The sequence below is a fragment of the Corvus cornix genome, chromosome 5, assembly GCF_000738735.6.
Source record: "Corvus cornix cornix isolate S_Up_H32 chromosome 5, ASM73873v5, whole genome shotgun sequence".
NCBI lineage: Eukaryota > Metazoa > Chordata > Aves > Passeriformes > Corvidae > Corvus > Corvus cornix.
In genome coordinates, this window is record NC_046335.1 from 14,048,104 (window position 1) to 14,103,701 (window position 55,598).

The 55,598-nt window shown below is 41.5% G+C and overlaps 1 protein-coding gene across 2 annotated transcripts; it reads right to left on the reverse strand.

Annotated features, from left to right (window-relative positions):
• Window positions 1–385: 385 nt before the first annotated feature.
• C5H14orf132 (chromosome 5 C14orf132 homolog) lies at window positions 386–41,548 on the reverse strand. 2 transcript variants are annotated; one of them, XM_039552544.1, is made up of 2 exons: window positions 41,446–41,548; window positions 386–8,384 (listed from the first exon to the last, which is right to left on the reverse strand). In XM_039552544.1, exons 1-2 carry the CDS (start codon window positions 41,470–41,472, stop codon window positions 8,160–8,162), a joined length of 252 nt encoding a protein of 83 aa, XP_039408478.1. In that variant the 5' UTR covers window positions 41,473–41,548; the 3' UTR covers window positions 386–8,159. The 2 variants fall into 2 exon arrangements, with proteins under 2 accessions (XP_039408478.1, XP_039408477.1); XM_039552543.1 differs by having other exon boundaries at window positions 41,443–41,548.
• Between the last annotated feature and the right edge of the window lie 14,050 nt (window positions 41,549–55,598).

Consider the following 55,598-nt stretch of genomic DNA (forward strand, 5'->3'; position numbering starts at 1 on the left):
CCACACAGCTCTGTGAGACAGGATGGCCAAGCTCAGCTGAGGAGAGAACTGGCAGAGAGCAGTGACACAAGGGCTTGTGGTACAAGGGCTTCTGAGCTCATGTTTGAAGAAAATGAGACATTTTATTTGGCTCCCAGGTGTGTTGAGGCACTTCTTGGACTTTGAGAGCTGGTAAATGCATTTCTGCAGAAATAGCCACAGTGTTCTTTCCATGCCATATATTCAATAGAGACGGTTTCCCAAGGCTACCAATCCAAGCAGATTTGTAAATTGCAAGAAATTACTCGTGTCAGAGTATCACTGGAGGTAATAATTAAATAACTGCAATTCCAGACTTCTAACTACTCTCAAGTAAACTGAGAACAAAATGAAAAATCACACACCATTATCAATTTGAAGAACTTTATCCAAAACCACAATTTCCATCTGATATTAACAAAACTTGTCATTTTTACCATAGTAAAGGAATGAACCAGTACTAAGTACACACACAGTGAAAGCAGTCAATAACTGGAAAAGAACATAACAGGAGCTTAAAAGAAGCCATATCTCTTAACAAAACTTACTAATTACAGTAAAATTGGAGAAAGCAGAGGGCATTTCAAAGTTGTCTTCCTCTTTACAGATAGAACTCCACAATTCAAGAACAATTACAACAGTAAAGGTTTTTCTAGAAACCAACCCATGTATTACAAAAACAATACACAGAATCCCTGCCAACCTGATAGTGTACAAAACAGGGTAGCAGAGAGAAAGCACAAGAGAATTAAATTGCCCAGGATTATTAAGAAAAAGTAACAGTGCATACTAAAGGGCTCCTGTAAAGCTGCTTTACATGAACTGAAGATGTAATTTCCATATGACTGTGACTTTGTGTGAAGCACAGATGCTTTCAGAAGAGTCATTATTTAGCTTATCTTTGGGAAAAAACTCCCAAATAATTAGGCAGTATTTGAGATAACTGAAAAACAAATGTAACAGACTACCTCACAAAGCCAACTACCAGATTTATTTACATAGGCTTCACATTTCACTGAGACTTTGTACTCCACTCCTTCTAAACTTCTCAACTTCAGAACTGGAAGAAGACTTAGAGAAAAAACAAATATTTCTCAGGTTAGGTACTCATACTAGGAAAAAATAGTGCAACTATTTGCTATATTATATATCCTTCCAACATATCTATCAAAATATTTTGACTTGGTTTTATTACCTTCTCATTTAAAAAAATACAGCATTCTGCTTTCTTTCTTGCTTTTGTTTACGAAATTACAGACATCTTTACATTTAAAATAAAGCCCCAGCAACCCACAGCTAGTCCTGCAAACTGATCCAGTGAAGCAGATGTCAGAAGTATAGAAGTGTTATTAATGCAGTTGACTCCAGGTGGAGGCAAAGGTCCCTCTGGATAGAGCAGCGTGCAGGCTCAGGAACTTTGATCATCCTTATGAAGGCAGCAACTGAGAGTAGTTTTAGGCCTAGACCTGAAACAGTTCAATCTTATTTGTTCATTAGTGGGAGTGAACTCCTCAGGAAATGCGGTATCACCGTAATGGCTGCAGTTCAGGAAGCTCCCAGAACACAAGGCTGCATAGCTCCCTCAGTTCTGGCAAAAGAATGCACTTTCTTCTGGTCACAATGAGATTTCTAAATGCTCAATCTGGCTATTGCAGCTTGGCTGTGCATCCGAGAACTGCAGGTGTGCCTAGATTTGAAATGGCTTAGCACATTGTGGCTGTTTTCTTTATTGAATAGGCTGCTCTTTAATGGCCCTGACCTCACAGTAAATCACATGGAGCTTTTCTATTCTCCTTAGGGCCCACTCCCACTGCCCTCACTTACCCCAAGAGCATTACCACTGACTGCTAAAAAAAAAAAGGACTTTGGGTTGGGAAAAGCTCAGTAAATGCTGGCTGCAGAACAGTGCAGTGTATTTATAAAACCCGAATTTTTGAAAGGTAACTTCACATTGTATGGATACTGACAACACAGTTATCAAGCTTCATGGCCAAGTCTTGCTCTTCAACTTAGGGGAAACACTTTGTGGTTTGCTAAGGCAGATAATGATTAAGATTTTCACCCAAGAAGAGATCTTGTGTCACTGTTTTTTGCCCTCACTGTGCAATGTCCTTACTGATCACTAACCTTACCCTCAGAGGTCAATCAAGGAGCTGGCTAACAAGGCCTGAAGAACACTGCTGGCTTCCAAATGCTCATATGCTCTGATACCAGGGAATGAAAAGAATACAGACAAGACAAGGGGAGGAATAAAATGAAAGTATAGAGACAATGTGATGGTAACAGTGAGTTTAAAGAGATGGATGTGAGTTCGTATCAGGGTAATATGGGGGGGAATGAGGAATGATACAACATAAAGGATTGGGCAGTGGCTTTGGAGACATTCTGTGATTCTCTAGCTTGTTTCTGTTCTCAGCATCTTTAAAGTCTGGATAACAGTAAGATCTCCTTTGAGACCTACTGGCAAAAAACCTGAAGATTAAAATGAGACAATGCTACTGTACAGATGATACTTGACTCATTAGCATTCCATGCTTAAGAAAATAGGGAGGTTTTTGCTTTTGCAGGAAGACTAAGCAGAGCTTTGAGAGGTAAATCTTACATGCATTCTACCAACACAGGAAGCTTTTTGAGTATTTTCCGTAACCAAAAATAGTAGCCTGGGAAAGACAGAATGGGTGGCACAATGGTCCCAAGACTTCCCAAAGAGGAGACTATTTGTGCTCACACAAAAGGGCACTTGCCTTGCTACCAACAGCTCAAGTCTGCCTATGTCACTCAGGAAAACCTGCCTTCAGAGACACATCCTTGTGATGATTGTGACACGTTTGTGTTATCAGGGGTTTCGTTTCCAGTTCCTGGCTGTGTTGGTGTAATTTCCAAACCAGCAAAAGTAGATCTGGTCATGTTGTTTCAGTGTAAATGCTCTGGGAAGGGTCACAATGAGATAAAATTGTCATGCATTTTGTTCTGCAAAGGCAAATATTCCCCTGGAATCGCTTAAGTAGGTAATTGGACAATTTCCTCCTTCTTTGTGCCTGAAGGACCCCAAACTAAAATGGGACATGGCTGGTCCATAGCTATTAGGAGCTCCCTACGTTTCCAGAGAATAGTGGCAACTTCATTTTCCTTGTCTTGAGCTGGAAAGACAAGGTAAAAGGTGAAGATGGGCTGTATGAGAAAACACAAAAAGTTAGTGTCAGATTAAGGGCAGTAGGAGCCTTCAAGGCTCAGGATGCCTTGACTGCTTTAGGATGTTCTCAGATGAGGGGTAAAGGGCTAAATACACATTAAGTCACCCCTATTTTGACCTTATGGTGACTGAACAATGTACCAGTAACAATATAGCTAACAGAATATTGATCTCTGCCCCTTCTGTGAATGGAACAAATGTGCTTGTTTCCCTGAGGTGAGGAGGGACGTGCTGTACCTGGTGGTTTAGGTCACTTACACCCAGCTCTGGCTGTGTGTCCAGGAAGCCAGCAGGGCTCAGAGGGACACAGTAGCAATTAATGAACTGCTCAGCTCTGCCTGTCAGAACCCTCATGTCTGACATTATCACCAGGGACCTCACTGCCCTTTCCTTCCTGCGCATTAACCACATGAAATCCAATTCTCCAGAGCTCTGAATGTTCCAACAGCACAGACACATTTTGATCTGGGATTCTGATCTTTAGTCTGTTTATCTCAAATGGAAATCACCCTTAAAAAGAGCAATTTTCCAGATTCTACTCTGTGATTAGCCACAGGAAACTCAGTCAAATTACACTGGATAAATGGACAGTGCTACATGAAATTAATAACTCTCAGCAGCCTGCAGAGAAATGTGAAGAGGATATTAACAACTGGAATTGCTTGGGAATAGCAAAACGAAAGCTTTTAATAATAGACAAAATACATAACAACCCATAGACTACAGACTCCTGTTTTCATTTGGTCCCAGACACAAAGGTGTATTTTTTCCTTTATTTTCAAATGGGTTTGCAGGGTAAGACTATAATGGCTGGCTGCTTCAATCCACTCTTGATTTGGGGTTGGTTATTACAGGCTGCTCAGCAACTGGGTGGGATGCTGACTGCCCTCAGCATTGGAAGTGAGGATTTTGGAGCGGGGATCTCATTACTTCTGAGATATATATGATCTCCTTTGCCCACTGAAAAGACTAAATACATTGTTTGTAGCAGATGAGTCTCTCTGCTACTATTGCATCAGTTTCAAAATTAGTTTTTCAGTTTTGCAAGTGTGTTGACACAGAAATGCACGGTATTAATGCTGCGGGCAAGCCCAGACTCCTACTTGCAGATAAAAATACAACAGGAATAGCTGTGTGGGCTTGCCCATTCAGTTCTCCTTTCTAATGTGCCGTTGCACCCACCTGAATAATTGTTCAGCCTTTAGTCTCTCTGCTGTAGTGGCTGCACAGCTGCTGTGTTGAGCTGCTGGCTGCTTTGAGAAAAAAAGAATTCTTTAGAGGGAGTTTGATTATTTGGTATGTTGCCATAGATCCCTAGAGGCCTTGGCTAAAAGAGAATCATTAGGGCACCTGAGTTTGTCTTCCTGCTTCCCATGGCTCATTGATAACTTTGCAGGGCAAAGTTGCTTCTTGTGTTTGTATGATGATGTTGCACAACAGAGCTGAAGGTTAAACACCTCTAGAGGCAGAGCATGTATAAAATGGTTTGCTTTGCCTACCACAGAATGAATTCCAATCAGGATTTTCTAACTGCTGTCTGTGCTAGACATTTTTAATTGAAGCACTGATGTTCTACAAGAGGAATCCTTTCTCAGGCTGATACACAAAGTGCTCAGCAAAGCACAGAACCCTCTTCTTTTACAGAAAGGCTTCAGAAAACAGCTCTGGGGAATGTGTTTGGGCTTCCTCATCACTCCTCAGTGAGTGACAGCAATTATCCAGCTGCCTGGCTCCAAAGAAAGGAGAAGCTACAGTGCTCCAAGCCAAGCTGTGTTGACAGTTCAAGAGGCAACATATTTCACAGGACCATACCTGTGAAACATCAGCCACTTCTCCATTCCCCTCTGTGGCTTCTCTGAGCTTAATGATGGATTAGTCCCCTTTTTCAATGGTTTAATTTAAACTTTCCCTAACCTCCCAGAAGAGAAACGTGGTTGTAGTGGACGAAGCCAGAACACAACATCCAGAAACATAGCGTGCATATTGTCACTATCAAAGTAGATCAGAACTTGAACCAGCTCTGGCCACTGCAATTTAGGGATCTTCAATACACGTGACAATATTCCACACAGACCCTCACAAGCAGTATCCTTGTACCTGCATCCTAAAACTAACTTTTTCTCCTGACAGAGAAGCTGTACAGTTAGTGGGCAATTTAACTGTGAGGCAGGAAATGCCTGCACTTGCTGCTTGCAGACAGCTGGCCATGTCACCCTGTCAAGCCAATTACTTAAATTAAAGTTTTGTCCAGCCCCTCTTGACAACACAGCCTCTAACGATGAAAATATGTATGATGATGATCTGGAGGCAGGAGGTAGAACTCATTGTTTTCCAACACTCCTGCTACTACTATCAATTCCACATGAAAGTAGGGCATTTTCTTTAGGAAAAGCAACACAAAAAGTGTCACTTGGTTTCATTAGTAGAATAGTGGTTCTTTGCTGCTCCCACTCTGATGCTTTTCTTCAAGGTTAATGAGTTTAGTCCAATGCTCTGGGAGAGAGATGCAAACATTGCTAATTGCACTAAGATTAATATTCTAGGCAATACAAGCAAAGAACTCCACTGGCAAATACATTAGGCAGCAGAATAATCCCACTGGGCAAGTACCATTGTGTCAAACTGGTTTTAGTCATGGTGGAAATGTTTTGCTCTTTATGCAAAAACGCTTGCAGGATCTGGCCTAACTAGACAGCCTGCAGGAACAATGAAGAGAAGCCCACGAGCAACTGATACAATTACAAAGGCAACAGAATATCAGAAAATGGTTGGAGACAGTACATTACATTAAACAATATTTTCATGCTCCTGCATGTTCACAACTTCTCCTGCTCAAATCTGCTTTGGAAACTTCTCTGCAGCTTTCCAACAGCTTCCTTTCTGCTTAGCAAGAATAAGCAAAAACAGACAGGGTACACCATTCAAGCTCCCCTGCTTTTCATTGTCCTCTGGCTATGAAGGAATTAATAACTATTTTAGGAAATGAAAATCATAATTTTTCTATCATTCTTAAGACTACAGCTATTTTATTAGACAGAATTACCTTTCTTTCCCTCTGATCTTCCAGAACTGGGTTTCTCAAACTTTTTTCCCAGTACAGGTCTTGTCTGTCCTCAACCATCTTCACAAAATCCTTCCTCCAGAAGGGGAAATAACAACAAACACAGAAGCTCATAATTGTTTTTCTCAGTCTCAAAATAACCGAATTTCTTTTCTCTCCACTGCTAGCTCTGTTTGCATCTTTCCTAGCTTTAAAGGACAGTTCATAGAGAGGGAAAAAGTACAGAGAGTGACTGCTGAGTGGTTATAAATACTCATTTGGGGAATGCTGCTTTGACTCAAGTAACTATCCACCAGCCCTACAGGAAAATGGGTTTAAAGAGAAAAGAGGAAAATCCAAACCTCTCTATACACTCAGCAGCTCTTAGCCCAGCCTCAAGCTCAGAGGCAGGCAAGTGTCAAAAATAGTCTCTGCAGACAAGGCTTTCTGGAAGTAGGGTAGTAGCTATATGAGACAGAAAGCCTAGACAGTACATGCAGACATAGAAGAAGAATTTGTCTGCTGCTCTCAAAGTGCATACATTTTATGTATTTACGTTTAATTTTTAAGGGGGAAGAGGAAGATTTCCATTTCTTTTTTTCTTTTCTCAAGATTTTATAATCTCTCAAGCAAAGAAGGCTACAGCTTGTGTTGAAAAGATACAGCTCTTGAAAATGAACTGCCCATGAAAAAAATGCAGTAAAAATGTTGCCTCTCAGTGGAACAAATCCAAAGCATAATCAGAATCATTACCTAAATCCAGCTATAAAAAAATCACTTCCAGGACTCCCACCCAGAGATATATTAATAGTGAGATATAAGTACTTGCACATCTGACAGTTACTACTTTTCTTGTGTAGTTCCTATCCCAGGACATATGTGACTCTTGAATTCACCCCCTCATGAGCACAGAAGTGCCCAACCTTTCCTTCCGTTTTATCTTTCTCATACACATATTCACTATTAATTAGGCTTCACAATTTCCCCATCATTCTTTCAATACATTAATAACCTTATGAAAGTACAAAGCTGCTGTAAGAAATTTGGATTGCAGTCAAATGAGATGAAAAGTGTGGTATTAGGCTTTTGTTTCCTGGAAGGGACACATATACAAACCACAGCAATCCAGTACCTCTAGACAGAAATAGGACCTTGTGCTGCTGCTCTGTTTATCATTTCCTCCTCTGAAATGTGGAGGGTCTGCAGAGCAGCAATAGCTATGCCTCCTCCCAAACAGCAGACAGGTTCAGCATCACTTTATTGATTATCAGCTCCAGTAACTGTTACTGGAAGGCAAGTAATAGACAGCCTGCTTCTGCCCCTCATGGCTCTAAGACTCAGGATTTTGAACACAGCCCAGGAGTCTATGGCCATGCTGAAGACTCACACATGATGAACTTGGACTTCATCAGAACCAAGCCAATGCCAACCACTTGGTCCATCTAGGAAATTAAGATGTCCAAAAAACATGACCTGGAACAATTCCATACAACATTATACCACAGTAAAAAATGCACAAAAAAACCAAAAGAGCTGACACACTGCAGAAGAGCTGCTAGAAAAATCTACAGTAGAAAATAAGCACTTTCTATATAAATATCTCTCTGTATTTACTATACCCAAGTTGATCTCTCTTTTATTACATTTCTATACAAAACTGGTATTGGCTCTGCTCTCAAATAAAGCTCTCACCTCCACACAACTTGCATCCAAACTTTCTGCCATCAAGACTTAACATGATTAACTTGCATTTCATTCCAATGACCGTGGCAGCACTTAATCAACAAAGTCTCTACTATATGTATTTATATAGATATACATGTATATATACACACATACATACATACATACACATGACAAATACTGTTGAAGTTTTCCTTTCTTCCAGTGTTTGTAGTGACAGTCATCCTAGAAGGTGAAGGCATACACCACTCCCACAACCACAATATTTCCAATTGTTGCTATTATTGCAATCCATAACAATATGGCATCATTTGAAGAACGGGATGTCTCTTCTGGTGGATTCTGCATGGAAGAGGCTGCATGGACGTTGGCTGATGAGTTAAACAGGGAGTACTCTGTACTAAAGTCCTCGTTGGGTGAGTCCATAAAGGCTCCTCCCATAACAGGAAGCTGTGAAGAAAAACATGGCAAAATCAGACTGAAAGCTATTATCTGCTTTTGCATTGTCCCAAAGTCATTATTAAAGACTAACCATTAAGTAACTTGCAAAATTACGGAGATTTCGTGTACATGGTGCTAACCTGTCAGGAATACCACAGGCTATAAAATTTCTCCCATTTCTGTTAGAATCAGTATTATTGCAGAAAACCTATATATAATACATGCAATATACAGAAGAGCTAGCATGCAGGCTTCAAGTCAGCCTAAGTAATCATATGCATTTAGAAGAGATACACATATACACAAAGCACTCACATACCAGAATGTGAGTTTATAGCAATAGGATTGTTTTGTGACTACCAGCAAAGCTATCATGTCACTGCAAGACATTGCACACACACAGTGAGGATCTGATGCAGAGAATTTGTTCTCCTTTTATGTATCACTCAGAACTACACTTCATGTAGAGATCATGTAGAAAGTTTTTTATGGTAAAAGAGGTGAAGTGTAGTCAGTGCACTAACTTCACTTGCAAAGCATACCACTGCAACAATCCAGGATACAGTGGAAAACCTCAAAACTTTGAAAGGCTCCATCACAATGCAGTAAATTCTAACAGTTTCTAGCAGTGGCTGATTTCTAACAGTTCTTCCACACCAGACTTCTCCTACTGGGAAGGACAAAGTCACTTTGGTGCTCTTAGTGGATTTCTCAATGGTACTGGGAAATGTTCTGGGTAAGACAGCAGTTACTCAATACAATATGGAAAAGATAAAGGAAGAAGAAACTGTTTAACATTGTCCTTTTACACGTTCCAATTGTCTTCCCAACTTCATCCTAGATCACAACACATATTCTTCATGGTTCAAGAACTATTTTACCTCTACACACTGGTAGTCAAATCATCCTTCTGCAAATGAATGGATTCCTCATTCAGGCAAGAGAAGGATACCTACTGCCGTATAAAGACCATTTACTACTAAAAAAGGTTCATGCAAAAGCTTTTTGCTTCTGTCCTTGTCTCTTGTATGTTTGGGAATGCAGAGCTGGGAGAGTCTCCCCTGACTCACTGAGTGCAGGCTCCAAGTCTCACGTAAGTATATGACATTGTTTCAGAAAAAGCTGCAGAACATCTACTTCCCATATCTATAAATGCTCAGGACACACATTTCTTAATATCCTGTAAAAGAGCATGAGCAGTGTGGGTATGGTAAAGCCCCAAGTCTCTGCAGAACTCTGTAACTAAACTCTGTGAGGATTGTAGTAGGTTGATAGACCAAACCCACGGATTTATTGGATTAAAAAAACCCCCAGAGTCATATGTCTAAATCTCTCTGCCAGCTTGTCCAGAATGAAAAAATTCCATCAAGGCATTGATGATTGGTTTGATCTTAAGCAATGAGTAAAACCTAGAGATCAGTGCATCCTACCTACATTCCCCTTTCACATCTGGTAGGAGTCCAGGGCTTCAGGGAAAGCTGAAAAAAAGTCTGGGAATGTTGTCCTTAAGAAATACCCTTGCTGCAACACCAGCCAACCTTTCCTTCCTCACAGTGGTTTCCACACTGCTGCTGGCATCCTCCAACCTTTAGACACAATCTCCTGTTTTACACCCTGTCAGTAAGTGCATTTGGGGTTTTGGTACTATTTTTCACCTTTCTCAACAGGGCTCTCTTCTACTCTAACTTCAACACTACTGCCAAAGCCACCATGGCCTATGAATAACAGAGGAACAAGCCTTGCCTTCATTCAGCCATATCACAGAAGACTGCTATACCCTCAGCCCTAAGCTGCCCTGTCAAATACTAACTGGGCTGAAAAATCATCTCTTTTAACACTCTGTCTTCATCTCCTGCATCACGTTTTGATTCTCTGAGTAACCTCTCCCTTTGGAACCAAGCTACACCCATTCCAGCTGTGTGCAGCTGTGCTATGGAGGCTGCTGAACTGGACAGTATGTGAGGATAAACCATCTCTCCTCTCCACACTGGATGTAATCTACAGACTACACCAAAGACTTTAAGAAGTCTGAGAACGAAGTAATTTTTTCTGCTTGCCATGCATAACGTTTTACAGAGATATAAAATTCAGGCTCTTTTTCAAAGCTGACTGCTGAACAAATTTCATTTGTACTAGAAAATATCATGTCACATTCAAAATTAAACAGAGAATGATGAAAGACCACAGTGGATATGTCATGCTACCTAATCCACATTAAATAAAATTATCTTTGATATCAAATATGATTAGACAAAAGCAGTTTACAAGAAACCAAGCAGGAAATTGCAAAACTAAAGTTCGATACGTTCTCCCTTCATCAAAGATTTTTGCTGGCAGTTTCAACACAGTGTGGTTTAAAAGAGAGCAAAAGCTTCCATTTTGAAAGCCCAGCTTGATGTTTTAAATCCAATTCCACCAGCCTTTTTTATGTCTTAGGATTTGATAAGGAAAACAATTCTCAGTTTAATCAAAATTTCTTTTTATGTAGAGATTGCCATAAAAGGCAGGTCTGACTTCAAACAGAAGTGTATTTATGTAGCGATGATGCCATTTAACAGCTACAGAGACTCTAATTAAAGATCTCTGCAGCAAGTGACAGGAATACATTTACCATACATTACCAGAAAAATGCTCAACCAGAGGTGCTTGCCTCCTTAGCAAACCATTTAAGGCTCTCAGCATTTAGGATAGTCAATTCTGCAAAATCTTTCAACTGAACAATCATCCCAAGTACAGAGGTACACACACATGTGCATGTGCCCAATATAGTGGGAGGTCACAAGCACTGTTCTGGTGGTTGATACCTGGGGTTTGGGCCACACATTCTGTGCTCTCAATGAGTTATTTGAAATGACAAGCTTCCACCCTGTTAGTTCCCCTGGTGCTGTCACAAAGGCAGGGAGCGTCCATGTAGCAGCACAGCTACACAGCACACTGTAAATGATGTCAAATCTAAATCTCCTTGTACTGTCTAAGGCTCAAACAAGCTGTCTGCACCATCTGAGGGGAACACATGGTGAAACAGCTCTGAAATCTGAATCTCTGAAAGGCTTAAGGTGACCTGATGTAAAGCACTGACATTCAGCACCTGGCACAGGCTCTTTCTGTAAGACTGACTCCCAGTTTTTCTGTTTGTAGGTCAGTAGCACTTCACCACAGATCTGGAAATAAACCTTCCTGCCAATTTCCCATTTGCAGAAATTATCTTTTGCTAAATGTGCATTCCCCCTTCTCACTGCTACAGCGGCCTCACATAAGAGCATGAGGAATGGCCATATGGTGTCCCACAGAAAGTCCATCTCCCTTGTGTGTTAGCTCCAACAGTGGCCATAAATAGATGCTTAGGAGAGTAACAGCACAACAGGAGAAACATGTCTGATACTACCCCTTAATAACTCACAGCCTCTGACTGTTTTCAGCTTAGGAAGTTCTTAAGGCAGATACTATTGCTATGGATTTAATAACTTGCAAAGAATTTTGCTACCATGAACTTGTCCAGCCTCTATCTGAGCTCATCTGAAGCTGAGCATCCTTCTCAGTCTGGGCTCTTGGTGCCACTTAATAGTCAGGGCTGCCTAGTGATTAGAGTCATGTAAATCATCCTTGGGAGATATGCCATCTCACCACGGGAGGGAGGGAAGCATGGATGATTAGTATCAATCTATCTTTTTGGTAGATTAAATTCAGTGAAATGAATCTCTACCACAGTCTTGATGTCTTCGTTCTCCCAAAAGGTACAGTATCTTCCCTCTGCAGTCTTATTTGAGATTTTACATTAAAGGCTGTGAGACCTCCAGACCTGACACTAATGGGAGTTGTGAAGTGCCTGTAATTAACAGTGGGCTAATGACAGAAACCTGCAGTGCTCTCTGTGACTGCTCTCTTTTTCTGCCTGTGGCTTTACAAAGCAAATATATGCCAATTTACATCATCCAAAACCTTCACCTATGTCACTGCCATTACAGTGACCTGCAGTCTGTTTTAGCCTCAGAGGGTATTTATAGTCCAGGCAAGGCTGCCACTCTCCCCAAGAGCACTGGGCGAGGAGGCCAGGGCAAAGGGTTAACTGGGAAATATGACAGCGAGGGACATGACAGGAGCAGATGGCGAGGGGTAATGCTGTAGCACAGTTTGGAAATGAAACTCCTTTCCTAGTGACTGTGTCGACATTGTTAAGTAGCATTAATAGTACATCGCTTGCTAAATGGCTTCTGGGACTGGCAAAGAAAGAATTGAAACCATTAAACAGCAATAGGCAGAAAACCAAACAGCAAAATGTCAAGTGGTAATGAGAACACCCACTGCGCTGGATACCTCCCACTGGCATGCTTTGGGGTCACGAGGAGAGCAGGCTCTTGAACAGTTCTGTGATACACTTTCTAGTTAGCAGAAAAATCCTATTTTATAACCAAAGTGATTCGTAGGAATGAAAAACAGCGTGTCAGGTACCAGTCACTGATACTGTAAGTATGACAGCATTCTTAGGCAGCATCACATAAAATCCATACCTTAGCAATAACACTGCTCCATTTCTTTGAGAATCAGGTGTCTGACATTTTTTTCATAGTCAGCTAGAGAATTGTGACACTCAGCAGCTGCTACCTTATTGGGAACCCAGGTTTGGCACAGATATTTGAAAGCATAGCTGAATCTTCTAGTAAGAAACAAAGAAACCTCAGCAGCAGCTTTAGCAGCTCTGCTGTATCTTTGCCCTGGTCTCACCAAGCATCACTCTAAGAATGGGATGCTGAGAAGTGAAATGTCACCACAGCTCAGGCATTGTTCTGTAAAATCCATGTTTTTACTTCCAAATATCTAACTTTCCAGTGTTTCTTTTTTGTTAAATTTTTAGATACCATATTTTTACATGATGGCATAATTTGAATACATAAAGTGAAATTATTATTTCCTTCTGCCCTGGTAGCATGTGATCACTGCAGTATTTGTGTCTGAAAACATTTCACCTGCAGTCACAAAATAATCTGACACAGTTGCCAAAGGCAGTTGCAATATATAGGTTCACAAATCCATCATAGCATCTTAATTCTTAAGCTCTTTTTAAAGAAATATTCTTTACTAAACAGATACCCCACATGACCAGTATTTTCCCCACACTAATTCCCTTGTGTCTCACAAAAACATGCATATATATATTCTCCTTATCTAAAGCATGCATTGTAAATGAAGATGTCTATTGGCTACTATTAATTTACAGGTAATATCTGGAGAACCAAGTTCTGTTCACTGTTTGCCAGAATATCACCCTACTGCTTACAATGCAAAGAGTGGGTGCACACTGACAATCAGGACACTTGTTCTATGTTCACTGCAAGTGGATTAGTTTGAATGCATTAAACTCACACCCAAAATTAACCACCACCTAAGGCAATCCTCTTTAATTTAATTAAATACATCTAATTCTGAAGAGGAAGAATCCATGTACATGTTTTATGCAGTTAGCTTCAAATTCTCATTTTAATTAATTCAGATTCCTGCTTCACCCTGAAATAAGTCTTAGGTTGACAAGCTTAGAAAAACAGCTGCTTATTTTCAAAATATAGTTGTCAAAATGTTCACCCTACCAGTGGCAATGGAAAATTTTCACTCTAACATGGAGACATCAGGATTTCACCTGTTATTTTAATCTTGTCTAAAACTTTCCATTTTAACAATCTCTGCTTTTCTTCCAATCCATTATATTCCTAGGACCTGTGCATTACTTCCTCCACTGCTTTCCTGATCCATGCCAGGCTAGATACAATGTCTTTGTCCTTTTAGATGATAGCACTGTTCAAAGTTGTACCGTATCAGCAGTGTCTCAGATGCCAGAGGTTCGAGCCTAGCTGTTGAACCACACACACTGAGTTACCTTCATCAATAGGTGTCTAAACATTCAGGAAGGAACAACCCATCTAAGATGCTGCAGCAAACACTTCAATTCTGAATTTGCTCTTGGCTGTAGAAACCGGTTTCCCCTAACTAAGGTATTCCCACAAGAACTGGGCTCAGCTGGATTGTTGGCCCGAAGCTACCACTTTTATGAGCACAGGTCCTGTGCAGGCTGGAGCACCTCTCTGTGGAAAGTTCCCCTGCTGAATCAGCTGCAAAAAACAGTGTAGATAACTGGCATGAAGGTAAGTGAAAGTTTCATTCTCATATTTCTGCATAGGTAGCATCCAAGATACCCTAATGATAATAAACATGCTGTGATTCCACTCCTGCAATTTACATCTGCCTAGTGCCTCCTTGAAATAGCTTTTCTTACTTCAAAGACCCCACTGCTTTTAAACTGTTATTCTCAACCAACTGCTGTTGGATTTCATCTTCCAAGTGTGTAAGTCTGAGAACAAATAAAAGCCTTTTTAATAAAAAAAGCTTACAGTAGCTGACAAGTCTCAAAAGGATACAGAGAAGTTTCTCATTCCACCTATGGTCCTAAAAATTTCTCCTCTCTTTCCAGCTAATGCCAGCAATGACGCATCAAGGAAAAGAGTAAGTTATGTCAGCAGTGAGCGGAAATTCAAATTTCTGTGAAGAAGCCACAACTCTAAGTCACACATAATTTATATTGTGAATCTGTATACCTTACATTGGAGGGAGTGGTGAATATAACAAAAGCGTGCAGGGCAATCCAGCAGACTGTGCTTTAAACTGTCTGAATGCCCATGGAACAACGATTAAAGCAGCACTAGCTGACCTTCTGTAACTAATCCAACTGATGTTAACATCCTATTTTGGACACCACACTGGGAGAGAAGATGTCTGGCCCCCATGTACAGTTACAACTTTCATGCTTCCAGGAGAACGTGAATATAAAATGAAAATATAAATAGAGGGACCCAGAAAGACAAGCATTTATCAAAATTGAAAATCTCAGTGGGAGGCTATAAAACTAACCATCAATGTTATCAACAGTAGGAGCTATTAAAATCTGTTTACGATTTCCCAAAATGGCAAAACAGAGGACATTTCAGACCATGTGTAGTCATACTGGGAAACACAGGGAGAACAGGAATTCCTTTAAAGATAAGAGCAATCTGCAGAGCTGGAACAGTTTCATACAGAACGTGATTCTGGAAGAGATTCAAAGAGCAAGCCTGTGGGTTTAAACTCTTCACTAATATGTGAAAAGAAAGAGGTACTGATTATCCCACTTACTGCTTCCAAAATTTTTGGAATTGGTGACTTCAAAGCCAGACTACTGGATTTAACTGGACTTAATTGTCTCCTGTTTTGATGCAGGCTGGCAATTTCTTTCTGGTGTCAAGTTCCTCTATTACAAAAAAATCCCCAAATCAACCAACCAACCAACAAACCAAAAGAAAAAAATAATCTTCGGGGGGGAAAGGAATAGTACCTTGGCATAACGTTTTGACATCTCAAGGGACAGCTTTTCTCTAAGGACACAAGGCTGTATCACTGACAGGAAGCAAGCACATGGCTGCAGGGTATCAGTGGCAGTTTCAGTTCTTGGGCAGAGAGTAAGTGGCTTTCTATGTGTCAGAGGGTAAAGAGGACAATAAGAGTAACACAAGCTGATTGTAATGGCACTCTGTATCCGCTGAGGAAAAGGCATTCTCACCATGAACAGAAAAGCCACATTAGGAGGTGTAAGTGGAAAGCCAAAGAGCAGAACTCAAGAATGAATGTATTGGAAAATAACTGAACAAAGCCTAATCCCACTTCTCAAAGTGAAAAAGGGCTGCTCAGACCCTTCCTCCACCGTAATCTTTGCAGCCCTGTTCACCTCTGACAAAATGGTGATGCCTCATTATCAGTTTGGTGATGTGGCCAACATACCTAGGTAGCAAAGAAAGAGACTGACCTTCATATTCTTTTGATTTTCCTTCTGCTCCCTCTCCCTTAGCCTAACAAGATGCTTAGGCTGTTCTCCAGGGGGGCGTGGGGGGATGTGTGGAGAGATGGGAATTGGCAGCCATGCACAACAAGGGAAGCAATGACACAATTTCAAAAGTAGAACTAATTCCAGATGAAAAATTGTTTAATCATTAGTCTTCAGGCATGGGCAAAAGTAAGAGTTTTGTAAATCACTGTATCCTTCAGTATTTCATAATCAGAATGCTTTTCACAAACACTAAAAGAATTTTAAGGGACAGGTTTATGGAGCTAGAACTAGGAGGATGCAAAATTTTGGATATCATCTTATTCCGCTAGAGGAAAAATAACAGCACAGAAATTCCTCTATGCTGCATATGCTGACCCCTGCTCAAACCAAAACCCAGAAGCAATAAAAAAATCTTGCATGCTCCTCCAATCCCTGCTACACAGCCCATGACAAATTAATTGGCTGAGATTTAACTAAGCCACACTAACAGGCTTAGCGCTATTTCATCAGAGAAATTACTTACAATTCTATGCAGACTCAAAAGTTTTCAAACCTTTCAAATTATAGATCTCTTGTATCTTATGTTACACAGTGATGGCTGTACTGCAAAGACAAGCTGGGATATATTTATCTATTGAGAGAAGTAATTCCTACCACTGTAGCTCTGCTGTACCTAATGATGTGATAAATGCCTCATTTTCAGCACCTTTGAGATAGCCACCTTGAACCTATCTTCAAAGATGGTAAGAGTTAGGTCACTGTAATAATGCAAACACACTGGGAAAAATATTATTCTATGATGACTTCCAGAGATTAATTCTCTTGTGGGAAATACTTGCAGGCATCCAATAAAAAGCCTCAGAATGGAAATTAAAACAATTTAATAGATTCGACTTATTCCATAAAGATCATTTCCTTAAGCTTACATATTCTATCAGATTCTCTGAAAAAACAGCAGAGAGAGAAAACTGGTAATGATGTGTGCAATGTTATTTTGGCTATGCAGCATTTTTATCCAACATTTTTTTCCTACTTATTTTTTTCTTTCCCTTTCATTCTCATGTTGGATTATATCTTCAGAAACAAAGAAGTGGGGAGGGCTGAGGTATGCTGAGAGAATATTTGAGGTATATCTCTCATGTCTTATTTAAGGCTGTTTTTGTAAACATTTTTGCTTGCATACTTGGCACCTAGTTCAAGACACACAACAAGCCCGAGATGCAAAAAAACAAGGTATTCCAGTTGAGATGGACAAAAAAAGAAGAAAAATCTGACACAATGCTAGTCCTCTTCATGTGTGGAGGTGTTAAGGGTAGCAGCCAGCATAAAGATCAAGTAAAATAGAGAGCTGCTTCCAGAAAGAAAGGAGGACTGCCAAATGTCCCTACTGCATACACTTTGTTTGATAGAATACCAACATGTGTAAGGCTGGCATCCATTGTGATCCCATCAGGCATATCAGCCTCAACATATGGCTTGAACAACCTACAGACTACACATTCCCCTCAACTCATTCTGTAAGTAGCAGTTTATAACTAAAGAGGCACAATTTGCTTAAAAATTAATCCTATTCACTTGCATTTTTGTCTCATGAGTGAGCCAATCACACAATACTCAAGAGAATAAAAATTGGAAGGTGAAATAATGTTGATGGTTTCCTAATTTCTAGTATTTGAAGAGTAGTATTCATTGGGCTAAGAAATGTTCCATCCAACATTAACTATTTGCTGAATATCATGAAGAGAGTAAAAGCTCAATCACATGAAAATCTTGAGTGCTTAAGAACTCAATGCCACCAAGCAAGTATTTCAACCCTAGGATTTACTGTTCCCACAGCAGAGCCCAAGGAAGAGAAGTAACATGTGTTTCTCTTCCCCTTTGGTGCAAGGTCAGCAGGCGTGATGTGAACACAATTCACAAATGGCTTAAAATAAGCCTGGCTCACTTTGCTTTGAAGCAAAAGGGAAGCATCCATACGGGACATTTCACTGTCTCTTTGTGGGGCCAGGAACCTTCATCAAAGTGTGAGAACAGCCAGCATCAGAGCCAAATATTCCATATGTTCTCACAAACCCAGATACTCACAACCCAGGTTTTGCTCATGCCACAAGACCATCAAGGGATGATTAAGTGTGGCTGAACTAGACAGCAGCTGATGACAGCTTTATCACGCCAAACAAACACAGAACAGCCAGGCCATCTGTGTTTGTGTGCTTACGTTTAAGATTATTCAAACAGTTCAGAACACCTTACAGAAAAATATAATAAATTATGCATCAAATCTTTCTCTCTAGATAAGTGTGTCTATATATGTATAGGCAAAATAGCACTCCTCAGTGCCTGACATATACATAGGATGGGTACAAATCAACGTTTAATTTATTATACTTCTATTTGTAATTTGACACTTGTGCTTTGAAAGCTAGGTGCTGCTCAGGATAATTAAATCCATGTATATGTAACTGTTCCCCTTGGGAAATTGTTGTTTTCCTACCCAAAAGTGATTCCTGCAAAAGCTTGTTCAGTTATTCTTGTGTTATGGAAGGCTGAGCAGGGAACAAAGAAAATAAAGTCAAAATGTATTGTATTTGCATTTTCCTCTCATTTCACTCAGTGGAATAAGAATTATGGAATCACTGCTGGCCTGGAGACTGGAACAGTTTAGAGAGAAGTGATTTGGTATTCTCCCATGCCTGATGGAAGATGCAAGTTCACATTCCCCTGGCGTCTTAGCATCTCAGGATGTTTGGGGAAAGGTTTTGAAAGTACATAAACAGGAGAGAAATATTATTGTCTTGAACTTATCAGCTGTCCCTGAGTATGCTGCAGTTCAGGTACTGAAGAAATCCCCACAACCAGAAGGGTGCACCAGTTGAAAATCTTTCAGGTAAAAGGTGTTGAAAAGTAATCAGAAAATGAGTTGGCTCCAAGGTCAGGAGCTTCCTCCACAGCCTGAGAGCCAGAGCAAATGCACAGAGTACTCTGCAAGCTGAAGTTCAGAGCCTTCTGAACTTCAGATGGTCAAAGCTACAAATCAACAAAACAGCTAAGGGATACCTTGGTGCTTTAAGAGACAGGTTCACACTGAAGCAAGACACTTACACCCACATGGACTTAGATATTTACACATGATGTAATTTACACAATTTTGTGATGGTATCTTGCACCTACAGAAGCAATCTTAAAATAACCCATCTGGCATAAAGCAGTCTAAGATTGAGAATAATTATTGGCTGCTGGAACACAAAAAGTAAGGTGAAGTATCAAGCAAGTGAACTGCACCAAAATCCAAAACTCTGTTTTGTTATACCCTTAGTACAGGTCCTACAAAAACAGTTGCAAAAATAAATAAATAAATAAATAAATAAGAAAAAAGCCTGGCAGAAGCAGAACACTCTCAAAGACTCTCAGCCCCAGGAGACGTGCACATGCATGGCAGCGCAGTTCCCAGCCCTTGGCTGGGTTCTTCAGTCCAAGCTTATATATTCAGATAATGAACTCCCTGATCTAGATTATAATACTCTTACCCATGCTGAGGCTTTATTTATGATCCCTCTGAACCCAACTTAAATAAAATATCACTGTCTCATTTTATCAAGGCAGCAATGAGCGTACCATAAAAAGATTAAATGATGGAGAAGACAAAAATTGGAGCATTCACGTAGATTCTCACCAAGGAGCCACTGGTTCTGAGACAGGTGCAGCTCAGCTAAAAATAGAGTTTGGTATCCCTGCATCATTCAGTACAGTCTTAGAACTTGACGGAGCACCTGATAAGGAAGACATTTTAAAGACAGGTAACAGGCAAAGGAAATTTCATTGGAGGTAACACTAAAACACTCTGAAGGTTTTTGCAGCCTGGGAAGAAAGAGTGCTCTCCCTCACCCAGTGGCCTGACAGGCACCCATCTGCCACAGAGGGACCTTCCCCAGCCACATGAAGTCTTCTGAATTGCAGCTCAAGCCTTTTTCAAGATGAGCATCACTCGTCAAAAATCCAACACAGGAATATTAAAAAGCAGCATGGGAGTCGTTCAGTGAAACAGTGCAAATATGTAGTGCTTGCAAAAATGCAAGCATTCCTCTCATCTTTAATAATTTCTATTTTGAAATCCTGGATTGAAGATCTTCGTTTCAAAAATACCTCCAAGAGACTTGTGCATCCCACACCACCATTCTGTGTCTTGCATGGATAAATCCATAACACAGTGAGGCACTGAGAGCTCAGGAAGAAAATTCACAAAGAAAAATTATTACAATGGATGCCCCAAGAAAGAATTAAAACCATCAGCAAAAAAAAACCCACAGAGAGGGCTTAATGCCACCTGGTTTGCCCCCTCAGAGCAGCCTCTTTAAACACATTCTCAAACTCACCATCCAGTTAAAAGGAGGTAAATTTAGGGACTTAAACTGAACATTAAGAGATCCCTTGAGAAGACAGCTATTGATCTCAACTGGCAATAGGTAAGTACCTAATCTTAAGGCAGTGCACACAGTGCTTATTTGAAAATCTGTACAAAACCTCAAAAACTTACCTCATTAGGTTCTGGAATAGGAGCTTATTTCCTACTCCTATTTAAGGTTATTTTCTACGTATTTCCTACTCATTTAAAGTTTCAGAGTTGCAGTAAAAAAATGACACATACATCTAAAATTAACTACATAGACACATCTTAAATGTAACTAAATCAACAAACTAGCAACACAAGGAATAGCAGACAAAAATGAAAGGATTTTTCAAAAGTTATTATAATGTCTTTAAAGCAGTTCTGCATATTGGAAGTGCCCTGCAAGTCATGAGTATAACATGAATGATTGGACTAGGAAAGCATAGTCAGAGGGATAAAGACACATTAGGAAACAAAGAGGTGACCATAATAAACAGATGACCACGTTTACTCAAGATAAAATGAAATCAAGTTAGAAAGTTTAAAACATTAGAAATAAAACAATGTTTTCTATGTATTTGTGGGTAGGGCTGAACTCAAGACAAGCTTTTACACAGAGTTTTTCCAAGGCCTGAGTAAGATCTTTGCACCACGGATGCTAAGCTGAATGTTTTCCTCCTAGCATAATTCAATACCTGATCAATTCTCCCTTGAAAATAAACTAGAAACCATGCTGTGAGACATTTCCTGACTAGGAAGACTACATCATTGATCTCTGCATTACATCCTACCAAGTACCACTTACCAAGTTAAGACATTATATATTTATTGTCAAGTATATCAAATTAATTACAGAATAAAACCACATTTCATCTGTCCTGTTGCTCAAAGAGCATCGTAGAAATATAACTGATAAAATGCAATACATCAGTGCAAGATGACTGTCCAGATTCAGAACAACCTGAAACCAGAAAGTCTTCCCCTTGGGAAAAGCTTGAGCATACTCAAGAGGGTAGAGTTTTATTATCCTGAAGAGAATCTCTGAACAAACTTGTTTGATCCAGCCTGTAATACAAAACACACTTTTATGAAACACATATACAATGACAAAATGCAGCAAGTCAAACCCCTCAGAAGGACCTCAAGAAATGTCACTGTGATCCCTAAGAAGAACTGGGTCCCAGTAAATAAGAGAGCAAATGCAGCACGGTTAAACTTTAATTATATTTGGCTCCCTCAAAACAGATGCTCACAGACAGATTTCTGTTTCACCCACTAATGACTGTCATACACAATCACGTCACTGATTTCAAAGGGCTGCAGGGTTCACACGCTTGTAGGCAAAACCAACAAGACACAGCTAAAGAATATTCACAAAATCCAACACCCAGCTTCATCCAACAGGGATATTCAGACACTGCAAGAGAGGTAGGAGAACCAGACTTTGTCATGCTGTTTCAGGAAGAGGAACAATTGTCAGACTGCTGGTGCCTGTTACAACCTCTGCATGTACGAGCAGTGGCCCTCCTGACTGTGCTTGGGAAGCCACAGTGTGCTCCTGTTCACTCTCTGTTCTGGGTTCCTGGATCATCACATACTGATGAAAGGATAACAAGGTAGTGATATGAAAAGACAAACACAGGTAGGCAGGGGTCAGAAGGAAGAGGTGCATCACAATAAGTGCAGGGGAAGGAAAGCTGTTGGGAAGTCATACAGGCCTTGGGTATTTCACATTGTCCCAGAGTACACCCCCTCCCAAGAAATCTGTTTTTCTGATTACTTCAGATATGACCCTCATAAGATTTTAGAGTGGGCCTTAGTCAACTTCAGCTGTCTGTTGCAAGATCTACAAAGAATACAATGAATGGATGCACTCATTCCCAGTTTGAGGCTGTGTCTCTCAAGCTTGGGTCTTACCAGCTCAGATGGGAACACATCAAAGTGGAGTTTGAGTGTGGAGTTTGAGTCTGGTGTTATGCAGCACTGCTGTCATGGACCTCATTTCATTCATTTTTATTAAAATCAGCTTGTTTTTCTTGCAGCTTAAATAGGGAAGTAAGAGGAACCAGAAACAAACCCTTCTGTCCCACTCCTTCAGTTCCGGGGGTGGACGGAGCCTTAGTGTGACTACATGCCAATTCCTACATACATATAAGAGTCACCACTGATTTTAAACGTTCTTCAAATACCAAGTAGAGATCAGACTCCATCTGTGTAACTCAGCTCTGCCCACAGCAGCTCTTTTTTCCCCACAAGGTACTAAATTACTCCAGCACTGAGATAACAAAACCAGTGCCACCATCTCCAAGGTGAAAGCAGAGCCTGGATTTTGCAGAAGAGTAAGCTGCCACCTCTCACTTTCCATTATAACCCACTTCCTTCTGTAATTCTGCTGTGCAGGCACCATCTGTTTCCCCAAGGGGAAGGTGCTTGCTCTTTGAGGAATGTAAAAAAAATGTTTTGAGACCACAAGTACTCCTTGTCCATATATTTACACTCTCTGTAAATCTCACCAATACCCATCCTTTCTATTTCAAGCTCCTTACAGTGGTACCACAAGAAAAGAGAGAGAGAAGGACTATTAAAAATTCATCCAATTCTTGCTGATCTGATGGAGAAAAGGAAGAAATAAAATTTCTAGAAAGCATTAGAGTGCACAACTCATTACTGAGGAAATATTATTGGGTCACTCTGGCCTTTAGAATGAACCATTACATTTCAATGAAAAGTATAGTCCATATTGTGTCGAGAAAACCCTTATCTATTACTTGGAACAAAGCCCTGGCTGCCAATTGATTGTGGCCTGTGAAGGCTCCAAACGAGATGGGCTTTGAGCCAGAATCTGTTCACATGCAGAGGAACATCAGCAAAACCAGCCAGTCAGGATTTGTGTCACAACAAGATCCCTGCTACAAATCTGATTATTTGCACAGTGAAGGAGGAAGAAAAAGGAAAAGTGGAACTAATTTTCTTTATGAACTTTAATCTTCCCCTTTTATTCATATTTAAACTTCCTTCTTGCCTTATCTTGTCTGCTTTGATTGTAAGCTCTTCAGGGCTTTTTGCACATTTTCAGTGTCCACCACAAGATCAGCTAATGAGTCTTTAAAGCATTAGTAGGTTTCACCTCACTTCCAATTCCAAAACTGCCTTAATCCTCAATGGACTAGTGGTATTCTGATGTTAATTTTTAATCCTTAGGAATCAATGGCTTCACAACACTGAACAAATTCAAAATACAGCAAGCTGTTCTCCTGCTGGAAGAACAACAGTAAAGTCAAAGGCTGATTTTGAACACTTTTCACCAAGAGGCTAAAATACAAGGGCATGCTTATTCTTCTTTTCAGAAAACACAGTGGCTTTGGTCAAAGCCTGCTTGGCATTCTGGGACTGAAAAGTGCACAGCTGACCCCTGCTGATCTCTAGTTCCGACAGCAGAAAAGCATGAAAATGCAGCATTGGCATCTGCCAACTGTTCTTGGGCATCCACAGACAGAACAAGATGAACCACTATGAGTTGAGAGCCTTAAAATATTATCTGGTCCATATTATTTTCATCTTAGGCCTTCATTTAAGCCTGCAATTTAGATGATGACATATTTCTTTCCTTTACATAAATGCAGACGATATTTTGCACATGAAAAGCTTGACATTAGCAGAGTGAATTATAGGGTTATTGATTTACTCTGATTTCTCAAAAGGTTACTGTGATTTTTCACTGATCAAGAGACATGATGTCACTAAGATAAATGCTTCAGGTGCTATTAACGACATCTCCCAGTGAAACATCAAACATTTTTACACAAAGTGCTGGATGGTTACTTTCCATTTTAAATCCATATTAAATTCCATATTAAGGAAAGGTTACTTCTCATGTCAAAGCAGGAAGTCTGTGACCTTAATGGTTTTGCTTTGCATTATAGTATAAATGTAAATGCTTGACTTAAGCAACACTGATGTGCTATTCTTCACAGCTCAGAAATCAAGCATTAAAAGGCACATGTAAGAAAGCTTTTTCCAGGTGGTAGCCTTTACATCTGCTGGCCATCTTGTTCTTTCAAGGGAAAGAGATATGAAGGAAAAGAAGCTACCAGCAAGACTAAATGCAATTTTAATAAAAAACGAACTGCTATTTTATATCATGATTTCAGATCATTATGATATCATGATACAAAATGATGAATGGCAGATTTGCGATGACTCTGCCACTTTTTCCCATAAAGATACTGAAACTGAAAAGAAATTAATCTAAACCAGACTACTGCTTACTGGACCCAAACCACTCTAAGCATATCTGACATAAAACACAGAGGTGATGACTTCAGTTCAAGACGATAGCCCCCTCTTTTTAGACACCCTCATTCATATGCCACACGATGGCATCTACCCTCTCCAAAGACTTGGAGGCAGCATAGAATGAAATTCTTGTCTTCAGGACTCATGCATTTGTTGAAAACATACAAGACAACCTCATCTTTCACACAGCCAACTACAAACTCCTACTGGGTAACTTGAGCTTGTTGCTCAAAGGACTTGACTAAAACGATGGAGTGAGGGGGTGCAGAAAAGCTACAACCAGTTATCATTTGATCATGGAAGGCCTGGAAAGGGGAAAATACATCTTTAGTCCACCTTGACATACATGTATAAAGACACAATTTTGGTGACAGGGTAAAAAGTCTAAACAAAGATTAACAACCTGCAATGGACTATGCAAATGAAGTCCTTGTAATGCAGTGATGCATGAAATCTGGATCTGAACACATGCTCTGGAAATCCATATCTGAAAGCAGATGCATGTGTGATGGCACGAGACTGGTTTTATGTCAATTAGTAAAAATGCTGCACTGAGGGAAGAAGAGGGGGATGCTGGCAGACAGCTGAAAACAGATGTGAACAAGCTGCCCTTTCCCACTCACAGGGCTGACCTGGGTGCTCAGGAGGACTGCCCGACCAGTGAATGAAGAAGCATGGGAACTCAGACTGCTTCAGTGAAAGGAAATTTGCACAAATAAGGATATCCACAAAGCAATGATTCCTTTCTGTCAGATTCACTGCATTGCTGCTGAGGTGAGAGCATTAAAACTAAAGGGCTAACAAGATTTACTACCACTGTAAGCAGCTTTCAGAGTTGGGTTATCTCAGTTATTTAAACTAATTAATCTCTGGTTTTTATTGATTGTCATTTTAATTGATTGTTCTTTTATTTTTTTTGGCTTAACCCCTGATATGATAGACATTGAAGAAGGCTGGCGAAAATGAGATACACACAGACCGGTGTTAGGCTCCTCTGTAACCCAATTCATTGCTTAGAAGAAAAGGGTGCTGCTACCTGGAATAGAGTAGCTGGATGATAAACAGCCAGTGACTGTGGACCATTTCTTGGGAGGATCACTGACAGGCTGACAGCTTTCAGATATATATGGATTCATGTATGGGAACAGAAATTTTTTAATCTAGGTACTAACAATTCTAGTAAAATATAAGGATCCCATAGGAACTGTGGAAATAAATAAAAAGGTCTTGATCAAAATCCAAGAATAAAGGAATGGGAGCAGGGCAAAGATGTCAATGAGACAGAAGTCCAACTGGAAGGTTACACGCACCAGCAGTCCAGCCATGGCACAGTATTTCACAAACTTTAAAAAAGGACAGTTTTCAGCTGGTATTGTGGAAAAAACAATAAAGTGGCTTTGCTGTATATGTGAAACTAAATGCAAGGTTGAGGAAACATGGGATATATGGGAAAAGGCAGCCCTGAAATATAAAAAGTGATTAATAGACTAGATCACTGCAGCTGGAATTAGGTGAGATTTCGAAGGGAAATACAGAAGGATGGATGAGATGGTTGACACAAGTGTTTATCTATGGTATAAATGCTCCTCATTTGAAGGCAGATAAAACTAATTGAGACAGATGAAGAAAATGCCTAACACGAACTAAAAAACGATTGCTTGTTTCTTTGGGTAATAATTTCAACTTTCCAAATCTTCATAGCACTTCCAGTTTGCTCTGCATTCAGCAAAGTGCAGAATGCACATCACCCGCTTGTTATTTCCTCAGCTTATATTTTTCCCTCCACAGGTCTGTGCAAAGCTAATTTGCCTTTTACTTACGGATTCTGAGAAGTTTGTGGGCACTGCATTCACACTGCCTGCTCTGCTGCAAAAGCAGCTATCACCAAAACACCCCTGACACTGCCTGCAAGACATATTAGCAAGCAGATTTACATCTGCTTGTGACTCCTGTGTATTTTTTTTTTCAATTCTACTATATGTGTCCCACATACGACAATTTTAACACCATTTTCAGCATTGTTTTCCCTGGATCACATCTGTATCATGCAGGCAAAGCCTGCATTTATTCTCACCAATAATTTACAGCTGCTCTCAGCATCGAGCACTCAATGCACAGAGACATGGACCTGGGAGCAAATATATCAGAAACATCCCTTCTCCTGGATTCCCCTTTTGCTCTTCAGTTAAAGGCACTTCTGCTCTGGCAGAAGGGGCATTCGTGCTGGTGGGCAGTGGCAGATGGGCAGCAGAAGTGCACTCCCACCCCGCACCCACTCCTGCCTCCCCACATGCTCCTTGGAAGGCAGGGACCACTGCTCTGCCCAAGACTCATGAACAGAAGGCTGCCTGCTCCTGCACACTGGTGGCGTGGCCAGGGCTAACCCTGTCCTTAAGTGGCAATAAGGTCAGGTGGCATCCTGTCGCTGTGGGGCTTTCACGGGCAGGGAGGAAGGTGTGGGCTGGCTCCCTCTGGTCAGCATCAGGTTCACATGATGTGAATGTGCATATGCCCTCACTGCGGCTTTGCTTCCTGCTTTTTAACAGCAATTGTTCCCATCAACCTGTCTCTTTGAGAATGTGCCACATTTTCCAGAAAATAGATTTGGAGGCTATCTAGTTGCTCCTGTGAAATAGATTAAAAAGAAAAAAAATCCAGTTCTGGAGGATTCAGGTTTTTGCTGAAGGTTCTGACAACATAAATCCAGTGCCTGGTTTGGGTAGCACGGCCCACAGATGAATTTGACTTACAAAAATAAACATAGCCCAGACTGTATATGAAATAAATACTCCTACTGCAGAAACAGTATCACATTTGAAAGATGACTGGGAATTGTGCTGCCTGAAGCACTGGTTCTGGTAATCCCAGGGATCACAAAAGCAAGTCTACTTTATGATTAATTAGAAAAACAGAAGAAAAAAAATAGGTGGGAGGAAAAAAAAAAAAAAGGCCAAACATGCTGACTGCTATGTTTGGAAGCTACAATCAGGTGCCTCCAGGGAAATGCAGAGCTCTCCTAATGATGAACCAGTGAGACTGACATTAGGAGGTACCACATCCAGGTGTGAGATCCTACACAGAATATAAGTTACTGAATGAATAAATAAATACATCCTTAGTGGTTCTCAGAGATAAGCACCCAACTTATTTGATACTAGCTGATGAGGCAGCCAGAAAAGAAACAGCACCATCACACAGAACCATGGCAAAGGAGGGTCAAATGGTGGCAGAGATACTCAAACTCTGCCATGTGTTATTGTGACTCAGGAATTAGGTGCAGTAGCCCATTAAAGCAAGGTGGCAGTGAGAAAGATGAAGCCTCCCCAAATGAGAAGAAACAAAGAAGGATAAGATGTTTCATCACAGCTCTGAACTTACGCCCCTGAAAGCGCCATCCATGTTGAGCTTTTAAGTGCACACAGCCATGCTGCTTCCCACACACTTCAGAAACAGATGGATAGGTAAGTCCCAGTTAGGAACACTGACTGCAGGCCAGCCTGATTACAAAGCCCCTCTGTAGCTGCCAAGAGACAGCTGCTAAGGGGCAATTACCAATGATCAGGCCATGTAGCCAATCTGCTGTGCTCAAGGGATGATGGCTCTCAACTCCAAGCCAAAAATACAGCTCCTGCCATGAGATGCTTGTTCTGTGTGGTCCCCTCCGCAGCTTTGAGGAGGAGGAAAGCAGAGACAAAAGGAAAAACAGAGCACAGCATCCATGTCCCCAAATGCTGTGTCTGCACGAGATATTACAGACTCACCCTCCTTCTGTTTATCTGGGATTGTTCCACTTCAGCCCCCAAAACAGGTCATAGATTTTAATCCTATCAACTTTCTTGACTTACTGATTTTTTTGCATATTTATTGTCAGCCACTGTTTGACTTTAATAAAGATTTACTAACTAAATACAACAAGTTTCATGCCCACATTTCTGGGGATGCAGTGATGGAAAATATGAGCTTGTGCATTCGTTTCTTGGACAGCCAAGAGAAAATGTTTATATTTTCAATTTCTTTTCCCCTCCACATTTTCAAACAAAACAGGAAATCAATCTCTAATTGTTATTTCTTTAAATGTTTGCTCAACAATGAATTTACTTGGCCTTTTTTACAGTAAATATCACTTGCTTACATGTGAGAATTACTCATCACTGCCGAGCGGGTAATAAAATCAGGGAATTAAATGGCAGCAGTGGAGAGGAATCAGCATGTTCCTGCATTTGGTGAGCCACATCCCATCTTGGTACAACCTCACTCAGAAGACAAATGTGTGCTTTCACCAGGTAAGTATGTGGCCTTGACCTTAACTCTTCTACTAATTTAACAGAAAGAGAGTAAAATTCTCAGGTCAAGCAGTAGGTTGCAAACCACACAGAAAGTGCTGACAGAGCTATTTTACCTGCGCCTCAATATTTTTCAAGTGACTGATTTTAGAAATAAATTGCTAACAATGCAACTGCAGGAATATCATGTTTATTTATTCTCACATCAGTGACTGAGAAGCTGTAAATAGGTGTGACAGCTGCTGCATCTCCTCTGTTGTCAACACTCTGCTCCTCCTGTGAGACAGGCAGTAAACAGGATGACTACTATGACTGACAGGAGCATAGTATGATCCTGAGGCAAAGAGCTGTACATGAGCTCTATTGCTCCTAAACCGATGTCAGGGTTTCTGTCAAAATCAGCACCCAGAAAGACGCTGCTTATTTTTGGGGAAGAGCACACCCTGTTCTGCTTGTTGGCTGAACCTTACTGAAATGGTGCAGAGTCTGAAAGTCCCAATTTTCCAAACTTCTGTAAGATCACCTGCCAGATTCATTTTGAAGGAAATGACACCATAGTTAAAAAAACCAAGCAGCAAAACAAAACAACATAAAAATTAGAGCTCCATAGTCATGAATCCAGTACCAAAAGACAGGGCTGTAAGCTTCAAGCTATAACTTCATTAATACCCAGAAGAGGGATGCTCTGGGCATTACCTGCCGCACCACCTGACTGCACATGTGGCCTAAGAAGGATTTGCTGCTTTGCTGCTGCAGCCAATGGCTAGTTTAAACTTCCACACTAAAAAAGCGCCAAACTGGGAATCAATGCTCACTAAGACACTTATCCCCTCTGTGGCATCGTGGGATAGTCCTGCCTTCCTCTCTGTATCCTTTAATTTCAGGCAAAACTTTACACTCTTCATGAAAAGTTTTGAGGTTTATGAGAAGGAAAATCACATTAGAGGTTGAACTTAGTAAGTTGTAGGTCACTGCTGGATGCAGCAGTTGAACAACAACCCTGAAATACAACAAGCAACAGACACAGCTGTACTGTCTCTGTTTGCCACCCCACGTGTGCTTGCCCGTGCTGGGCCAGCCTGGCCACGCAGCAGCTCTCAGCTATGGTCCCTCAAGTCCCTGGTCGTGCCACAGTCCTGCTGGACAGAGCAGAGACACCACAGATCATCACAGTGTTGGGGTGCAAGGTCCCAGTCATGTCTCACCCAAATTGACAGTATATGCCCAATGGCTGCTTATATTGTAGTGTCCCTGAGATCTCTAGAGTAAGTATGGAGATGAACCCATACCTTAAATGTTACATATTTCTCTAAAAAAAAGATATCATGGATGTGGTGAAGCCCAGTTGAATTACCGTCATAACCTATGGGCAATACAAGGTATGGAATATTTTTTTAATAATTAAAAAATCTAACACTAAGAAATTATTGAATCTGTTTGCATTAATGAACTGATATGCTTGATTAGGCAAGGCTAAACTTAAGAGTGTAAAGCTATATGATTAGTTTTCTAATAGCAAAGACCAGATGGCTAAACAAGACTTAAGTCTCCTAAGTCTATTTATTGTCCTTTAGAACTCAGTTTTAAGATTTTTAGTAACAGTTGACTGCCATTTCCAAAGCCAGCAGTTTTAGAAGTAATGAGCTATCCTCCAGGAGCTGGCCAGCATTCTCTACACCAATTCAAATCAGACCATGTTGTGTCCTCAAGGAAGACAGCAGAGTTTGGCCAAACCTACCTTTGCTTCCTCTTCTCATTTCCCTTCACTTGTCAGCATGACCCATGGCATATGCTGGCACCCGAAGGCTTTAAGGCGCAGCAAGGGATTGTTATCATGGCAGCCCAGACAGCAGCTTACATCAGCATGTTGTCTTCTGCCTTCTCTATGCCCTCCCTTCTGCCAGCCATGAACCGTGCAGACCAGAGGTCAGGAGACAAATGTTTTAGAGGCAGCAATGTTTATTTAGTCATCCGAATACCTGTCTTTAAAGCACTTTAAAGGGTATTATGTACACTAAAGTGATAAGCAAGATATGTACCATGAAAACCACCCATGCTGAAAACTACAGCTGGCTGGGTAAAGAAGGTTACCTGTGAAAGTATAAAGGACAGTTGTAAGAGAAGTCAGGAAGTGCATGTCTCTTCTCACACTTGATAAGATTACAGGAGAAATGAGTTGCAAAACTACCTTGGAGAACAAGGGAGAGAGTGAGCACAGCAATTCAATTTCTTCTGCTTCTGTTTCATGTCCTTGAGAAATGCCAGAGAATGCACCAGGAGAATAAAACATCTGCCACCCTGACAACACATTTCACCGCCTTGCTCATCTGCACAGTTTCACTGCATGTTCCATCAGACGGCTCAGAGACCAGCTCAGAATGAACCATTTCACAGCCTGGATCCTATCACAGAATAACCATTTGGCATGCCTTTATGTTAATAACCACATGTTCAATGAAGGTGACCTCTAGGTCTGTGAGGGGAAAGGTATCATAGGACAGGCAAAGAGAGAAGAGTGTTTGTGAATGAATTTGAAATATCTTTCTCACAAGTGACTACTGGGCTCAGCATCTAGAGGAGAATTCAGAACTTTTTAGATTGAGGTTGTAAGCTGCTCTGCTCTAGCTGAAGAACAACCAAAATATAAAACAGAGCAAAGGAGGTGACATTTCCATTCCTGATGTTTAGAATCTACATCAAGTGCCACTCAATTTTTACTAACTTGCAGCCCAGTAAAGACATACTAACAGGCTTCTGTCTTTAGTAAGTCAACTGAAAAGTTTCTGCCATGTTGCTTACACTTTCACTGACTGTAGCATTTTAGTTTGCTGCTCTGATGCATTTGCATCTCTTGTCCCTGAACAGGAGAATTGTTTATTCTTTTGTGCCCATCTTCCAGAACTAAACTCAAATTTCTGTAGGACTTGGACTCAAGCTGGTGCAACTATAGCTTCTGAAATAATTTGTAGAAGGTAAGGATGGAGGATACGAGAGATGAAGAAAGAAGATACCCAAAGAGGACAGCATACCTGAGTTGGAAGGAAAACATTTTACATGGGCACATGAGAGAAAAGCCATGAGAAAACTCCTGAGAAAAATCCGTAAAAACGTGTGTGGTGCATCAAGGAGGGTAAGGTAGAAAGACAAAAGGAGTAACCCAATGTATTTCAAGTGGAGCTCACTCTTAAAGAAGAGCTATTATGATACCTCAGAATGCTTTGGCACTTACTGCAGATTATCAAGGTATTTAATTATATACTTCTAATCTACTACTATCATCTAAGCAGAAGGGAATTTTAGAGAATTACATACTTTAGGCATGCACTTAATTAGGGTCTTAGAAATTTAAAGGTGATCAGCTGCTCCAAGTCCTTGGGTTCAGCTGACATCTCAGAAATCCTTTAAAACTTTGAATTTTAAATTTTTTGTTTGTTCCTCAGTCCTGTTGTTACTTTTTCTCTCTGAACATACACCTCAATACCTCTGCACATCAGTTGAAGAGACACAGCTGTCTTTTTCCCATCCATGCAGTGACTCTGGTGTTAGTGTCTTTTATCAGTCATAGAACCCAGTACACCATCCCACATTTTGCAAGTGCTCTTCCACCTGTTTTGGCAGGAAAAAAAAAAGAAAGCCACAGTGGAAGTTTGGTTTTGTTTTAGCTATGCAGGCTCATTTCTAGGGTGTTCCTTCTTTTGTAACATTTGAAAGGCTTGCAAACAAAATTACAACAGAACCAGCTGAGGTTAAAAGCTTTTAATACTATTACTTTTAAAAACATTTCCACACTAGAGATAATCACTTTGCAAAACAAAAGGAAATGCCCCTGTATCCAGCAGCCTGCTTCATAGAGGTGCTGAGCTTTTAATAGTAATGCTTTCTAATTAGCTGCTGCTTGGCAGGTTTGGGCTCTGGCAGCTACCAGGAGTGTGCAATTCAGCTTTCAAAATCGGAAGACTAAGGATTCAGTGTAAGAGTAGGTGTCATTTCAAAAGGCTGGTGCTGTGACTGTGACAGACTGAGGGCACTGAGTGGGTGTGTGAGCCACCAGGGGAACAGGCAGGCAGCGAGTACCGCTCACAGCACCAGTTCTGGCTGCTGTGCACTCGTGGTCGTACTCGCAGGGAGAGATCTTCCACCCTGTACCGCCTCTGCTCCCTGTAACCCTGCCAGCACTTCAAAGCACACATTCAGTAAGTGCTCAGTGCTCCTGGTCTTTGTGTCAGAGCTGGCCATGTTTTCTGCTCCTATTCAGAGCCCAGTGTAAGGACAGGCATTCCTTACTGCAGCACAGGAGTGAATAGGACTGCACACCCTGACCATGCAGCACCTTCAAAATAGATGTGAAGGAGTTCACACACTTCGTTCTGACCCTTTTTTGTTCCAGTCCCAGTAACTTGCATATACCATGTCAGGATCCTGTTTGCCAAGGACTTCTTCCATTCCATGGAAATGAAACAATCCCGATGTGTTAACCAGCACAAGTAGATCAAGCCACTGATGAGTAACACAACTATCATCAGTTTACAACCAACTTTGAAGTATGAACTTCCTTTCATACTTGAGCATGTATCTGCTGGCAAAAAGTGTTTATAACAATCATAGAGAGCCATCAGTATTTCAAAAGACACCATTAAAAATCATCATCCCTATGAGCAGAGGAAGTGGTTAATAGTAATTAAGGATACTATACTGATCAAACCAAGATTTCTGCTGAAACAACAGACAGAGGACTCCAACAAACCTCACTAGCTCACGTAGAAAATGCAATTCATGACCGAAAACACTTTCAAGGAAACTAAATTCCAGCAGAGAGACGTAGCAAACTAAGAGAGCTGGTCACTGCTGAATTTACTTGGGTTGCTGCTCTAATTTTCGGCTTTCCACATCACTGCACTCCATTTGAATGGTCTAATCGTTGATCAATGATTTAATTTGATGGTGTATGGTCACCAAAGCATCACACTGCTTTACTTAATCCTATACAATGCTTTGAATCATTTGGAGTGTTTTGCTTTTGTCTGTTACGGGAATGAGGTTAGGAAGGTGGTGAAGCCATTCAATTTTCAACAAAACTTAAACCAGAATCTCAACCCCCATGTTTGCAGCTCATCAATGAATTGAGAAATTCATCCTAGATTAGCCAAAACCAAGATAACACCAACAGCACCACCACTGCCACCCCCAATATATAACCAGTTAAGATTTTCTAGCCTATGGATTCTGAGGACCCAATTGGGCTATCCAGCTGCTACCCATTAACTCCATTCTCATCAAGTCTGCCAAGAGGATTATTGCTCAGTACAGGACAGGGTTGGGTTCTTACTGTTCAAGAAAAACCAGGCACCTCAGCAAGCAAGATGTTTGGCATGAATGTAGTGCTGCTTCGGTCTTCATTCCTCTTACCTGCCATCTCTAGCTATTCTCTGTGTACAACAGGACCCAAGCTACTGCTGCAATCAACTGTGTTGTGAAATGCTTTATGTCTGTAAAACATGTGAATGTCTATTTGCTATTATATTACAAACCTCCTTTCCACACTCAACAAAGATGGAAATATGTGACATCTGCTGGTTTTGAAGTTTTTAGCATATAACTGCTGAAAATCATGTAAATTATTAAAAAAAAACCCCAAAACACAGAATGTCACAGAATTCATCTCACAGTTAATGGGCACATGAAACACAAATTATTTCCAGTTTCTTCTAACCCTCATTGTGCAAGGGTAAACAAACACATGTGCCACATGAGTCACATCCTACTTTCCCTTCCCCACCACCCACTTCCTACCACATCCTTCTCTTCCAACATTCAACAGCTACTATGAGAAATTGGTCGTGCTATTAATTGACGAAAGCACAGTCACTCCAAAACACCTAATCTCAGGGTTCCCTGAATTAATAATATGACCAGTAGTAGGCTTCCTCTTGCTCTCCTGGGATATTTTCCTATGCATTGCAAAGCATTCTCTCCCCATCTGTGCCAGACTTTAAGACCCCTCATTTTAAGCAAGTGGACGGTCCTGCTGATGTTACCGGAACAATATATATGTGTTCCAAGTGCAGTAAATGTTTAAGTGTTTTTCTGGATTGGAATCACTGCTTTTAACATCTTCTGACAGCAATTACAAGCACAATCCCGGAACAAGAGCTCCTTCCAAAGTGCAGTAGCAACACTTTATAAAAACAGTATGCCCAAATCTCCAATGAATTTTCAAAAGCTTTGCTGGAACAGAAATTTCTGCTATAGAAGACTTGGCAATGTAGTCTCCAGTGTTACTGCAGTGACAAGAAAAGTGCAGGGATTTTTCTGGTTCCCCACACTAATAAAAATCTAATGCAATTGTGCCAAGCAGCCAGCAGAAAGAAAATGATTCTCACCTCAACTGTTGGCAACATCCTGTAGGAGGGCACTGATTTCTGCACACAGAACAGGATTTCTGCAACATCTGGACTACACAGCTGGTCCCTCTGGCTGTGCTATACCACAGCAGGACATTGGGACTTAAGATTGAACCAAAGCATCTGAGAACTCCTTAGTTACACTCAGATCTGCTCTTTCAGCCTCCTGATGCTTTGATTCTATTTATTATAGGTCAAGACATTCTGGAGGAATCAAAGAATTCTAGAGAGAATGACTTTAACCTTTGGAAGAAAGCAGAGCTGGTAAAGTAATGGTCAGTGCCCTATTATGCAGATAAGTGAGCACTGAACTGGTTATGTAAAAGAATGACTACAAGGTTCTAGCTAACATTATTACTGTTTAATGCTATAGATCAAAGAGGTTTTGTCTTAGGTCTTAGATTGTAATCAGGACAGCTTTTGACAAGGAGTTGTTCACGCATCTTTAAATCCCAACTCTCCATTGGTTTGGCATAGAGCTTGCTTTTTGGTGATCCCACTTTTTAAAGAAAAAAATCAGTCCTAAGCATACACCAGTAATGTCAAAGCTTCCAAATGGCCACCATTTAGCACTGTCAAGGATGGACTCTCCAAGTGCAAGCATGACTGAAAGGTCTTTCTTTGGAGCTTTCTTGGTGGCACATGTATAGACACAAAGACACATGCAGTTCACGTTGAGCAAGCAGCCTAGATTCTGTTTTGAGTTGGTGGGAATAACCTACCAAAACCACAAATCTAAACTCTCTCTTTTTTAATACCTTCAGATTACCCTGCTGTAAGAAAGAGCACACAGCTAATAAAGGCTTTGAATCCCTCTTGACCCTCAAGATGGAGAAGAGATAAAGAAATAGTGGGAAAACAAATGCAGTATTATCGTGCACTCTGGTTCCTCTGTGCTGATACAGCAGAGTACAGCAGATCCTAATTGTGTATTCTCTAACATAGAAATCTCATTAGAAAGGAATTAAAGGATACTGGACCTATGTCTGGCATTTCTGGAAATGCAGCAGCTCTCTTCAAATGGCCAAGCACACTCTCTATGCACACACCAGCTTTGCAGCATGCACATGGGCTGTCCATGTCAGCTGGAAAATAGGAGTATAAAGCTGGTGAAGGGTCTGGAGCACAAGTCTGATAAGGAGTGGCTGAAGGAGCTGGGGTTGTTTAGCCTGGAGAAAAAGGAGGCTCAGGGGGACCTCATTGCTCTCTACATCCACCAGGAAGAAGGCTGTAGCCAGGTGGGGGGGGTTGGTCTCTTCTCCCAAGCAACAAGTGACAGGGCAAATTTGAAACAGCCACAAGTTGGGCCAGGGGAGGTTTAGATTGGATATTATTGAAACATTTCTTCATGCGTAGTGTTGCCAAGCATTGGAACAGGCTACCCAGGGAAGTGGTTGAGTCACAAGCCCTGGAGGCAACTAAAAAATGTGTAGATGTGGCAGTTAAGGACATGGTTTAGTGGTGGACTTGGCACTGCTACATTAATGGCTGAACTAGATCTTAAAAGTGTTTTCCAACCTTTAAGTGACATAATGACAATGATGCTATGATTCCATAAGTCAAAATGAAAGGCTATTTTAAATCAAAGTTTGCAGAATCTGCTATTATAATATTTTCTCGTAACTAACTTGCATGACATTATTGACCCTAAATGAACTCAGTTTATCCTGTGTATTCCAGGGCTTTTCAGAAGTTATATAGCTCTTAATAATGTATCTTTCATGTGGAAGCATGGACTTGTTATTCTGACATGGCAATAGGGAGCTATATGGTTTCTTCAAGATGCACCAGGGCTCACCTCCCTTTTCTGGGGAAGGTGACCTGGATTACTGCCAATGCAATGAAAGGTTTAAAGTGGCTTGAATGATCACTGACCAGACCTGAAGTCCTAGAAGAGTAATAGAGAACACAAAAGGAATGAAATTTAAATTAACTTTATTTTATGATGGTTTTGCTTTCCGTACCAAATTTGTTCATTTGTTTCTCCAGCTCCTGAAGCATGGCATCATTTTTCATATTTAAAACAAATCCCCATCACTCCACTTGAAACAAAAGGTTATAAAAATACAACTTTGAATCATTAAACACAAAAAATTCAACTTCCTGTACTTCAAATACTCAGAAATTGTTTACAAATTGAACATGGAGAATCAACATCGACTAATTATGACTTAGTAAAAAAAAATCCACAGAAACGGCCATATTCCCAAGGCTATTGCTACCTTTTCCCTGTTCTAAACATATAAGAAGAAAAGACCATTTATCTAACAATTAAAATTTTATTTTTACTGTAGGGAGACGTACCCGACCATAAAAACACTGCAAATTAAGGAAATCCAGTGCTCATTTTCAATATGAAACAGAAAATACAGGAAACCCTTCAGGAAAATTAAATTGCAAACATAAATCTTGAAAAACGTATCAGTAACATTTTGACTGCAGGTGCTGCCCAGCTCATATCAATTTTGATCATACTGAAGACCATGACATCATTTTTTATTCTCTGTCTTCCTGGTTTTTTTGCCACTAAAAGCTTCTATTTTTTTCAGGTTGAATACATGTTTCAACCCTGCTCCCACTAACATTTTTTTCATCAGCTGGCTGTTAAATGAATATTAATTTTAGTCTGTCAGAAGCAGGGAGGGGGGCAGCTCACCCCTGGGCATCTGACAGCAACCCCCTAACCCCTCCTAAAAGCATTGAGTGCTCTTAGCCTGGATGCAGCACTCAGCACCTCCCAAAACCGGGCTTTTATGCTGGAAGCAAAAGTCTCTACCTATGAGAAGTGGCTATTTCTGAGGTTACCTAGACTACAAGAGCACTCTGAAATCACTGAACAACACACAGAAATGAGCCAGTCATGCAGCTTAGCAGTGGCTCAACATCTTTGGCACAGCATCTTGAGGTGTACAGCATTAATTAAAATATGGATTTAAAATGGAAACCCACCACTAGCTAATAGGCTTTGACTAGGTCTGAGTCCTGCTCATTAGCACACAAGACCTTAAACCAAAGTCAATTAAAGCACCAGCAGAACAGAGGACACCTAAGCCTGCACAATCAACTACTGATGAACACACTGATGCAAAAAGGCTTATTTTAACAACAGATTTAATAGTTACAGTCAAAAGCTGTTCTTCATTGCATAGCTAATAAATACAATACAGCTGAGGTGTTCAGATGTGGTTGCTTAGGCTGCACCTAGGAGGCAGCCAGATTTTAACTCTCCATAACACACTGTAGAATCACTGAGGCTGCAAGTGGTAACCAAACTTACACACACCTTCTGCTTCTGTGTTTACATCAGAGGGGCTCTAAGGTACAGGTCATTTATGGTGCCTCACAAGACATCTAGCAAAGCCAACTTGGGTCCACAATGAGCAGTGCAAAGGTGTGATAACACACAAAAGCAGTTTATAGGAACATAAATAGTCTACAGTATCCAGTAAAAAATAAATTAACTTGAGAGGTAACCATTGTTTGTATGCCACTAAGCATCTCAGTTCAGGTATTACCTATTTTTCTACAAAATATTAATGTATCTGGTATTCATCAGTTAAAATGCAATACCTGCTGCAGGTGGATGATAATGAGTGTGATAAAGATGCTAATGAGAGTGACAGCAGAGTATCTTTAAAAGTGATTATGAGCAGGAAGCACAAGTCAATAATTCTCATGTTCTCACACATCTGTTACTGAAGATCTCACTGGACCACACCACCAGAGATGCTACAGAAATGATTAAAAAAAAAGACAAAAAGATGTAGCAGTGAAAAGAAAGCTGAAGAAAAGCAATACCTACATTAAAGGAGTGACACACTGGAGGTTAAATGCCATTATGGTGACAGGACTGGAGAGGGCTGACAGTTCAGAAGGGTACAAGAGGCCTGTCATGGGCAGTAACAGAGATAAGTGCAGCATCCATATACATGGTGACCTAACGACTGGATTAATTTCCTTCAGTAGAAAAGGAGCCAGCTCTCCTGCAGCTCATGAAAGGTTAATTACACAACTATCCCCTGGAGGAATTCCCCACATGCCCTGTGCTGTGCAGACCCAGTGAGCCCTGTGCCCCACTGGGAGAGACCTGACAGCCCTGACTGGTTCCCACCTTCTCACCAGCCAAAGGGCTTCGTGGCACACAGCTCCAAGGTATTCCATCCTTTCTTCCTGAGGTGTATTGCCTCACCTTCACCTCACACTGAAAAAAACCTATCAGTTGTCACTTCTTGTGACAAAGGAAAATAAATTAACCCCAAATGATCAGGGAGAAAAGCAAATCTTTCAGTGTAAACTGTTGTACTAATAACCTTAGTAAGTGTAAAATACATTTGCACTGGGAACTGTTCTGAGAAAGCCAAAGAAACAGTGCTTTGTGGCTCTTCCAACACACAGGATTAGCACAGAAGTTATGTGGAATATGGGACAGCAAGCATAAGGGAGAGTACAGAAAGGGAATGGGCAGCACTAGTCCCAGCTTTGGCAATCTCCATTGTGATTATGGGTAAAACCTGCTGCTGTGCTGCACCTGTTTCCATGCTATGAGGGCATTCCACTCGAGCTCAGTGCTTAGGGAACAAAAGATGGACACACGGAGCTCACTAATTGTGCTGAGAAGGACCATAGGAAAACGATCTGACACATACAAAATTTCCTTTTGTATGTGTCAGATACTCCAGTTCCCAGGAAGATCTCGTATCAATAGAAATGATGCTTTCCTCCTCCCCATTGTGGTTTTCCTTAAAAAAAATTCTTAGAAATATGTCCAAAGGGAAGAGATGCTTGGACAGCCAACTGCTACCCTGAGAAAGGCAGAGCCTGACACCCCCTCACAAGTGGACTTTAGGAAGGGAACAAGACAAAACAGCCATTGCATTAATGAAACAGAACAACAGGGCAAGGATTAGATTTGGCTTCCAACAAACACCTCCAGCTGAGGTCAGCACCCAGTGTACCAACAGTGCAGAAAGGCTTTCCTGGCCCCTACTACACCTCTAAATGGTGAGTTTATTGTTTTTAATGTTTTTCGGCAAAATCACAAACTTGGATCCAAGTCATTCCTGAAAAAAGCCAATCACACTTTGGTACCCATATAACTAGAAAAATATATCCTGGAAAAGGTAATGGATGGTCATTGAGTGTGGCTTTTTCTCAAGTGCAGCACTATCTGTCTGTTTAAAAACCTAATTCACCTGGATTCACCATGATGATTTTTGGCTTTGGGTGGCTTATAGCCCTTATATACTTCTCAGTATATTACACATGAGTACATTGAACACCAACACCCACGATCATGCCTCGAGCTGGAATCCAGAACTAAGCTGCAATTTAAAAAATTTGTTCATGCAAACAGAGGAGTATTTCTATACACGCCAAGCTGGATTCTGTATGCGTAGACAAAAACTTAAAAAAACCCAAACCACAGATGCACATACAATCGCAGTACGGAATGGAAGAAAAGAACCGGAAAATCGCATCTCCGATTTTCATTTACAGCCTAGGCTCGGAAGATGGAGCGATGATGCCTCGCCTTGTGCAGCCCGAGGCCGCTGGCAGCGCCCCAGGGGCAGGCGGGGGAGCGGCGGAGCCGCGCTGGGCCCGCCGCCGGGCGCTAACAGGTGCTGCGCCCCGAGCTGCGCCGGCAACTTCTCAGCAGCGCTGCCAGCTCCAGCCGCCTTATTTTCTCCCTTTCTTTCCTCCTCCTCGCCCCTTCCCCAAGGAGCGGGGCCGCTCAGGTTTACCCCCCCCCCCCCGGCGACGCAACTTTGGAGCGGAGAGAAGCCGAGCGGAAAGCAGAGTAAGGGATGCGCGCCCCGCCGCCCCCGCCCCCGGCTCCCGTCCCGCCGTCGCGCACCACCTGCGCGGCCATGAAGGAGAGGTCCATGGTGCTGCCGCTGGAGCTGCTGGAGGAGCTGGCGGAGGTGCTGAGGCTGCCGCTGCCGCTGCTGCTGCTGCCGGGGGCGGGCGGGGCGCGGGGGCGCGGCGCGGGCACCGCCTCCCCCAGCAGCGGCGGGCGCGGCCGCGGCAGCGGAGCCGACACCGGTACCAGTTCCAGCTCCGGCGGCTCCCGGCACGGCACGGCACGGCACGGCCCGGCCCGGCCCGGCCCGGCCCGGCGCGGCTAGCGGGCGGCTCCGGCAGGAGGCGGGGGCGGCGGCGACCCGGCCCCCGCGCTGGGCTGGGCTCGGTCCGCCTCCGCGGCGGGGGGAGGCCGGGGCGGCTGCGCTCCGCCCGCCCGGCAGCACCTGTGGGGCGGCCCCGCCCCGGCCCCGCTCACCCTCCCGGCCGGCAGCGCTTGCGGCTCTGGAGCTGCTCGGGACCTCCCCAGCCGGCACGGAGTCCCTCGGTCCCCGGGGGCTGTTTTCCGACGCGGAATGGCTCCGGAGCCCCGGCCCCGTGCGTGGCATCCCGCTGGAAGCAGGCGAGCCCTGGTGCGCGGGGAGGCTGCGGCAGCGGCACCGCGGAACCCTCAGGCTGGGTCCCGCCGGCCGGAACCGATGACGAGCGAGTGCTTGGGGGGCGAAACCATGAGTGATTAATGCAGCGACGGGCAGATGCGGCTCTGCTCGGCTCTCGCGGTGTGTGCAGGTCCTCTGCATCACACGCGCCTCTGAGATGCGCACCTGGCGGTCACAGTCGATTTCTTGCCCGGCTCGCTAATTCATCTGCCTGGTTTTAAAATACTCGACTAGCTCCCTCTCTCACTACGGCTGAAAAGAACTCCCGACGGCTCAATCTTACACCTTTTCATGGCTGAGCTGTTGGAACTTCTCAACTTCTCCTTGTTCCCAGAATTTACTGTTCAACACTACACAATAAACATATTTTGTCTCTTTTCTTATGCTTTTTCCTGTGCCTCACAGACACTGTTACCACTTTAGCATGAAAATTCAGTGGATTCATTTACTGGTTGGTTCTGAAAACCTTTGGCACCAACACAAAAAGTAGGATAATAAAAATGTACATCATAATGCATGGAAAGCTTTTTTGTGTGTTTATTTTTTACCCTTTTGACATGTACATGTTAGTTTCATCTTCAAGGCTGATGTCTTTGACCGTGTTTGTACTACCTCAGCATATTGCAGGGGTTTGAACAAAGGCTGATGAGAATATGAGTGTATGCCAACATTAGAAGTGCATGGAAAAATCAGCTTTGCACTGAGATTTTAAAGTCTGGAGGAAAAAATAAGCCGTGCTTCATCATGTGTACTGTGAACTCCATGCTATTTTGCCTACTGTTGCACTGCTGCAGCAGGAGGTGATGGAAAGAAAATCAACTGTTTTAAATCAGTCCTTTACTTCAGTGACTATTAATGTGTCTGCCAAAAATGCTTTTATGTCAAGAGGCCCATTAAGTAAACAAGTAAAATCCCTAAGAGACAATGTAATGTTAAGATTTTTTAATTCAGCTGTGTAAGTAATGGAATTGTCTCTTTGTAGAGTCTCTCCAAAGTTTTGAAAGGATATTGATGTGTGTGTCAGAAGCCATAAATTAACCTCAAAACAGTGTTAATCTTTCATCATCCAGATAAATTTTAAATGCGCTGGGTAAACTTCTCTACATAGTAAATGTGGCCTGGTCAGTCACTGCATCTGCAGCAACAGAGAATAACAAAATAGTTCACAAGAATGAAAATATAGTTACATTTCCAAAACCACAGTGACTTCTGGACTTGTTTAATTCTATGGAGCATGAGAATTGTAAAACAACAGAGCTGGAAAGAATCTCAGGAAACAGTCTAGTCCATGCATCTGCTTAAAATACTACCAGCAACTCTCCAAAGAGGGGGTTTATCTTTACCCAATCTCTTCTTTAAATGTCTAACAAGGAATGTTCCATTCCCTACCAGGCATGTCCGTAGATTTATTCCACTGGCCATTTTCTAAGGCTGTGTCAATCAGGGACATTAAGAAGAAATTACTTTCTTTGGAACAACCACTTGCCTTCTGAAAACTGCTCTTTGGTGTTTGTCATTTACCAGTCGTATGGTATTTTGGCCATTTCCTGAAAGTGCTCAAGGAGGATTGCTACTGGTACCAAGATTTTCCAGTCAGGTTTCCAAATATTTTACTGTGATGTTCAACAAGTTTAGGAAACTAATGCTAATGAACATCCATACATTCCTTTAGGTGCCACTAAATATTACTTCCTATTCTTGATCTCAGCTAGGAATTTGGCTAAATTACCTTGGAAGACTGTGTCAATCACCAATCAAAACCAGTCTTTGTAGAAATACTTGCAGAGAAATTGCCCCTTTACCTGTTAGAACTTTTTAACCTTCTTCTCTACTTGGAGGAGTTTTAGGTTCACTAGAACAGCATTTCTATTTGCAAAAGACATCCAAACCATCATTATATTTTGTTCTAGTAAATTACTATTAATCACTGCAATGTCCTCAATCTCCAAGCTACTAATTTATCATTCATATTTCTTAAGCTTGACAGAGGAAAAAAAAGATTACTCTTCAGTTTTCACTTTTGATTTTCCTCTGGTGTACTGCCTTGTTTGTGGAACAGCATGGTTTGTACTGTTTAAGCTGCAAATAATTTCTGAGGAACACTAAATTATTTGTGTTTGTAGAACCATAAACCATTAAGGTTCAAAAGACCTCTAAGATAATCTAGTCCACCTGTTAACCTGACATCACCCTCTTTGCCACCAAACCATGTCCACAAGTGCCACATCCACATGCCTTTTGAATACTTCCAGGGATGGTGATTTCACCAATTCCCTGGGCAGACTGTTCCAATGCCTGACCACCCTTTCAGTGAAGAATATTTTCCTAGTATCCAATCTAAACCTCCCCTGGTGCAAGTTGAGGCCATTTCCTCTTGTCCTGTTACTTGGGAGAAGAGACAGACTCCCACTTCATTAAAACCTCCTTTCAGGTAGTTGTAGAGTACAATAAGGTCCCCCCTGAGCCTCCTTTTCTCCAGCCCAGCTCCTTCAGTTGCTCTTCATAAGGAGCTCCAGACCCTTCCCCAGCTCTGTTGCTCTTCTTTGGACTCGCTGCACTGAACTCAGAACTCGAGGTGTGGCCCCACCAGTGCTGAGTACAGGGGGACAATCACTGCCCTGGGCCTGCTGGCCACACTACTGCTGACACAGGATGCCAGGATGCCATTGGACTTCTTGGCCACCTGGGCACAGCTGGCTCATGTTCAGCTGCTGCCAACCAGCACCTCCCAGCCCTTTTCCACTGGGCATCTTCCCAGACACTCTGCCCCCAGCCTGTAGCCTAGCAGGCAGTTGTTGCGACCCAAGGGCAGGACTCAGAACTCAGTCTTAGTGAACCTCATACAATTGGCCTCAGCCCATCAATCCAGCCTGTCCAGAACCATTTGAAGAGTTTTCCCACCCTGCAGTACATCAACACTCCTGCCCAGCTTGGTGTCATCTGCAAACTGACTGAAGGTGCCCTCAATCCCCTCAAACCAGATCGTTGATAAAGATGTTAAACAGGACTGGCCCCAACACTGAACCCTGGGGAACATCACTGGTGACCAGCCACCAGCTGGATGTAACTCTATTTGCCACCACTCTTCAAGCTTTTAATTATGATACTAAAAAATACAGAGCTTTGCTTCTTCCTCTTCCCCCAAAATACATTTTGGATATAAATTGCTTTATAATAGCTCTGTAAGTTCTTCTGTGAGACAAATATTTTAAATGTGCTTCTGTCTTTCAGTAATGATAATGCAGAACTTGAATGAGACCTGCCAGCTGTCCTGCCCATCTTGTGTCTGACTTTCTCATCAAAATATCTAGACCACTTAAAAAGATTATGACATGATTTGCTATTTCTATGGACAAACATTGTAGCACCCAGCTAAAAATGCAGACATCATTGTATAACATTATTCTTAAAAATAAGCAAAGATGCTCTTTAAAGCTGTTTGCTAAAAAGACCACATTTTTCAGTACAGTGGAACACAACTCAATTAGAGAATAGTTTGGTTTGTCAGTTTTCCTGGGGCATAGTAGGAAATCCTTTCTTGGGTTGCATGTGCACATAAGCTCTGCCTTTGCTTCACAAAACAGACCTAACAAAATATGACAATTGAGTCTTGCTGCCAAAAAGGATTTTAAATGGGCTTGTATCTGTACAGCCCCACTTACCATATGTTGTATTTAGATACCTTAGGCAATGCAGTACCAATTTTTAGCTTTGCATCCTGATACCACATTTAAATCTTTCATCTATGCAAAGGGAAACTAAGTTCCCACTTTAAGGAGAGACAGTAATATTGGTTTCTTGCTGCAATTTAATACACTTATATGCTATTCCCTTTGAGCCCCATTTTAAACCTACTGTTGCCTCATTGCAGCAGGTTGCAATCACACAGGCCAATTCATTCCCTTAATGAAGAATCAGCCACAGTGACATGTGGTATCCAGTCTGAAGACAGAGTTCGCTGTCTCTGATGGACTCTTGCTGTTCAGCATATCATAAAGGAGGCAAAGGATGCTGCAGTCTGTTTCATGTGAAGTCTGGCTGGACTGAGTCACCAAAAGAGAATTAATTCAGAAGCATCTTTTTTTTTTTTCTTTCTTTCTTTCTTTCTTTCTTTCTTTCTTTCTTTCTTTTCATTCATTCAGGAACTGAATGTTGATTTTTTTTGCACTTGGTCTTTCAGCAAAAAATGTTGACACCTGCAAATTAACGCAGTACAACCCTTAAATTTCAAGAAGCCAGTTTCACTTTGTGGAATGAAACTGCCCCATCTTGCTTCCCAGGTCCCCTGGGCAGTACTGAGACAGTTACTCAGAGAGTCACTGTCAAACTAGGAATGGAGGTGGTTTGAACTGGCCATTAATAAAGAGTAGACACAGATGTGTGCTTAAACAAATACTCCTTTACAAAGCATGAGTGCTTGTGTCCTTGTGGCAGACTGATGCCTCCTCTAGTTCCAGACCCAGCATCCCCTCCTGAGTGAGCATAGCCACTCAGGAAAGAAAGCTTTTCTTTCACAAAGGTGGGCAAGTACTATTCCTCTTTAGAATATATTGGAAGGGGCTCATTGTTTAAAAGGATAAACCCAGAACAGGGAAACTTTGGTTCCCTGACCTGCCAAACCCAGGATGAACCAAGCAGGTCCTGGTTCCCTGGGTGCATGTCTTTAACAAAAGTCTGGCATTGGGAAGCAGACCTGTTTCTCAAACCACGTTGAAGTCAGATGTCTCTGTAGAAGGACATGTAAGCATGTAAGTCACTACAGAGGAGAGAAAGATCTTGGAGGACTCTGCCTGTAGCCCAGTGTTCCAGGCACTTCTGTGCAAGCAAAGCAGTCTGGAGCTCACACCCCTCTGTCAGGACAGCTGGCTTTTATATTAGGTGGAGCTGGGCAAAGAAGTACAGAAATGACTGCAGAAGAAGACAGGCACTAGAATGCCATCTGTCCAGCCAGATAGCCACACCTACTGCATGTAAGCTCATACTTTCTTTTCATTTACAGAGGTAAATGGGATTACAATAACAAAGTTTCCTTTTATACACTCTACTCTTTGTTAACTTCCACGTCAACATATTTTAGTCATCGAGAAATGGTCAGGATAAGGCTGGGTTTTCCTTTCATTTTTTTTTCTCCACGGTGGAAATGGGTCTGGCTGTATCAGCAATGGAAGCCTGGAGGTCAGATTTATACCTACCAATTTCTACTGCTTGACAAACAAAAATATCTTTGTAAGTCAAGGTTGCATCATCCCTGCTGACCTTCTGATATATCACAGTAATCACAGGAGGCAGCAACACTGCCCAACAAATTTAGTGTGGATTACGTCCCTTTTGATTGCTGTAAATTCCCACTATCAGCAGCTGTAACATACTAAGGGCTCACTCACACAAAACATCATAAAACTAGTTAGTGCCAAATAATTTAGAGACAAATTAAGTTTGTAACTTTCTTTGTGACTCTTGAATCCCCACAGATGCTCACACAAGAATAATAGTCAGATATTACCCTCAAATCACTTGTGGGCAAAATATTCTTCACAAAAGAGATTTAGATTTAAAACTCTTCTAAAAGCAGTATCATTAGCACATAGATGAGCCATAATAGTGCTCAAATTCCTAACAACTCAGGCCTTTAACTTCATGTAGGATTTAATTCTAATACGCAAGAAGGCTTCTGAAGTTCAAGGAGTTTCTTCTGGTACTGCTGGCACTGCAGCTTTACAAGCAGACGACACAAATTGCTGTGATACAGGGGACAAATAAAGAAGTACCTGAACATAAATACAAGAAAAAACATTGCCTCCTACTTCACTCCCAGTCTCCACCTAGGGAAGGATGGGCACTCATCCCTGTTAGGAGTCAGCACTATCCAGAGAGCCCCAGCCAGCTCCTTGGCTAAGTCTTGAAAAAAATGTCATTTTTTGTCTCATTTGTGGGAGCTGAAAATGCAACAGAAGGGGCAGCAAAAGCAAAATCTGGCTCCTCAAACTAGGTCAATCTTCCTGGCCCACCCCTGAGCCAACCCCCTCCCGTAGGGAGGCTGGGGCTGCTGTCTGTGTTTGCAGCCTGGCCTGCACTGGGCACTGCCAGTCTAGAAAGAAGTTGAGAGAGAAGAGGTGACAGAGAGGTGGGAAAGTAATCTCTAGGGAGTTACCTCTCCTCAGTGAAGATACACATTTATCACAGACATCAAAGCATCTCTTGCAGCCCTGGGACTGACCCCTTACTGTTGTAGTGGGTAGATAAGAGTAGGGGATGTATAATATAGCCCTCCTTCTCAATTACAGTCTTCTAGATATTTTGCTACAGAACCATTTGTCTTGGAGATTGCATGTTCAGGTAATGGCTTCAAATCAGTTTATTTCATGTTACATGACAGAAAGTTTCATAATGGATCTGGAAATTCGCACTAATTTAAGAAGCACTATTTTTAGAGGAAGGCAAAACAGAAAATGCTTCATACTTATACATTATTAAAAACTCTCAGCCTTTGAAAACATTTATTCCCACCCCAAATTTACATTAGCTGATACAAAGGAATGAATAAAAGAGTGCTGCCAGTAAGGCTAGAATTCCCGATTCAGAGTGGATTTTGCCTGCAGTAGCCTCCTGTAACCCTGAAAGAAAAGCTGTTCTGTTTGTCGTTGAGTTCTGTTTGTCATTGAGTTAAGTATCTATAAAAAAGCTTCTAACAGGGTAAAACATTTCTACTGGAAATAAAGGCTACTTTTTTACTCCATTCAAATAGGCTTTTCACCTGTCCTTAGATCATGCCATCTGTTCAAGGAGAGCCATGAGCTCTGCAGTGTGTCCCCCGTCACAGCACATTTGATTTCTTGACATTGACACACTCTGGACACATTGAAACAATATATTCACCAACCATAATGTGAATTCAGTTCTGAGTAAGAAATGTCAACATACATTTAAGAACCATACTCCATGACATAATCACCAAGATGCTAATTAAAAGTATTGGAAAGAGGGCATATGGCCTTTAGAAGGACAATTTTATGGTCCCCATTGGAGTTCTCAAGAGAATTAGTTTGCAAAAGGGATGACCCTGCAAAACTATAAACATGTGTAGACTTTAATTTTTTAAGATAATCAAATATCCAGAAGACAGCACTGCACAGAACCTTAAGAAATTATCTACATCAGTCCTCTGTCTTGAATGGGGATCACTTGTTATGTGCCAGCCCTGGTGGGCCAGTTCTTTCTCCTTGCTAAAGAGGCCTTCAGCTTCAGGCATAACTCCTGGAAAAGCTGGGCTGACACTCAAATCCCTGGCACCCCACTCACCCTGCAAAATAAAAGCCACAAACAGGCAGTTTCAATCATAAATGCTACAGCTGCTGTTGAGTCCTTGTTGCTGCTGTATTTTCTCCAAATGCTATGGTCTCTATATATTTTCCTACTACACTGTTCCCAAGTGAGTCCTGCCTGTGAAAAGCTGGCTCTGGTGGGCTCTCAAAGAGCAGGAGAGCATAATACATTCTCATTTTCCTGATACACACTTGAAAGAGCCAGTATTCTTTGAATAGGTTTAATTCTTCATCTTATTTCACACATTAGAGAAAAAGAGGTTAAATATATAATGAGGTTGCCCAGTAGCCCTCTAAAAGGGGCAGAAAGGGCAGAGGAGAAAAGGTAGGGGAATTATCTAAGTGAGGCAGAGGGTTCATAAAATAAGGCCCACTTATAAAAGCACAGCACAAAGGTTAATTGAGCATTCCTTCAACATGCTTTACAAATATAGGTAGGCTGTAATGGAAAAACAAACTAGAACACAGAGGTCGTGAGTGTATCTACAGCACAGGTGCTGATGCTCTCCACAAGCCCATCCAAAATCAGAAATGTTGGTGAGCACTCAATAGTTCAGGGTCAAGAACAAGCCTGTGGAGGTTCTAGTGCAGAGTGGCCATGGCAGCACAGCACCTTGCTGGTTTTATCAGGTTGGGTCTGGCTTGGAGATCTTCACATGTTCTGAAATACTGACCAAAGACCAGGTTCTAAGCTTGTAGCAGAACTCAGATCTCAGGAGTTCTTTGGTTTTAGCATTGAGTTCCAATTACTTGCCCACTGTACAAAATAATAAGAATAGGATTGTTTAATTCTAGAATATTTTAGAGGCAAACAACAACAAGAAAATCCCAGTAATATCCCATGGGCAGAGGTAAAAATGTTGAGACAGCTCTGGCATGGAAAAGGAGGAAAAGGGAGGAAAAGGGAGAAAAAGCAGGAGCTATGCCATGATGAGGTCTGCCATGAATGTGCTATGAAAGGAGCAGTAACTGAAGCATTTTTAGCACCTACTAGACTTAGTAAGGGTAAATAGTGATAATGGGAGAAGGAAATGGATTTTCACTACTCAGATGTGGACTGGAAAACATTACAGGAAGCTAAGAACCATGTTAAATACAAATTTCCATTTCACAAAGCCTTTCTCAGAGCATTTTGTTTAGACTTGGGTCTGGCTGGTGGGGAAAACTGACAGAATTAAATACAATTTGGGTGAAAGCTGTAGTTGAACAGAACTGCAGAGATTGTGACATAATAACTGGCATGTTCTGACATGTAACCCAATCTTCTAAGAGATGTAAGCTTTAAAGTGCAGAAGTGCTAAAGTGAACATTTGGAGTGCAGATAGGGCATACTGTCAGATACTGCTGTGCTCTATTGCTGGGTTGAAGGCATAGTGTTCAATCTTCTAAGGAACAGAAAAAGTAAAAATGCTGAATGGAGACCATGAACATCAGTAAAGGAGGTTTCACCAAGCTCAGGGGTCTGTAGGAGGGCTCTGCAGGGAAAGAAATCGGTGAAGGCAGTGAAATCTCACCATACTAATGCAAAATAAAAAACTACATTAATGAAGAAAAGAGGTAGAAGGTATAGTAAAGAGTTATAATTGCATCAGGAAGTGAAATTTTAAAAATTACCAAATTAAGTGTTATTGCCTTCTGACAGTTTGGTAGATTTTTTTTTTAATAAGACTTGAGGTGAGAGAATAGGGAAAGGCTCTGTGTTCATTTTATAAAGATCAATAGTTTTTCCCCTCTTTTCCTGGAACACCGACCTCATGAAATACTCAAATTGAATTTCAGTGTTTCTGTCACCTGACAGTTTTCTGATGCAGTCAGAGTTTGTCCATGGTATTCAAAAGTGAGCCAAATTTGGGTCATCATCAGCCATTTAATTTTGCTTACCAGTGAGGCAAAGCTAATGAAGACATCTTTCAGAGCAGTGTAATATGTGTTTAATGTGTCAGCACTTGTGAAATTGAGTTCCCTTCTTTAAAAGATGCAAGGAACTTTTAAATGCAAGGAGGTAACATGACATGTGAACATTGCCACGTTGAACTTTGTTTTGAACCATTGAAACATTTATACCACATTTCAAACATTCCAGCATGTTACCTTACAGTCAAAGGGTATCACAAGAAAATTCATCTTGCCTCTGATCTCTGTTTGAATGTTGCTGAAGTGAAGCTGATAAAGGAACTTCAAAAGGAGTGTAAATTATTTACAGGTTCTGGGACTTCCACATTGGAAAATACAATTGGGAAAAGATAATGAGATTTCAGTTCTCCAAACACTGAAAGACAAAAATGCTACATCAAAGATTCAGCTTCTTTTATCTTTATATGGCATTATACAAACAGTAATTAAAAATGCAGTGAGAAGTAGACACCTAGGGAGTCAAATAAACTCCTGATGTCTTTCATTAAGTGCCTTAAAATAATTTTTCTTTTAAATATTGTGAAGCATTATTTTCACCTCTGGGGCATCTACATAGGTTTTTTCTTCTACATATCTTGAAACATTTCACAAATACAGTGACACTGAAAGCTAGAAAAGAGGATCATCTCACTAATCACTCTGGAGAACAATGCCCAGCATCATATTATGTATATCACACTTTGAGACAATGTTCCATAAGCTAATAGTTTTCAAGAAGCTTTTCTTAAATTTGAACCTGTGAAGATACATAAGAATTTTTTTTTTTGTCTACACATTTTCTACCTTTTCCCCACAACTTCAAAGAGTTTTCACCCTTCCAAAATGTAAGGCAGCCCCATATGCCCATGATAAAGCAGAAAACCTTAGAGCTTTATGAGACAAGTGTAGGGACCCCCGTCCAATCCTCATCAGGGACATTCCCACATCACAGAGAACATCAGTACATCTGGCACTGACTGGCAAATGAAGTAGAAAGATCCAGCTCTTATTACCCTGCCTGAAAAACATCTGCAGATAGAGACAGGTCGATATGTTCTTCCCATCTGAAGGCAAAATCTGTCTGATTTAGGAGCAATAATTGTTCTGGGTTGTGTGGCAGCTATTTTCAGATGCTGATCCTCTTCTGACTTGTCATGATTAAGGTGTTGTTCAGCCTTCCTACTTCAGAGGTTCCACATAAAGGAAAATAACAACTGGGCACCTCTGTGCAGAGGCTTCCATTGGCAGACAGAAGATGCTTGGCAGACAGAAGGTGCTTGGCACCAGTGAGAGGCAGGAAGAGGAATGTTCTCTGTCACTGCCAATGCTGCATCTGTGGAGAGGGTGTCATGGTCTGTGCATTGTAAAGATTTTAGAAACAACCAGAAACTGTTTGTTTGTTTGTTTCTTTAAAAATGAAATTATACAAACAGAAAAAGTGAGGCGATCTCATGTGCAAATGTCACTGTGACAAGTGCCTCAGCTTATTGGAGAACCAGTTACCATTCCTGACACATAAATACCTCCCACTCCATTTTATGAGTGAGACACTTCAGTGGTGTTGTGTGTAAATAATACAAAATAACTTGCTTACAAGAGCAGACATCAGTTTTTTCCTTCCTCCCACTTTCCAATGCTTGTCATGCCCAGCTTCATTCACTTCAATTAAAAGACCATGAACTCATTAAAGAGAGATGATAGAGAAGTGCAGAATTCAATGATGGAATTCATGATGTATGTAAGCAATGCTAATAATAATTCCTTGTTGAAAAAGGAAGCTACTAATATGATCAGCAAGGATTACACTTTGTTTGCTGTCCCCAGTATTTTAGGTCACAAAGCATATTGCTCCCTGAATGCCAAAGCTGACCCTAGGGCTAAAACCAATGGAAAATGAATGAAAGAAATTGGTTTGTTGTTTTTTCCTCCCTTCTCTTGGAAGTAAAGTAATGAATGCTGAACAGACGGCAAAACAAATAATTCTTTCCTGGAATGGAGCAACAAGAATCCTCCTTAAAATAGGACAGCAATGAATCTGGAAGAGCCAAATCTCTCTAAAGACACTGACCAAAGAAAACTGACCAAATTCACACTTTTCTGGTTGCTGCCAGCTGCAGAATCCATGTGAGTGTCCCATGTCCCTTCTTTCCCCATCTGGTCTGTACAAAGAGACACTGCTGTTCACCCTTCCTGGATTGCACCTCCTTCAGAAGCTGACTTTGCAAGACTGGTAGAAAAGGGTCTGTCATCTTTCAGATAGATTGGGAGATAATGTTTTTCTTTTCCCAAGAAGAATTCATTGCAACTGTATTTATGTCAGTTGAAGGGAAAAAAAATGTCAGAGGAAACATAGGTATTGAGATTACATACTGATGTATCATTTTGGACATGAAAGCAAAGGTTCTGAAATAGGAAAATTGTTCCCTTTTTCCTTCTTCCGCTTGCCAGAGCTATGCCATTCTTGCACCTTTGAAGTACCTGTGAGCTACTGCATCAGATATTATTAGATCTTGTGAGACAGAAATTCTTCACTAATAAGTTGGTGAGGCAGTGGAACAGGTTCCCATAGAAGTTTTACATGTCCCATCCCAGAAAATGTTCAAGACCAGGTTGGATAGGGCCCTGAGCAACCTGGTCTAGTGGAATGTGTCCCTACCCATGGCAGGGGGGTTGGTACTAGATGATATTCAAGGTCTCTTCCAACCCAAACTATTATATGACTCTACAGAGAGCAACATCTCCAAGAAATGCAAACTCCTTTTCTGGTGGCATATGTCAGAGCTTTTTGCTTTATAACAATATTAACTTATTTTATTCTCTTTTTTTGATTGTCATTGTGTTTTACTTTAACAATATACTGAATTTGCTGTGAGCAATTAGACTTGGACTGGTTTTGGCAGAAGACCCAATTGACTCTTTAATTGGTTTTGGCAGAAGGGTTCCAGTGGACTCATTGCAAATATTTTGTTGAGGTGGTTATGATGCCTTAGGTTTTAACTTTCATATTTTTCAAATCCTATACTGCCTAGTGTGTAACTCTGAAGTTTCTTGTAGCCTATTAATTTCTGCTCTCTCGTGCTAGGTAGACACAACAAAGCCTCTCCAGGCCTGCTCTCCAAGAACACTCTGATTGTCTTAGGCCAAAATGTGTAAACCTAAAGTCTCTGAAAGGAGGGGCAAGCTGAGGGGAATTACATCATTAAACTGAAGCTTTAATTTGGGAATTAACCCTGATATGCAAATGAACCACACCTATAAAAGTGTGAAGAACTCGTGACCTGTCATCCACCTTGGGGTCCATCTTGGCAATAGCCTCTGGCTCCCCAGGGGGTACCTTTGAAGGCCTTTCAAACAAATACCTACCTTATTCCCTTACTCCTGTCTAGTCTCTGGTTTTAGGTGGCCTCTCAAGGCATCAGTTAAGCCGCAGGCAGCTGCTCACTTGCTCCCCCACCAGCAGGACCAGGAAGAGAATCAGAAGGGTAAAAGCTGGAAACCTTGTGGGCTGAGATAAAGATAGTTTAATAGGGAATGCAAAAGACACACACACAAGCAAAGCAAAACAGGGAATTATTTCCCTGCTTCCATGGGCGGGCAGGTGTTCAGCCATCTCCAGGAGAACAGGGCCCCATCACATATAACAGTATCTTGGAAAGACACCACTCCAAACGTCCATATGGTCTGGAATATCTGTTTGGTCAGTTTGGGTCACCTGTCCCAGCTCTGTCTCCTCCCAGCTCCACATGCACCCCCAACTTCCTTGCCAGCATGGCAGTACAGAAAGCAGAAAAGGCCTTGGCTCTTCCTAGTTCACATGCTGCTGTCAAGAGTATGTATGCACCCGTTAAGAGTCCAGTGACAAACCCAGATAGATGAATATCCACAAACAATGCTAGCTGTCTAGTTGCAACAGGAATAACACAGAACTGCCACCATGATTAATGTCAATCATTGTTAAGGAGGTAACATCTGAGGTATACAGAGAAAGAGACTTTACTGACCAAGGAGTCAGCTCCAGAGAATGAGATCCAATGTCATCTTACCATGCTCACATCAGAGCTCTTGTATTCAAAAGGGAACTGCTCTTTGATGATCCTAAGGTGTCCCGGGTTCTTCTGCTTTCTCGGAGAAGGAGAGGCTCTGTCTTAGAGTTACACAGCTCGGACCCAAACTGAAACTTATAATGAGAAAGAAACAAAATGCAACAGACCTATCAGGTAGAGGGCTGACCTGTAGGATTTAGTTGTCCCCCAGGCTTTTGTCTGATTTCCCATCCTATTTTTGACAATCTACAATCAGCTTAGTCTGCCTCTTAGTCTATTAGTTACATAATTTCA

What these genes read in the sequence shown, in the direction of transcription:
- C5H14orf132 (XM_039552543.1), bottom strand. Translation starts at nt 41,472, where the DNA reads ATGGACCTCTCCTTCATGGCCGCGCAGGTG. An exon ending in CCTTCATGGCCGCGCAGGTG is followed by an intron (nt 8,385 to 41,442) that starts GTGCGCGACGGC and finishes TTTTCTTCACAG; the next exon opens with CTTCCTGTTATGGGAGGAGC.